At 42.0% G+C, this 72,089-nt stretch overlaps 3 protein-coding genes across 3 annotated transcripts; 1 reads left to right on the forward strand and 2 right to left on the reverse strand.

Annotated features, from left to right (window-relative positions):
• Positions 1-1,583: 1,583 nt before the first annotated feature.
• lin7a (lin-7 homolog A (C. elegans)) lies at positions 1,584-56,421 on the forward strand. The gene is made up of 6 exons (XM_076989733.1): positions 1,584-2,000; positions 19,415-19,533; positions 31,754-31,825; positions 42,668-42,877; positions 51,696-51,908; positions 54,624-56,421. Exons 1-5 carry the CDS (start codon positions 1,910-1,912, stop codon positions 51,906-51,908), a joined length of 705 nt encoding a protein of 234 aa, XP_076845848.1. The 5' UTR covers positions 1,584-1,909; the 3' UTR covers positions 54,624-56,421.
• Positions 56,422-59,196: 2,775 nt separating this feature from the next.
• On the reverse strand, positions 59,197-61,949 carry myf5 (myogenic factor 5). Its single transcript, XM_076989731.1, has 3 exons — positions 61,431-61,949; positions 59,976-60,051; positions 59,197-59,773 (listed from the first exon to the last, which is right to left on the reverse strand). Exons 1-3 carry the CDS (start codon positions 61,881-61,883, stop codon positions 59,589-59,591), a joined length of 714 nt encoding a protein of 237 aa, XP_076845846.1. The 5' UTR covers positions 61,884-61,949; the 3' UTR covers positions 59,197-59,588.
• A 4,858-nt stretch (positions 61,950-66,807) lies between these two features.
• Positions 66,808-68,117, reverse strand: myf6 (myogenic factor 6). The gene is made up of 3 exons (XM_076989730.1): positions 67,544-68,117; positions 67,322-67,415; positions 66,808-67,170 (listed from the first exon to the last, which is right to left on the reverse strand). Exons 1-3 carry the CDS (start codon positions 68,060-68,062, stop codon positions 67,055-67,057), a joined length of 729 nt encoding a protein of 242 aa, XP_076845845.1. The 5' UTR covers positions 68,063-68,117; the 3' UTR covers positions 66,808-67,054.
• Between the last annotated feature and the right edge of the window lie 3,972 nt (positions 68,118-72,089).

Raw genomic sequence — 72,089 nt, forward strand, 5'->3', positions numbered from 1 at the left:
GCCCACGCGCTCACTCACCACTCACGCGCCCACGCGCTCACTCACCACTCACGCGCCCACTCGCTCACTCACCACTTACACGCCCACGTGCTCACTCACCACTCCCAGAACCTCTGGCCAATGAAACATCTAGGTGATTGTTTTACCGTTATTATGATTAGTTTGGGATTATCTTGTGTAATTGTGGACGCTGTTCATTATTGTGTCTGTGGCAGGAGGCTAAGATGATCTAAATGCTCTAAATACTTTTTACCAACTCCAAAACCTGTTAAATTTATTTTAAAGCTCTTTTTACAAGAGCTGTTGTCACTGGAGTGTTATTACTAATCAAATGTACCAAAATTCAAAAGGATGGTCTTGAACAAACCTGTTCATGCAGAAATACAAGTCTATGGCATAAAATCCTTAGCTTTGCTCTACTTTTCAGACATCTGGTGAACAAAATGAATTGTGTTAACCCCACATACTGTCTCCAAGGTCACCCCCTCACTTTTCATGCTTGCTAAATCACTCATCCATTCACTCTCCATTTCTGACTTTTAATCCCACTCCATTTATTAGAGCAGATTTTCTTTCCACAGTACTGTGCCTAATGGCAGAGCCAAAGGGGTGGCAGGGGCAATTGCCCCCCCCCCAACATAGCCCTTGCCACCCCACTGCAAAATGGTAATTTTAAGAGAAAATATGTGTTTCCTTTCGTTTATCATTTGTATATGGAGCCCTCTGATAAAGCCTTGCTCACCCTCTGCCACTGACTGTGCCCCATATGGTCACAGAAGCGTAATCTCCCCGCGGCCTCCTTCTCCATTTTAGTCCCGCCTGTCCGTGCCACAGTTTTACTGGCACCTCACATCTCTTGGTGAGTGTGAGACAGGGACGTGTCAATGCAGGTTACCCCGGGGCTACACTGGGGAGCCCACTTTAGAATCGATCAAAACCCCACAGTTATTAGACACTAAAAAATTAAAAATACAAAGTTATGGGGCCCCGTTGATGATTCGCCTGCTAGGTTCTAATAATAGCTTAGCTGAACTTAAGTTCTACGTTTTCATGTGTGATATAGTGTGTGCTTTGATTGATTCTAATGCAACTGGCATCATGAATCAGGATTACGTTCAGACTCTTATTTCCAGCTCCTATCATAAAGCACATAATGCGTATGTTCTCACTAAAGCAGTCATCAGATGTTTAACCATGTCCTAAGATGTTTTACATTGCAGCCAGTGTCAGAAACACTAGTGCACCGTGTTGTATCACATCCCTTGAGACCTGAGGTCGATGCCCAGCGATGCTGCATCCATCAGCGGCCCATGGAGGCCCACGCGGGCACGACCGGCAGGGGAAGCAGAAAAACAAGATGCATTTAAAAATGAAAGTAAAGAAGATAAGAAAGGACGAAAAGCTCCAGCCCCGTTCCTCAAATTACAAATACATAAATGAACCGTTAAAGGTTGACCAGCTGGTTGCAATGTGTTTTTTTAAGGTGAACAGGTGTATGTGTGCTGGGTCTTAGGGGCTGGATCACTGAGGTACTTTTCTGAGAGTCTGGGAAGAGTATTTCTCTTCTTCCCTTAGAGGAGGTCAAGAATGAAGCTGCGTTGGTTTGGTATCATACTGTGTTGTCAATAAACACGGGCATTTTCGTGTAAGCCCCCAGGCAAAGGAGCTCATTGCAGCGTGCTTAAGATCCTAGTCAGCTCTTTAATCGATCAGCTATCACTGCGATGTTGTGATTGGCTTTAAAGCCGTTTTGACACCAACGTGAATGGCCCTGCTCTCTCTTTATTGCGCAAATGAATTAGCGCGCTTGGAGCGGAAGAAATAAGTTGTGGACAGTCTGAACCGTTGGATCAGTCGGGTAAAGCGGAGGTAGTGTTCGCGCACCCCCATCGGCTCCCTCCAGCCTGTGATGCTGCAGCTACACCAGCTACACCAGCCACTCTCTCCAGCAGCAGCAGCAGTCATGGCGACAGTAGCGCAGCCGCTTACCCTGGACCGAGGTGAGGACACCACCCGCTCCTCCACACGCTCCTCCACACGCTTACAGCCCTGCTGCGGGCTCTTCAATACAGAAGCTGTGCTGTGGTGGACTCCGAAAGCGAATTCGGTGGATTGGTTTGGGTTTCTGGACGGTTTGTTTCGGTCGTTCTCGCGGACGGTACGAATATTTGCCTGTGTAGGATTACACGTCTAGCGCCATTGCGCGCTGTGGTAGTGAAGATTCAGACATCTCCATCTGAGATGTTGGTGTTAACCATCATGTAGAAGTGCAGATGTATCTCCACTCGTTTCGTTTTCACGCTGTAATAATGAACAAAACGGCTGTTGTCGCACACCTTCATTTACACCACATAAGTGCTTTATTTATTTCTCGCGTTTACTTGCTGCTCCCCAGTCTTGGACTGACACGCATGCCTGTTTTGATTCTCTTTCTTTTCTTTCTTTACTATAACTCGTTTAATCATTTTTGTTCTTACTTTCTCCGAAATTAACTTTGGGATGTAAAACGGATATCCAGTTGCTTCCGTTGTACGTGCGTTTGCACACTCCTAAACAACAGGCTGTTGAAGGCATTCTCAGTTCATTTATAAGGGTCTTACACGGATTGAATAGTAGTACGTTTAAAGTAAAAAGTGTGCAGACACTAATCTGTAGCCTGAGTATGTATGGCTTGTATGTCAGTGGTGGGAACAGTTCGAAAAGAAACAGATGTGTTACAGCATGATTGAAGATATATATAACCTCTATGTACATATCTCTGTGTGTGTGTGTGTGTGTGTGTGTGTGTGTGTGTGTGTGTTTATGTGTCTGTGTGCCCATGGTTCTCTACTGAACAAGTCATTATTTCATTCAGCATTCGCTGGTCGTCAGGTCGGTTCATGATGCAATTAGCTCAAATAGCCTCAAACATGTAATTGATATTTAAGACAAATTTTGTCACGGCTATTATCGTGTGCATACACCTCAGTGGTAGGCTATTGAAGCTAGTTCATGCCACGTAAAGAAGAGGACAGATATTAATAGAGAAATTGGATAGCTCTGGCATACCATGTGTGCTAACTTAAACACGTGTCGAAAGCAAAGTATATAACTGTATAAATAAACTGAGGGTTGAGGTCCTTAATTGTACTGTGAACAGAACTGTCCAACAAACAAGCAAGCAGCTATTGGCTAATCTATAGAATATAAAATGTAATCTGGTCTAAATGGTAATTACAATGAGCTGTGGGTATATGGGCAGCTGCACTGATTTATTTATTTATTTTGCAGTTTGAAAGGGTTTGAAACATTGTCTTTGTCATGCATAACTTGGGACTTTTTTGGCATTACCATTCCTTTATAGGTAATAACACACATAAGGCAAAATATCTCACTGTCTAAAACGAGCAGACAACGATCCCTCTCAAATAACACTAGCGATCTTGCAACAGTTTCAAGGACGGCTTCAGGAATATGAATATGGCTTTGACCGGTTTGCGTCCTCCACTGTATGTTCTAACTGTCTTCAAGTGATGCCCTGTGGTTGGATGAGGCAGCGTCATTGAATAAATGTTTATTTTAAATACTGTAAAATTTTACAAAGTTTACAAGTTTACAACATGGTGCTTCATCTGTTACAGGCTTTTCATGGCCTTGACTTGTAACTCATTCACTCACAGCTACAGATTATCCATAAGTGTGTTTTTCATTAGTTTAGTGATCGAATAAACGCCCCTATTAAGCTCACGTATCCATTAAGCACACTTGCAACTTTTAACACAAATTCTGTTAATACAGAAACAAGTTATTATCCTGCTTGATAATTAAATCAATACATGTAGTTGTGTTTGAAATATTTCATCATTTTAAAGCCAATCATACTGCTGCATATTCTGAAAACATCCTGTCAATGTTCCCTCTTCCCGGTGGCCATTTTGAAAGCCGCATGAAAACTTTGATCTGAAGAGACCCCTCAGATTTAGACAATTTCTTATATAGCAACTTTTTGCAATTTTTTTTTACAAATTTAAGAGAATAATAATTTTAACACAACCTAGCACAAGTTGGAACTTGGAAGCAAGAGAAAGTTACAGTTAATTCAAAATGTCATATGAGATTGCTTGTGTTTTACTATTTAGCACATAATCTATTTCCAAATGGATGAGAACTAATATCTGTAGATTGCAGGATTTTTACATGAGTTTAAAGGGTACAACAGTATAAAAACTGGTGTACATCAGTGTGAGTACATTGGAGAAAAGCTTAAGTATAAACAAATCAGTATTTCTAGCTTCACTACAAACAGTATATGATTATATAGTACACGCTAAAGAACATTTTTTGTGACAAAATACTGATGTTAAAATAAAGTCCATTAGCCTATATTTTAAATGTGAAAGTATTACTGTCCCTATTAAGTTCTGGGTTCTCCCTTTAAGCAGTGGCGGACTTAGCAATTTGGGGGCTCAAGGCGAAATTAGGTAGGGGGCCCATCAACATTAACATGCGAGAAATAAGTCAGCTAATCAGGGGGCCCTTACAGTGGGCTGCAGTGGGAGGGGCCCAAGGCAGTTGCCTAGCCATGCCTCTATGCAAAGACCGCCTCTGCCTTTAAGATCACTTACATAGACTGCCTGTGTAAATAGTTCATTAATGGTCTAAAAACAATCATTGTCAGTTTTCTGTGTAACTTAAGGTAAATATAAAAATATCTTATTTATACAGACTTTCCATGTCTAAATTCAATTAAAAAAATAAAAAATAACAACATCTCCTGCTAAACAGAATCACTTTTGCTTTGAATATGTCAAATTTTAGATGTGGGTGAGCTTAATAGCTTCATGTTATTGAGAAATTATTTTAAGTCATTTATGTTCATATTTATGTTAACAAAAAGCTTAGCATTGTTAATCTGATAGTATCCTGGCTGTACTGACTTCAGTTATCCATTGTTAATCTGATTGTATCCTGGCTATACTGACTTAAGTCATCCATTGTTAACCTGATACTATCCTGGCTGTACTGACATCAGTTATCCACTGTTAATCTGATGGTTGGAATTTTCCTTTAGCTTCAAAGTAGATGGAGATCATTCCTGCACCTGCTGGAATTATAGTCATTCCTAATTACAGTCTTCCCTGAAGTCTGTAAGTATACTGACTAGAGGTCTGCACTCCCGCGGTAATCCCGCGGGTCCCGCGGGACCCGACAGAATATCTTGCGGCGCGGGACAGAATTTAATTGTTATTGGCGGGAGCGGGAGGTGAATTAGTCCAGGCGATGCGGGAGCGGGACCACATATACATGTAGAAAAATCCCGCAAATTAATAGTCTAGAAAATTATAATAATAACAACGCAATGATTTCCATGCATAAGGAACAGGACGAAAACAACTAATCATTCAGTAAGTAAGCAATAAACTAATTCAAAATATTGGCTAAGCAACTGATCACGTGAACATGAAGTGTGCGTCATTTTGTCATTTTGATACAGAAATGGCAGAGACTGTAGACCAGGGGTCGGCAACCTTTGAGACATGGAGTGCCAACTTTAACATGTCCAGTCAATGAGTGTGCCACTATGGCGGCGAGTTTAAATTGTTGACCGAGGAGGGGGGAGGTGTAAATCGACACAAAAAGTATTATATCGCGATCGATCGCCAAGTTTAAACGCCTCCGCCGTTCGCGCGAGGTGTGCGTGCGGAGTCGCGCGCTACGGTCACTCGCGAAAGTATAATCCATTAATATAATAATTTATATTAAAATATATATTTTTGCTGATGCTGGTCCAGTGTGTCGCGTGACAGTGACTATGCCTCGGTGTGCCAATGGTGGCACGCGTGCCATAGGTTGCCGACCCCTGCTGTAGACGGTCAACCAGTTTCAGCTGTGCAAAATTCTATTAAAACAGGCGAATACACCACAATTAAGCCAACTACAGGAAAGTCTGATGTATGGAAGTCATATTCCATTGTAATTAATGGAGATGGAAATCGGCTTGTTGTGATACATGTCAGAAAGTGTTGGTGTACATCACCTGACGGGATGTGTTTGGACTGTGATAAGAAATGGGACAGCGCGATCAATCGCTATAGCCTATTGCTGTTTTAATAAATACATAAGAAAATTTAAAGTACTAAATCTAATTAATTCAATTCATATTAGGATTGCGGGTGGGGGCGACAGAAATGTGTATGTGGTGGGCGGGTGCGGGAAACAAGCGATTTTTTGGCCGGTGCGGGCGGGAGCGAGATTAAAACAAGCAGGTGCGGGCGGGAGCGGGATTAAAACAAGCGATTTTTTGGCGGGAGCGGGCGGGAGCGGGATTAAAAAAGCAGTCCCGCGCAGACCTCTAATACTGACCAAGATAGGGTTGCTACCTAGGTCTGACAAAAAACAAGGACACTCTGTTGTTGATGGGGGGGTGGCGGCGAACATAATTGTTGACCGGGGGGAACGTAAAATGTTACCGGGGGCGGGTGTAAAATGGACACAGTGAGAAAAGAAGACGGATTTTAAGTGTGCAGAAACAGTCTAAATAGTCGTTTGAACTAACCGAGTCAAAACCGGGACCGAATATTAAAAAGAAGGAAAACCGGGACAAACCGGGACAGCGACGTGAAAACCGGGACAGTCCCGGGAAAACCGGGACAGGTGGCAACCCTAGACCAAGACGGATGCTTCAAAGGGATCTCCTGTCTGCTCTGGCGTGAGGCTGTGATCAGAACTTAATGTTTGAGTTAAATATGGAGTGTTGAGGATAAACCATTTCTGCTGTTTTGGTTGTGTGTTCATGATTTGGTAAAGTGTTTCTGGAGATATATCCAGAGTGCAGAGCGTAGCAGTAGTCTCAACACTTGGATCAATACTGTGCTGTCAGTGCCCTGGCAAACCCTTGCAGTGTGAAGTCAGAAATTAATTTGGCATCAAATCTGCTACGTCACCGATATGGCAGTGTTGAAGTGACCTTTTTAAAAAGAAACAGTGTACTGGCCAAAACACAAGCCTGTGTGTATGGTACGAACATATTGCACAAACAAAATCACCAGGAAAATTAAGATGAAATGTATTTCCCCGTTGTGGATATTGTAAAATGTTTTGCATCATATGTGATGAATACATAATCATGTTTGTGCTCGTTTGATTTTGAGTGTATTAGGAGTAATAAAAAACATCTGTTTCACAGCCTAGACCAGGTTACCCAATGTCTTCTACCCATATCTCCTACTATAGAGCTCACATGACTGTTGTAGGTGCTGCTGAAGGCCTTAATTAACTGGATTAGGTATTTTAGATTAGAGTGGTGACAAAAATTAGGTGGGCAGTACATTTCTGTAAACAGGCTTATTATCTAGTATTCACGATTGCTCTATTCCTGTCTTATCTGTGGTCACCAAGTTAGCAATTCGTAGTCTTTTTTTTTTTTCAAATGTTTTTTTTTTCAAACCTCAGGAGACTGAGGTCTTACACTGTGGAAGTTTATGGTGCTGCATATCTAGAAAGAACTGACAAGAGTTAATTTAGTTATAAATGACAAGTTAGTTTAGCTAGAGCTAACAAGAGCTAGTTTAGAGCTGAGAACAGTTTAATTAGAGGTGATGAAAATTTAATTAGAGCTTACAAAAGTTAGTTTTGTGCTCTGCATGCAGTTTTGTGTGCAAAGGCCTGAAATAACCACATACACACACCCACACACCCTACTTGTTCTGTACTGTTGCCTTTATACCTGCAAGTGAAGAAAGGCCACAGTCTCATCCTTGCATTGTGAGCAGTGCATGAGTGAATAACCCCTCCAGTGATACCCTTTCACAATGTGGTTTTTAAGGGCTATCCAAAAGTAGAAATTATCTGAACCAAACTGGGAATCACAGAGGAACTTCACAGCTCTGCAGAATAACTAGCTTTATTAAGTGCTGGTCCTAAGAGCTGGCTGCCCAGACATTGGCTGCTCAGTCACTAGCTGTCCTCGCGTCCTCAATTCATCACTACCTGTCCTCATGTCTTTGTTTCATAATTACCTGTCCTCGTCCTTATTTCGTCACTACCTGTCCTCGTGTCTTTGTTTCATAATTATCTGTCCTCGTCCTTATTTCGTCACTACCTGTCCTCGTGTCTTTGTTTCATAATTACCTGTCCTCGTCCTCAATTCATCACTACCTGTCCTCGTGTCTTTGTTTCATAATTACCTGTCCTCGTCCTTATTTCGTCACTACCTGTCCTCGTGTCTTTGTTTCATAATTACCTGTCCTCGTCCTTATTTCGTCACTACCTGTCCTCATGTCTTTGTTTGATAATTACCTGTCCTCGTCCTTATTTCGTCACTACCTGTCCTCATGTCTTTGTTTCATAATTACCTGTCCTCGTCCTTATTTCGTCACTACCTGTCCTCGTGTCCTCGTTTTTACATTATTACCTTGGTTTCACATTTGGCTGACATGCTGAAAATCATTTGAACATATAATAGTCAGCTAATTTGTGGTTGGTAAGAAAGTATAATAATGACTTTTTACAATTAAATAATACAATAATTGAATATTCAGTAATAAATTACCTTTGCATCATGTTGGGCAGTGCTGTGATAGACTGGAGCCGTGTGCAGGGTTGCTTCCTTGTGCTCTGTTCTGCTAGGACAGGCTCTGGCCCCCACAACCCTCAACTGTTTTACCAGTGTGAAAGTAACTAGGTGTCTGGTCAGTGTAAGAGGATCATTGGAGTGGAAAAGCTCATGTCTCTGATAAAAAGGAAGCCTAACCATCTTGCCCCATACAGGGGCATATTCACAACACCAACAAACACAGTACTGTGTCTGGTACAGGTTTTTTTGTAACGGTAAAGCCCATTTTTAACAATAGTTTGCTGCTGTAGGTTGGATGTTGCTGTAGGTTGGTTAAGAGAGAGGGGGTCACCTGGTCATGGTATTATATAAGCCATTCTCAGTGTTCTCCTCTTGGAAAACACCAAGCTGAGGTAATTTGTGTACAAATTCTTCGATATCTAGTGTAATATCTTCAGGTGCTGGAGTGTGTGCCTTCAGCTATTAGAACTGTCAGTGCTGGACCAATTGGCTCTTATATAGTATTTGATAAAGTGAGGTAGTATGGATTTGAAAGGAACTCCCTGAGGTGGATCTAGCTTTGTCTTCACCAACTCCTGACTACTGGCAAGCTGTGAATCTGCAGGAAGATGTTTCTCATGGTTGCCTGATTAATTAAAGAGAAAAATGAATATGTTGCAAATAACCACTGCCCTCAACCCCACAGTGATTACCATAAAAGAGATCTATGAATGGCATGGCTGATTGACCTATTCAATATTTTAAAAATAAAACAAGATCCTTTGAGAAAAGCTTAATTCCTCTAGACTAGAGCAAAGATGGGTCAAGAGTATCTGATTTGCTGAAAGATGCATGAATATTCCCATATATTAAGAACAACATTCCTCAAAGACATATTGGTAGGATTTGCAAAAAAATTCCAAGATTCAAAGGATCTTGTCAGATCTCAGTGCAAGTGACAAGGTTGAAAAACTTGTCAAAGCGTCAAATCTCAGTCATCACTGTCTGACATCACTGTGCATCTGTAATGGGTTTCCTGGTGTGGGCTCAGGGACACTTCAGTCAACCTCATCCACCACTGCAGCCACAGATGCAAGTTAATACTTTCATCACTGTGTACAGAAGCGCATCATCCTTCTCTCATCTTTGCACCCTGTGAGATAGATGGCAGCAGTTTTGTGGTGATGAGTCATCATTCCAAATAAATTTTGAGAAGAGAAGCCATCATGTTCTCCAACAGGACAGCTGAACGGGATAAGGATCATATAAGCTTGCACTTGGGTTCTAGTCACAAAAGTAACATTTTATTTAATGTAAATGAAGTACAAAGGAGTTTGAGTGCTTAGAGTTTAAAGTGGTCTTTTATGTCCATATATCCATAGTTGGTGCAATCTTCCATGCTAATGGGTTTAAATGCATCAGTCTGCACTGAAAATGACATTTGTTTTTGTTCTGTAAAATTACATCTGTAATTACTTTTGTTCTGTAAAGTTACATCTGTATTTCATTACATATGTCAGTGGCTAGATTTACACAGATTCAAAGTCAAAGTCAAATTTATTTATATAGCGCTTTTCACAACACACGTTGTCACAAAGCAGCTTTACAATCGTATGGGTCCAGATCCCTAATGAGCAAGCCAAAGGCGACAGTGGTGAGGAAAAACTCCCTATGATGGTGGGGAATAGGAAGAAACCTCGGGAGGACCAAGACTCAAAAGGGAACCCATCCTCCATTGGGCGGCCCGTTAGCACAAGTCCGTGGTTGTAGGGTGGTTCCCCAGTTCCACACACATGGGTGACTCAGTTGCTCTTTTGATACTGCAGTGGTTCCCAAACTTTTTCTGCCATGCCCCCCTTTAGTAGATGAGAATATTTTTGCGCCCCCCCCCCCACACACACCCCCCCATATTGACACATGTGCACATGTTTTACTTCCAAGCCCCGCACCCCCCCTGCAATATCTCCGCGCCCCATCTAGGGGGTGCGCCCCCCACTTTGGGAACCACTGTGATAGTGGTCATCATTAGTCAGAATGCAGATTTGACTGTAGTGCATGCACCCGAGAGATCGTGCAATGGCTTATTTTGCAGCCTTCGCTGAGAAGAAATTAACCTGTCTTTCAAGATCAGACATTTACGTGGTGTGCAGACTTCACAAGATCACATCTTTCATGCAGTGCCATTGCTCTCTGCAGTGCTCTCTGCATGTAAATATATTTTGTTCAGCATTTGATTGAGTTTGTGTTTGTGTGTGTGTGCATCCGTGTGCACACATGCATGTGTGTGGGTGTTTTGTGTGTGTTGGAATTGGTGTCTTCAATAAACGCTATTCATCTTGGTGTGGGACTAGCTGTGTTTCATTTGCTGTGCTGTAATCCAAGGACAGAGAGGTCTATCCCCTCAGTGGCAGGATGGATTAGTGTGATGGTGATGGTGAGGCCATATCTCTAATAACTCAACACAGTAAGAATTGGATTATCAGTCTTTTGGGACTGCTTTTGCACTGATAGGAAGCTCTTTTAAAAACTGGCATGTGACTGAAAGAAAGAAATTACTTCTCATAAATTTCAGGAAATATAATGAAATGTGGAGAAATTATTCTCCAGTCGTGAGCTACAGGCTTTGAGATGAAGTAAGTCTAATTATAAACTGATTTCATTTTCATTTTGATTGTGGTGATTGTGGTTGAGGTGGCTGTGGTGATGGATGTGGTGGTCGGTCTGGTGGTGGCTGTGGTGATGGATGTGGTGATGGTTGTGGTGATGGTTGTGGTGGTCGGTCTGGTGATGGAGGTGGTGATCGGAAGTCTGGATCGGCTTTTTCTCGTGCCTGCCGATCCGATACCAATACGCATTTTTTGCAAATATCGGCAGCCGATCTGATCCATATATCGGATCAGGACAAGCCTAGTGATGGTTGTGGTGGTCATTCTGATGGTGGCTGTGGTGATGGATGTGGTGATGGATGTGGTGATGGATGTGATGATGGATGTGGTGATGGTTGTGGTGATGGATGTGATGATGGATGTGGTGATGGTTGTGGTGATGGATGTGATGATGGATGTGGTGATGGATGTGATGATGGATGTGATGATGGATGTGGTGATGGATGTGATGATGGATGTGGTGATGGTTGTGGTGGTGGTTGTGGTGGTCGTTCTGGTGGTGGATGTGGGGGTGTTTGTGGTGGCAGTTGTGGTGCTGGTTGTTGTGGCTGTGGTGATTGGTTGTGGTGGAGGCTGTGGTGATTGGTTGTGGTGGAGGCTGTGGTGATTGGTTGTGGTGGAGGCTGTGTCTGTTGGCGTAACAGTGTTATGAGTGTGTTTCTTATAGTTTTTTTTTGTGTGCATGTGTATATTGTTTTTCATCTCTATAATGTGTAAATTACCTTGCAAAACCTGCAGAAAAACAGAGAAATACTGAGAGACAAGATAACTCATGGGCTGTATCTGACCCCTTTATAATGAGAGGTAAATATGAGCAGATGCTTCAGGCAGACACCTTTAGAGGCTGAATAGCTGGATTCACACTGGGTCATTAAAACTAGCTTATTACTGCAGTCCAAACTACAGCCTGTGCTCGTTAGAAGCCCCCTGCATTACGGGCTGCTCTCGTTAGAAGCTGATGCCATTAGAGATGCATAGTAGCTTGACTCTAGCTTCGGTCTCACTTCATTTCACACATTAGGTCAGTCATCTGTCAGCCTATACAATAAAGCAAACTCTGGATTCAGTACTTGAGGCATGAATCTCCTGACACTGTCTGCTTTTCCCATGCAAGTTGATGTCAGTATAACACACCAGGAACGGCCAGAGTGAACAGTCTGTGAACTGTGAATGGCACTACAGCTGTGTCTAACACATGGAAAACACCTGTTGAAAATACATGGAAATCTGTTCATATATGACACAAAACCAAACTGGATTCATCCAGCTAAAAACATTTCTATCAGTGACTTGTAAAGGAAGGAAAGAGATTAATAACTCTCAAAGATTGCCAGCTGAGTTGATTCCAGTAAAATGCACAGTGCCCAGTTCAAGCTATGCTGATGATATCAGAGCTGTGCAAATAGAGTCTCATACAATCTCGTGTCTAATTAGGTATTTTTGCCATTTCATCAAAATATAAAAATCCAAAGCTTGCAAACTTTCACATTACACCACCTTCCATCACAATTTGAAATGCATAGCAGTGGTTTTGGCTCATTTGAAAGCTGCTATCAATATAAAGCTGATTTCCTCCACATACTCAGTATGATACTGATGGATATGCTTAGAATGCCCAAGAGCTTGTAACAAGAATCAAGACTATGGTGAATCTGAGTAGTATGAAATGAGAAAGCAAAAAGGAGTATGTTCTAGAACTTTAGTATTCTAGAACATTTTGTGTTCTAGTTTTCTAGAATGTTTTGTGTTTATGGGTCCAAAACCTTTTAACATTGTAGAATTGGTTTGGTTATATCTGGCTGGAAGAATAAACTAAGTGGCTGTTATATGCTCACATCACTTGAGCTTAGCCCAAAGTCACTGTGCTCATGTTCCTCGTACTTGCTGTCTACATTTTTGGTTCTGTTCTCTGTTTCCTCAGGGTTGCTTTTATTAGCTCTACTGTAGCTCAGCTATTTGGAGGGTTGCACACAGTGTTTGCTTGCATATGTAAAGCTTTCCTGCATACATTCAGCAAACAATTACATTTTAAAGACACAAATACAATTTTGGATCAGATTTACAGATCTACTGTTCCTGTTCATTTTTCAAAATGCATATTCATTTTCAACAAATTACTTACAGTCTAAGCTAATACAGAGGTAATACACTGTGGTGTTTAAAAACCATGACAGAGGAACATTCTTCAGACTCTACATATTGGACTTTGAATGTTGATATTTGCGTTCAGGACGGGCATTCTGTGAAACTTGTGTGAGAACTTGTCCACAGCAGGTTCCTTGCAGTTCACAACCGCTAAATGAGAATTGATTTAAACTGTCAATTATAAAAAAGTATATAGCACTTTTTACAACACATGTCACAAAGCAGCTTTACAAATGAATGGGTCCAGATCCATAATGAGCAAGCCAGTGGTAATGGTGGCAAGAAAAAGCTCCCTAGGCAGAGATTAGGAAGAAATCTTGAGAGGACCAAGACTCAAAAGGGAATCCGTCCTCCAATCGGTGGCCCAGCTAGTTGTAGTCCATATTTATAGTTCTATATCTAGGACGAGCAGTCCCTCAAATGTGGATGTTGGGCCTCAGGTAGGGGACAGCTTCAACGCATCTGCTGATGGCTTTGGCACATCCATTCACAACATCACCACATCTACTAGCAAGACCATTAGGTCTCTTATGGAATTGTCTTTATAGAAGCATGTAACCAAGATACAACACACACACACACACACACACACACACACAACACACATGCCAGTGATTAGCATGTAGCTCCAGCAGGTTTATCTATAGCAGCATAACTAAAGGGAGGGGCCATGAGGTGACCACAGTCATGAGGGTCACCGAGACGTTGCTTTACACCCAAGTTGTCACAAACTAGAGTGAACACACGACATGACTGGATGACATCATCAACATCTCAGATCACCAGAAGACTCACTGACTACAAACTAACTACATATGAGACACAGCTGACGGGGAAGGACTGAACAAACAAAAACGAGACGTGATTGACAGTGGGTGGGGCTAAACATGACAAAACCTAGATTTAAAGATAAATCTCAGATTGGAGCTGGTAGACTGTTCCATAACTGAGGGTCCGTAAAGGAAATGCTCTCTCTACGGCCGTAGTCTTGCTAATTGTCGGCGCTAAGAGAAACTCTGTATTTTGAGAATGCAGCAGTAGGTAGGTTACAGTAAGCAATGAATTCACTCAGAAATTGTAGGGCAAGTGCCAATTCAGAAATAAAAAAAAATACTAGGACTGTACTTATACACATACGCTCTGTGTTGCTCTATGAGCTCTGAACAGTGTCTAATGTTAAGGGTTATTGTCATGAGGGTAGCTGTGACTACGTCAGTGCTTTAATTATGTATAATGTTATATGGTTTTGATCTGCTGACATTATAACTCATGACAGAGAAATCTTTCCATCTGTTCGCCCATCTGTTTGTCTATTAGGGTCAGAGCAATATGTCATTTGGCCAATAAAATCACTCAGTATTAAGGTTACACAGATTTATCAGTCATTGGCAGAAACCCCACTAATAAAGCACCAAGAATGTAACGATGATGTACTTTTAAATGCTAAGAAAGCCACAGTTCGGACCTAAATTAAGCACTAAATTAAGTAGTAACACACTACATGGAAGTTGGTTCTCCCTGAGTATCACACCAACAAATTATGGTCACATCGCAATTAAGGCAGCAGCTGTTTGACCTGTCTCAACTTTAGATTTTAAGGTTAAATTTCTATTTATTTATATTGTGATTTATTTTATGTGTATATTGTTTATGGTATATTTTATATATTCAGTTTTTGACAATTAGGTCAAGTCAAATCAATATCCACTGATAGTTTTGGTTTATCAGATATAAACCAAATATATATATTTATCATTTATATCAGTGACCAAATGATCTTAGTGGTCAGGCTCAGAGGTGGAAAGAGTACTGAAAAATATTAATTGAGTAAAAGTATCATTAATTTGCCTAAATTTTACTCAGAGTAAAAGTAAAATTACCCATCTCAAAATTTACTTGAGTAAAAGTACAAAATCAAGCTCAAGCTTCCTGGATTGTGTTGATTCCACTAATTTTACCCTGGATTGCTAATTAGAAAATCTAGCAAGCTTGAGCAAAATCCTGGTGAGGACTTTTAATCGCGGCACCTGGAATTGACAGCACTAGTTAAAATGTAATTTGAGTAAAAGTTACTTAGTTACTTTCAGTTATTTAATGCAAAAAAGGATGAGTTATGAATCAAATTCAGCACAAGTTGTTTTAATCGATTTCAAAGCGTATTTAAGTGCACATCCACACTTGCAAAAGATCAGCTGGGCTCAGGAACATACTTCCTCACAGCACAAGGACAATCACAACCTGTACCATAAAGTGCAAACAATTTTCAGTCCTATTGTCCAATGGACAACATTATGATGAGAATAAAGAAATTTAAATTACAAATTATTCAAAAAACAAAATGCACACAAAATTAAATGCCCACAAGATACCACAAATCAAACTAAAATGCAACAGCAAATCAAACTAAAATGCACACCATCACACCTCCTCCTCCACACCATCACACCTCCATGTACCCCACACCATCACACCTCCTCCTCCTCCACGTACCCCACACCATCACACCTCCTCCATGTACCCCACACCTCCTCCTCCATGCTTCACGGTGGGAACCAGGCATGTGGAGTCCATCTGTTCACCTTTTCTGCACAAAGACACAGTGGTTGGAACTAAAGATCTCAAATTTGGATTCATCAGACCAAAGCACAGATTTACACTGATCTAAAGTCCATTCCTTGTGTTCATTAGCCCAAACAAGTCTCTTTTGCTTGTTGCCTGTTTTTAGCAGTGGTTTCCTAGCAGCTATTTTACATGAAGGCCTGCTGCATACAGTCTCCTCTTAACAGTTGTTCTAGAGATGTGTCTGCTGCTAGAACTCTGTGTGGCATTGACCTGATCTCTAATCTGAGCTGCTGTGAATCTGAATCTGAATCTGGTGACTCAGATGAACTTTCCTCTGCAGCAGAGGTGACTCTTGGTCTTCCTTTCCTGGGGCGGTCCTCATGTGAGCCAGTTTCTTTGTAGCGCTTGATGGTTTTTGTGACTGCACTTGGGGACACTTTCAAAGTTTTCCCAATTTTTCAGACTGACTGACCTTCATTTCTTAATTACATTTACATTTTATGGCATTTGGCAGACGCCCTTATCCAGAGCGACTTACATTTTTATCTCATTTTTTATACAAGTGAGGGTTAAGGGCCTTGCTCAGGGGCACCTCAGTCATGGCCTCAGGTCTGGGAATCGAACCCACGACCCTCCAGTCACAAGACCAGTTCCCTACCACCAGGCCATGACTGCCCCCTTAATGTAGTGATGTAATGATGGCCACTCGTTTTTCTTTACTTAGCTGCTTTTTTTCTTGTCATAATACAAATTCTAACAGTATTCAGTAGGACTATCAGCTGTGTATCCACCTGACTTCTGCACAACACAACTGATGGTCCCAACCCCATTTATAAGACAAGAAATCCCACTTATTAAACCTGACAGGGTACACCTGTGAAGTGAAGACCATTTCAGGTGACTACCTCTTCAAGCTCATCAAGAGAATGCGTGTGTGAAGCAGTAATCAAAACAAAAGGTGGCTACTTTGAAGAACCAAGAATGTAAGACATATATTTAGTTGGTTCACACGTTTTTGTTTGTGTTAATTCATAGTTTTGATGCCTTCAGTATGATATATATATATATATATATATATATATATATATATATATATATATATATATAGATGCGTGTGTGTGTATATATCAGGGATGGGCAACTGGCGGCAAATAGATCATAATAATTTAATAATTAAAAGAAGAAAAAAAACAATATAGCAGGACTTTTTTGTTCTTGTCACGTAGGGCTATGCCCCCCTCTCCTAGCTGCATAGTTGCCAGGTTCGCGGTTTTCATGCCAAATTGGGCTTGTTTGAAAGTCCAGCCGCGGGTAAAAATTCTGGGGTCGCGGGGGGCGGTTTTTTGGGCTACTTTTGAGTTGGGCCACCGCGGGAGTTACAAGTCAACACAAAGAATCGATCGCGATATAATACTTAATTTGTCTCCATTTTACACTCGCCACCTTCCCTCTGTCTGCCACGCCCGTGTTGTCATTGTGTTGAGTTGTGTCTAGTTTAGTCCTGTGTATTTGTATCTCTGTGTTTCGCCCAGTGTCGGTTATTTGTGGTTTGTTCGGTTTTGTGGATTATCTGTCATCGCTGTTCTGGTATTTTCTGTCTCCGTTGTGTTTCTCCGTTGTGAATGGCTCTCCTGTTACAACTCCTGCCTGTCCTGCTGACCACTTGGATGGCTCTCCCGTTTTGACCCGTGTACAAACGACTTCGCATATGGAATTCCCTTTATTAAATCTCGCTCTTCTCAGCGTTTGTGTCCGCCTCCTCGCTCCGCAGCACGCTACGCGTTACAGTTCTTTGATATGAAGGAGTTCAAATTCCTTTTTGCACTTTTTTTATTAAGCAAATGTTTTGTCTTTGTTGCTTATTAAGGACATGTTAATGCATTTATATGCAGAAAATAGATGTATGTTGGTGCAATAAACATACAGATCTGAATTCATTTAAAATGTGTTCTTATTGAGAATAATTTGTAGTGCCTTTCATATCCAATTATTTGAATTGCTTGGTCATGTGGCCCTTCAATGATAGTGCTGAAAAAAATTTGGCCCTCTTTATCATGAAAGTTGCCCATCCCTGGTATATATATATTAGGGGTGGGACGCGATTAAAAAAATTAATCGAATTAATTACAAGCTTTGTAATTAATTAATCGAAATTAATCGCATTTTAATCGCATTTCAATATTTAACATGAGAAATATTAATTTAAGTTTGAATGATGAATGAATCAATGAACATAAGCATAAACTTCAACATCTTGTTTATTTTTCCACCAGTCTACTACATAGACCAATAGATGAGTGCAGAAAACAGAGCAGTTTTCAGAACACTGGAAATTCTGACCAAAAAATTTTAATTTTGGGAGCTTTGCTCAGGATATTGGAAGAATAAGAAGAACTGAAGTAAATCAGATGTTTTTAATACCATTTTAGATGGTAGACTTTTTCTTATTTCCCAGGCCTCTGCCACAGCCATAAAGTCCTCTACACAGGCATCTCCATTGTGCCTAGAAGTGGTCTTCTGCATGCTCAAAGAAAATCACTGGATCTTCCATTCATCATCTATATAATTCTTGTTGCTAACAGAGGTCCAGTGATCCCCAGTCAGAGACACATTTGTGGTGCTCTTCACAATAACCTGTTTTACTTCCATTTCTTCATTATACAGCTGCTGGATTTTCTTCGACATTGTCTTTCTGGACGGCAGTTCGTAACTTGCATCAGCTGACGTAATTTGCAGCACTTCTTGTAAAGCCTGGTTTATACTTTCACTAGTGATCGTAGCGCGTGACTCCGCCCACCTTGCGCGAACGGCCACGTCTTACTTAAGCCTTCGACCACAGAGAGTCTACAGTCCACAACAATCCATCTCGCCAGTGAATTGGTCAATTTGTCCGACGTGGACTTTGACATTTTGTTTCTTAATTTGAACCCCGACATGTGGTCGAGTGTTGACTGGCGACACTGTTTGCTCGTACTAGGAATACATTTAGCAGCTAAGTTATCATTACTGACCTACGCGTTAGCCCCAACATGTTTTGCGTTGAGGTGGTAATGAAGGGTGGAAGTGCTCCTGTGATAAGCGAACTCCTTCCTACATAAAGTGCTAATAACACTATTTGTGTTTGTACTTCCATCTGGAAGTTTCTTATATTTAAATTTCCCATCCACCAGCGTAGCCTCTTCAGTCATCTCCATCATAATCATCTTATTGTGCGTCCATATAATCTGTATGTCTGGAACTTGTGCACTGAGAAACATTCCACGGTGCAAAAGTGTCTCATGCGTTAAATGTGTTAAAATGCGTAATTTTTTTTAGTTCGTTAATTTCCTTGTAATTAATTAATTGAAATTAACGCGTTAAAGTCCCACCACTAATATATATGTTTTTGATAAGCGTGTTTGATCCTATAGCTCTACTAGACCTCAGCTTCACGTGTCTCCTGCTACTTTTGCTCTCTCTCTCTTCCCTCTTGCCCTAACACGCTACGTTTCTAATCTTTCCTCCACAGACGTAGCAAGAGCAATCGAGCTCCTAGAGAAATTGCAGGAGTCTGGTGATGTTCCTGGCCATAAGCTGCAGTCTCTCAAGAAGGTTCTGCAGAGCGAGTTCTGCACCGCCATTAGGGAGGTTAGTCTGTGTACCTGCATATCCACCTGGATACCTGTATACATGGATACAAACATATCTGTGTTTTGTGTAGTTGTCTAACTCTGTATCTGTTTATCTGTGTTTCTGGGTAGATGTGTACCTGTGTAAGTTTTTTTGAAACTGGTAAAGAATTGGCTATGACAAATGTTCATCATTAAGTGCATAAATGAATACTCACCTGTGTGTGTGTGTGTGTGTGTGTGTGTGTGTGTGTGTGTGTGTGTGTGTGTGTGTGTGTGTGTGAGTGTGTGTGTGTGTGTGTGTGTGTGTGTGTGTGTGTGTGTGTTGAGGGCAGTAGGGGGTGGGGTCTATGAGACATCCATCTAAGTGCATAAATGAAGATTCCCCTGTGTGTGTGTTTTTGTGTTCTATGACACATCCATCATTAAGTGCATAATAAGACTCACCTGTGTGTGTGTGTGTGTGTGTGTGTGTGTGTGTGTGTGTGTGTGTGTGTGTGTGTGTGTGTGTGTGCATGTGTGCGCATGCGTGCGTACATTTGAATCACTTCATAGCACCTCGGGGTCTGAAACCATAATTTAGGACATCTGTGCGATATGAAAGTGATGAACTGCTGAGAGCTTTAAACGTGGTGTTGGAGTAGTGATTCTGGGAGAGGTGTAATGTGCTGTGTCTTTTAAAGGTGGTGTTGGAGTAGTGATTCTGGGAGAGGTGTAATGTGCTGTGTCTTTTAAAGGTGGTGTTGGAGTAGTGATTCTGGGAGAGGTGTAATGTGCTGTGTCTTTTAAAGGTGGTGTTGGAGTAGTGATTCTGGAAGAGGTGTAATGTGCTGTGTCTTTTAAACGTGGTGTTGGAGTAGTGATTCTGGAAGAGGTGTAATGTGCTGTGTCTTTTAGGTGCAGGTCCAGATGCTTCATTTCAAATCTGCTTATTACTCAGAACTGTCCTCCGCATGACTGTGTAGCTTTCTAGTGCGTGTAACATGGTTGTAGGAAGCTGCTGTTCTACTCTGACCTGATGCCCTCCCAGAAACACAGCAGGATATTCAGTGCTCAGTCTAGTAAATATTACACCCTGTTCCAGCTTTGTCTAAACCTGAGCCAAGTCACTGTGGCTGTAGAGTGCTGGTGTTCCTGGCTCTGGTATGTAAGAAACTGGAGGTGGTGGACTGGTGAACTGACTACACATCTCAGAAGTCAAGGCTGGGATTTTCAGTTCTTCATAACGTGCATCCTCCACCTATCCCCTTGTGCAGGTGGCTGGCTGCCCCCCTGCCGTGTGGAGTTGGGGCTTTCTGCCCAGGGGCGGGGCTGTGGAACACAGGCCAAAGGGGGCTGCAGATGCTAATCAGTGCTGTGCTTATAACAGGGGCTTGTTGTTCATTCAAGCACTCTTTCACGCCACAGCTGTGTGCTATATCAGATGCCCTAATAGTGGAGTCACTGTTTAGCTGAGGAACAAAAGAACATCCTCGGTATCTGGATTCTGGAGTAGTTCCATTCTCTTATTGCAGGGTGTGTGGACGTGCCTGGACATTGTAATCTAGTCATGGTTTTCCCTCCTAGAGCTTGGCTGTTGTTATTTGATAACAAACTTTTTGTCAGTGTGTATCCTGTTTGCTGTATCATTGTAATTCCAGCCCTCAGCTTCAGTGTGTGTTTATGTTCACTAGGGTGCTTCCATGCCTGTGTGCATAGTAGACTCAGGTATTCCTTTGCACTTTGCTCCACCAATGTATTCTTAACTCCAGCAAGCACAAGCAGGATCATGCAGAATTGGTTGTTACCATGGGGCCAACACGGGTCAGCTTCATTCAGTCCACGAAGTTGGACGTAGCGGCACACTCGTGCTAGTTGGGCGTAGCGGCACACTCGTGCTAGTTGGGCGTAGCGACACACTCGTGCTAGTTGGGCGTAGTGACACACTCGTGCTAGTTGGGCGTAGCAGCACACCACTCGTGCTAGTTGGGCGTAGCGGCACACCACTCGTGCTAGTTGGGCGTAGCGGCACACCACTCGTGCTAGTTGGGCGTAGCGGCACACTCGTGCTAGTTGGGCATAGCGGCACACTCGTGCTAGTTGGGCGTAGCAGCACACCACTCGTGCTAGTTGGGCGTAGCGGCACACCACTCGTGCTAGTTGGGCGTAGCGGCACACTCGTGCTAGTTGGGCGTAGCCAGAGGCGGTCTTTGCATAGAGGCGTTGCTAGGCAATTGCCTTGGGCCCCTCCCACTGTAGGGCCCCCTTGTCTAGCTAAAGCCAGGTTCACACTACACGACTTTTCAGTCGTCAGGTTTTTGTGCCGTTCGCACTACACGACTGGTTGTGCTGTAATCGCGAGTCTCTCAGTTGTTGTGGCTTTCACACTATATGACTGATCGGCGACGCGGGCTCACGACACGACTGGGGAATCGCCGACTCATCTGGCTGCCGTCCAAAAACGCGAGAATACGAAACGAAACTCTCGCGAGAACCAGCAACACCACGAAGAAAATAAAAACAACGTACATGTACTCCACATTTTCGTTATTATTATTATTTTTTGTACCGTTTAACCACTCCATAGTCCCAAATTGCCAGAATTATTTCATCTCTCCGTTGCAGTGAACACAGATATAGTCAATCGCACTATTTCTCCAGTGCTGTCACAGTAACTTAAACACAGTGTTGTAGTAAAGTTGTATGAAGCTAGACGCTGCTGTTGACTCTCAGTCGCCGACTGGGCTACATATTAAACATGCTAGATATCTGCCGGTCGTCTGCGATGAGTTGGCGACCACTCGGCGACGGCTCGGCGAGCGTCTTTCAGCAGTTCACACTACACGACTGAGCGAGCGCCGAATGATCCCCGATTTGCCTCCGACCACAGTTTCTGTCGGCGATCTACAAAAACAGTCGGCGACTGAAAAACCAGCCTAAAATCGTGTAGTGTGAACCTGAACTTATTTCTCGCATATTAATGTTGATGGGCCCCCTAGCTAAATTCGCCTTGAGCCCCCAAATTGCTAAGTCCGCCACTGGGCGTAGCGGCACACTCGTGCTAGTTGGGTGTAGCGGCACACTCGTGCTAGTTGGGCGTAGCGGCACACTCGTGCTAGTTGGGCGTAGCAGCACACCACTCGTGCTAGTTGGGCGTAGCGGCACACTCGTGCTAGTTGGGCGTAGCAGCACACCACTCGTGCTAGTTGGGCGTAGCGGCACACTCGTGCTAGTTGGGCATAGCGGCACACCACTCGTGCTAGTTGGGCGTAGCGGCACACTCGTGGTGTTTTGAGATCTGTAATGGATAATGCACATCATGACGATCTTTCACCGTGTATCTCAAGCATATCTACATAAAGCGTATCTCAGGTATAAGGAGGTAATTCTCCTAGCTCAGTTCTGCACCCGTGTCCTTCCCTAACTGCACTGAACCCTCATCAGTGTAGTGAGGCCCCCCAGATCAGAACAGGGAGAGAATGGCAAGAAATGCTCACAGCTGTGTGCAAGACTATTAGCATTTACAGCAAAGGCACAAAACTTCTACTGTTTCCTGTGTACTGACGAAACAAAAGCACAAAGTCGGCGCTTTCTTGAGTGTGTGAAAATGCATCATTTACGCAACAATAACATGCCTCTTCTTCTCAGTACAGCAGCAGTGTTTGAGTAAATCAAATACCCCACTGTTTGGCAAGCTTTGCAGCCTTACAACAGACAGCGTGGAGGCCACCCACACATTGTGTACAATCACAAATGCAAATGTGACAAGAGTATGACAACAGGGTTATTATAGACACAGAGCAATCAGTCAGTCATGGCTGTATCTCTGCTGCAGGACGAGGTATGTGAGGTGCATTAGATAAGAGGTAAGAGATGTGTGTGTGTGTGTGTGTGTGTCTGTCTGTCTATGAGTGAGTGTGTATGAGAAAATAGCCATTGTGCCTTGCTCTATACGAAAGATTGTGATTGTGCTATGCTCTATTTGAGAGATGGTAATCCTGTCTTAGCTAGCAGGAGTACCAGAGAGAATCAGAAAAGAAAGACACAGTCAAAGAGTTAGAGACATAAAGAGAGAACACAGCAATATTGTCCATTGTCCAAGTGCATTGAAGCCCAGCTTTGATCTGTCTCTACACACACACACACACACACACACACACACACACACACACACACACACACACACACACACACACACACACACACACACACAGTCTCTCTGTCTCTGTCAGTGCCCTAGGAGACAGGCCACCATACTAAAACCAGACCTTTCACTAATTTTCCCCACTGTCAGATTGAGTCATCTAGCAATCTCAGTTTGTGTGTGTGTGTGTGTGTGTGTGTGTGTGTGTGTGTTCATATGTGCATGTGTTTGTGTGCGTGTGTGTATATGTTTGTTCTTAAATGAAAGTAGCAAGGAAGCCTTTTACAATTTTCTTGACAACTTAATGACCACGACTCCCAGTACAGACGTACTCATGGTCTTAGGGGGCACCAGACTTGGTCCTAGTGTCAGGCATGTGGTCAGCGTCATTGGCAAAGCACAGTGACACAGTGGCTCACTAACAACCACCTATGGTTCCAGACTGCTCACATTTTACTCTTTAAGATCCAGCACACCAGCAGTGACACCCTGCAAACAAAAAAAGAACTCAAAAGACTCCAAGCACTGGCATCTTCTAGACTGGAGGTTCTTGTGCCAGTTCACAGGGTCCCCCAGGCAGTCGGTGAGTTCTGTTCTAGCTTCACATACACGTGAACCAGGTAATCAAGGATAGCAACGCTGCGGATTACTCGGCCAGTAAATCTTGGGACCTGTAATAGAGCAAAACCTGTTCAGACATCAAGCCCTCATATCCTGAGCCATGTGTGTAGTGGAATGCTGGGATGAGTACAGGGTACACTCTCATGATCCAACTGCCTCACAGAAATAATAAAGAAAGAAATGCTCATAGGCCCAGGATCATACCAGCAGGCAAGTGTACTGGTAAATGACAATGAAGTAGTCCCTCTAGAACATAGTAGTCCTTACTGCCCCCTCAACATGGATGCATGAATCAGCAGTGATCCAGGAAAAAACATTGGTTGCTCTAAAAAGGCACCAGGGTTGGTTTTGACAACAGCATTTTTGGAAAAGTCAGGCAGTGCTAGAGGATAAGAGCTCAAAGCAGAGGGCCTTGGTCTGAGGCCCTTGTCACGCAGGAGCTGAGACACACCAAAAAGCTCAGCTCATATAAAACAGGTGGTAGCTCCAAAACTCAGGAAATTCAGTCCTACCATGATATATATATATATAACACATAATATATACACTACCGTTCAAAAGTTTGGGGTCACCTAGACAATTTTGTGTTTTCCCTGAAATCTCATACTTTTATTTATCAAATGAGTTGTAAAATGAATAGAAATATAGTCCAGACATTGACAAGGTAGAAATAATGTTTTTTTTTTTTTTAATAATTTTCTACTTTAAACTTTGCTTTCGTCAAAGAATGCTCCCTTAGCAGCAATTACGGCATTGTAGACCTTTGGCATTCTAGCTGTTAATTTGCTGAGGTAATCTGGAGAAATTTCACCCCATGCTTCCAGAAGCCGCTCCCACAAGTTTGATTGGGTTAATGGTAGGGATGCAAATGATTAATCGACTTTCGATTAATTGTCGATTAAGACGTTACTCGATCAAAATGTATTAATCACGATTAATCATTAGAGAGCGCTCCTGTATTAACTTGAACAGAGCGTAAGAACGAGAGGTGAACACGTGTCGCGAAAGACCAGAGTGGAAAACAAAATGAAGCGGGCGAAAAGACGTGCGGTGTGGGACCATTTTGAAGCGTGTTGGGAAACGAGGCAGAAAATGCGTAATCCAGAAAATCCCAAGGAGGGAAACTTTATTTTCCACGCAACTCAAACAACAGCACTGTTCTCTTCCCCTCCCCTGGCACGCGCAGGCGCCGCTCTCCCAGTGTCACTTAAAGGGCCAAGTGCCTGTCTGTTAGGGAATTCGCTGCGAGGAGTAGTAGTCGCTACAATTTCAACATTGTTAATTTAGGCAAAGAAGTCAAATGTTCTGTGCGTAATGCGGTATTGAAGTACAACAGTTCCACTAGCTCACTCAATTATCATTTGAACACCATGCATGCAGCTGTCCTGCATATCACCAGTGCACCTGGTCAACCTAAAATCACAGCTACACTGGGAAGGCGAGCGTTTTCGAAGCTCGCTACAAAAAAATACGAGTGAGCTAAAAACAAAGCTATCTACTGCTACTACTGTAGCCCTTACAACAGATTGTTGGACGGCTCTAACAACAGAAAGTTACATTACACTGACGAGAACTGGCAGCTAAAATCTGCAGTGCTGATTACGACGAACATGTCGGATAGACACACCGCTGACAATTTAACTGACAAGCTCAATGATGTTGTGGAAACTTGGGCACTCTCCGGTCGCGTTACAGCATGTGTTCACTACAAAGCTAGAAACATTGTCCAAACATGGGCTCAATAATATGCTGTTTGGCTCTCTATTTAATTTCTTCTTTTTTTTAAACATTTTTTTTTTTATGTCTAATGTTTCAAATTGAACTGAGCCAGTCCTTAATTTATTCCTTTTTTAAAATGAAAGAATGTATTTTGTTATACCATAAAAATTTCCTCATGCATAATTACTTGAGCAATATATAATATAATACAATATAATTATCATAATATAATATATACTTTTTGAACAAAGTGTTTTAACTACACTGCTCAAAAAAATAAAGGGAACACTTAAACAACACAATGTAACTCCAAGTCATCCACACTTCCTGTTCAGATAGGAAGCAACACTGATTGTGAATCAATTTCAACTGCTCTTGTGCAAATGGAACAGACAACAGGTAGAAATGAGAGATTTTCAACTGATTTCAAAGATTTTTATTAATTGAGATCTAGGATGTGTTATTTTAGTGTTCCCTTAATTTTTTTGAGCAGTATATTTAGCTGATATTTTTAAAAGCCCTATTGAAACACTGAAATTCAGGTGAAAAACGCCGCTTATCGATTAATCGAAAGTCGATCGATAAGATCAGTCAACTAACGATTAATGAATTAATCGATAATTTGCATCCCTAGTTAATGGGCACTTTTTTTGTACCATACGGTCAAGCTGCTCCCACAACAGCTCAATGGGGTTGAGATCTGGTGACTGCGCTGGCCACTCCATTACCGATAAAACACCAACTGCCTGCTTCTTCTCTAAATAGTTTGTGCATAATTTGGAAGTGTGCTTTGGGTCATTGTCCTGTTGCAGGATGAAATTGGCTCCAATCAAGTGCTGTCCACAGGGTATGGCATGGTGTTGCAAAATGGAGTGATAGCCTTCCTTATTCAAAATCCCTTTTACCTTGTTCAAATCTCCCACTTTACCAGCACCAAAGCAACCCCAGACCATCACATTACCTCCACCATGTTTGACAGATGGTGTCAGGCACTCATCCAGCATCTTTTCAGTTGTTCTGCGTCTCACAAATGTTCGTCTGTGTGATCCAAACACCTCAAACTTTGATTCGTCTGTCCATAACTTTTTTCCAATCTTCCTCTGTCCAATGTCTGTGTTCTTTTGCCCATATTAATCTTTTTCTTTTATTAGCCAGTCTCAGATATGGCTTTTTCTTTGCCACTCTGCCCTGAAGGCCAGGATCCCGGAGTCGCCTCTTCACTGTAGACGTTGACACTGGCGTTTTGTGGGTACTATTTAATGAAGCTGCCAGTTGAGGACCTGTGAGGCGTCGATTTCTCAAACTGGAGACTCTAATGTACTTGTCTTCTTGCTCAGTTGTGCAGCGGGGCCTTCCACTTCTCCTTCTACTCTGGTTAGAGCCTGTCTGTGCTCTCCTCTGAAGGGAGTAGTACACACCATTGTAGGAAATCTTCAGTTTCTTGGCAATGTCTCGCATGGAATAGACTTCATTTCTCAGAACAAGAATAGACTGTCGAGTTTCAATTGAAAGTTGTCTTTTTCTGGCCATTTTGTGAGTTTAATCGAACCAAAAATTGTAATGCTCCAGATTCTCAACTAGCTTAAAGGAAGGTTTTCAGCTGTGCTAACCTACTTGCACAAGGGTTTTCAAGGGTTTTCTAAATATCCAATAGCCTCCTTACACAGTTAGCAAACACAATGTACCATTAGAACACTGGATTGATGGTTGTTGGAAATGGGTCTCCATACATCTATGTAGATATTGCATTAAAAACCAGATGTTTACAGCTAGAATAGTCATTTACCACATTTACCACAATAATGTATAGAGTGTATTTTTGATGCATTTAATGTTAGCTAAATTGAAAAAAAAAAAACTGCTTTTCTTTCAAAAATAAGAACATTTCTAAGTGACCCCAAACTTTTGAACGGTAGTGTATATATAACACATAAGCTTTTTGCTCCCCAGTCAAGAGCCTATGTGCCCCTCTGAGGCTCAACATCACTCCCATCCCAAGCATAGTACTTCTCCAGATCTTCTCAGCAAGGAGACCTGAGAGTATTTAGAGCAGGCCCGTTGACAGTCTTGCTTGGGCCTGGGACAAGAAAGTTTCATGTGCCCCCCCAGCTGACTGGTTTATATTTGACGCGTCGCGAGCGGCTTGAGGGTCTGCGGAGTGAAAATGATGTAATCGCAGTGGCACCGCCCGTGCGCGTGAATTTTGTAACTTCGCTTCAGCGCAATGAACAAAGTCATGTTTGCAGGGTTCATACACCTTTATAAGGTGGAATTCAAGCATTTGTACGTCACTTTAAAGGTCCATTTCAATATTTCCCAGCACGACAAACTTAATTAAGTTAAATATTTATACATATACTCAAAATGATTCGAAAAAATTCGCTTTTTATCACATTATTTAATGGTGGTTTATTTTCAAAACACCTGATCTTAGCGTCTTTACGTTCTCATGTTTCGTCCTAGAATTACAAGAGGCTCGTATTTGTTAACGTAATACAAGAGAACTGTTCAGTCAGATAGCTATTTGTTGTGAAACTAAGTAGTTTCAATTTCAAGCATTTTCAAGTACTTTAGCCTAAATTCTTTCAAACCTGGAACACAATGCAACATTAAAATTTGTCAGGTAAATGTTTTTCCTTTCTTTTCTGCGCTCCAGATTTCTGTATTTACTTTAACTATCCACCACTGTATTTCCCGCTGTTGGGTGGGTACCAGCCGGCTGCAGTCGGTGCTGGATCAAACCATTTTTCAGTGGGAGGCGGGGGTGTATGCACTTAATGGAAAATATGCAGATAGGTAAAAACATATATTTTAGCCATTGAGCTTATTTTGAATACAGAGTTTTATATTAATGAAAGATTTCAAGATTATATTTAAAATTATAGACTTTAAATAAAAAAAAAAATTGCTGAGCTCTTTGATGGGCCCCCCTGGCCCTGGGGCCCGGGACAACAGACCCGGTTGTCCCCCCCTGTCGACGGGGCTGATTTAGAGTATTGTGGGTGACAGCACACTTGTAAATGTGTTCAACCCATGACAGCACACTCATAAATGTAATGGACCTATGACAGTACACTCCTAAATGTAATGAATCCATATAACCCAGCATTTCTGGGTTGATTCCCTCCAGAGATTCTGTCAGCTATAAGCAGCCTGAAAAATCTGAAGGGCTCGATGGAATTCTTGCTGAGCTCCTTTATCTCGTTCAGCGGGTTGACTAATGGTTAGCTCCTCACCCTTTATCTCCTTCAGTGGGTTGACTAATGGTTAACTCCTCACCCTTTATCTCCTTCAGTGGGTTGACTAATGGTTAACTCCTCACCCTTTATCTCCTTCAGTGGGTTGACTAATGGTTAACCCCTCACCCTTTATCTCCTTCAGTGGGTTGACTAATGGTTAACCCCTCACCCTTTATCTCCTTCAGTGGGTTGACTAATGGTTAACCCCTCACCCTTTATCTCCTTCAGTGGGTTGACTAATGGTTAACTCCTCACCCTTTATCTCCTTCAGTGGGTTGACTAATGGTTAACCCCTCACCCTTTATCTCCTTCAGTGGGTTGACTAATGGTTAACTCCTCACCCTTTATCTCCTTCAGTGGGTTGACTAATGGTTAACTCCTCACCCTTTATCTCCTTCAGTGGGTTGACTAATGGTTAACCCCTCACCCTTTATCTCCTTCAGTGGGTTGACTAATGGTTAACTCCTCACCCTTTATCTCCTTCAGTGGGTTGACTAATGGTTAACTCCTCACCCTTTATCTCCTTCAGCGGGTTGAGTCAGTGAAGGGCCCCCAGGATGGAAGGACTGCATCATGATTATGAAAAACACTTCATATGGAAAACACTCACACTTTTTCAGTCCTAGAAGAAGTACAGAGACCATATCTAGGACGTACACACTGCATTCTCAGACTTGGCAATGTGTCCACAGGACAATCCTATGGCCATTACTGTGAATTCTAGTAAATCAGGAATTGCATTTCTCTTGACATTTTCAAGACTTTCCATCTCTGCATGGAGGTATGTTCTTGCCCGTGGGACACAATCGATATGAAGCACTATGAAGAGGGGAAAAGGGGTTAAACAGGGCTGTGCACTAGGGCCAAATTCCTCTCAGCTTATAATGACATTCAGCTACAGCTCCGTCTTGATTGCAGCCCATTTAATCTCAGATCACTGTAATCTCGCACTACATTACCATTGATGTGTGTGCAGTATGCAGACAACAGATCCCGCTTGCCGGCGATGCTACAGTCACTGTAAGAAACGCAGTGCTCTCTGGGCCTCCTGACATGGATGTGCCTCTCAGGACCGTCAACACATTGTACTTGCCTAAGCTTTCGGATTCCTTCCAGCTGGTCGATAAGGATGTCTGTGTGTGCATCCACAGAGTCTCATGGGAGTCCACTCCAGAAACTTTAATAACCTAAAGATATCAACAAAGGTGGCAACTTACCAAGCCTGTTCACAAGTCCATATGATCCTGAGAGGTTGTGGAGATTTGGAAGGCCTCCGGTTATGCGAGGTGTCCTAACCTGCACCGCCAGATCAAGATCAGTGGATGAGGAATAAAAGTTAATAACCTGTTTTACAAAACAACTCCATCTTCAGTTTTCTCTGGACTGCCATAAGGTAATTGCCAAAGAAGGGAAACATCTTGGTTAGTGATGGCCAGATAAAGGAGGGAGCCAGTTGGGTGAAGTGCAGATAGGACAAAAAGGAATGACAGAAAGAGAGAAGACAGGCAAAGGAATAAAACGTGAAAGTCAAACAGGAGTGGCAGAAAAGAAATTCAGCAACAACCCTATTCAACAACATAGACATTCAAACAACCAAGAGATGAGTATCATGAAAAATTACTTGACCTCAATCAGTAGACCACGAGACCCAGGGATGTGGTAGAGGGCAGTGCAGCAGCCGCTTAACCACACGCTTAGCCGCTTAGCTGAGCTTAACCACACGTACAATTATATCTCTTTCATCCATATTCATGTTTGTTCTGAAGGATTCTATTACACGTATATGGGGAATGAGGCTTTTAAAGACAATATCTGGCCTAAATGCAAAAAAAGATGCAAAAATTAAAGTAAAGCAACCATTTAATGATGATGGCAAAGCTTCGGTAAACATACTAGTCATGTGATTAAGCCCTAGGGTGGGGTAGTTAGCATCTCCTCCAAATAATGAAGAATGTCCTTTTGCTTGCTCCCGTTTGCTCTTCACATTTCTGTACTGCCTCTGTTACTCCCAAACACGATGTTGTAGTTAAATCCAGCAGTAGACGTGTGGTGTGGCTGTGTGCCTTTTCAGTGAATACGGCTGTGTGTGTCTTAGATGGATGCCCCAAACTTTCCATTAGGCTCTCAGCTGGAGTGTCAGAGATGGTGTCTGAGGTGCTGGATCTCAGATCAAAGCTGTGCTGCTATCACCAGTACGCTTGCCGACTTCAGCTAATGAGGGAAGGTTCCGGAAGTCCTCCAGACAGTCGAACAGCTCCAAGCAGGCATTCTGGTTTCTTGTGGAGAATAACACAGTCAAATCTTTTTTTTAAATGGAGCAGTTAATATAAGGTTTTCATATCATATTCAGTAATCATTCTCTGAATTCAGGACACAAAGTCCAACATTAACTTGAGTAGTTCACTTTAGAGCATTGTGGGGAGAGCGGGACAAGTGTACCAAAATATCATTTGCATCTGTTGGAGTTGGTTAGGAGATGTTGGGTTCCTGTGTCCTGAAACTCATTTGTATTGTGTTTCTCTGTCTTCTACCATCAGGTCTACCAGTATATGCATGAGACAATAACAGTAAATGGATGTCCGGAGTACCAAGCCCGTGCCACTGCAAAGGTAAGAACACGTTTATTCTCAACCAGGCTGATCTGGTTATAGACATTGACTATAGAAGATACACACCGATGTTTCAATTTCCACCTTTTACAGCGTGAAAAAGAAAGAATGATGAATAAAAGAAACTACGAGAATGTGGACATGAAGGACGATACATTTTCTTTTTTTTTTTATATACTTTATTTATAAGGTATCACAGAAAAACAATGCACATAGTGACAGCACCCAGATATTTAGAACAGAACAGGGAAAAAATAAAATAAAAATAAAAATAAAAATACAGGCTGTCGAATCCAAGCATTACAGAGAATAGATGACAATAAACCAAACTGAAAAATATCCAGTATCGTCCGACTGGGACTGGTATCAGTCTAGGACCCATCCAAATTGTTCAAAACCGCTCCCCAGACACTCTGGAAGCGTTTGTATGATTTAGTGTCATGGTAGCGTAACTGATCCATTTTTATAATGAGCAACATCTCATTTAACCACCTCTTAAAACACGGTGCCACTGGGGATTTCCAGGATAAAAGTATGACTTTTTTAGCTGCCACCATACCCGCCAGTAGAGCTTGCTGTTGTGCAAATGAGAAGGAGACAGACCCATCGAAGTAGCCAAAAATAGCTAGTTTGTAGTCTGGAACGATGACCACACCAAATGCTTCAGTGAACCAATGGAAGACACCAGCCCAGTAGTCATGTAACACAGGGCAGGACCAAATTAAGTGAGACAAGGAACCTTCGGAGGTGTGGCATCGGTCACACATAGGAGAGACAGAGGGGTAGATCTTGTTCAACCTGGTTTTAGAAAAGTAGAACCTATGTAATACTTTGAACTGTATGAGTCTATACCTGGAGTTCACTGAGCAGCGATGAACACTGGACAAACTTTCCTTCCACATATCATCGGAGACCGCATCGCCCAACTCATTGGACCACCCTACCCTTAGGGAGGTAGTGTTGTCTGCTGATGACAATGCAGCAATAAATCTGGACACCAAGTGTTTAGTGTCAGGGGGAGAAAGTAGCAAGTCGTAAAAAATAGGTTCTTTTGGTTTAATTGAAAAAGTGGGTATATTTTTTTGAACGTAGTGTCTGACTTGCAAATATCGAAAGAAGTGAGAAGAAGGAAGACTATATTTAATTTTAAGCTGAGTAAAAGAAGCAAAGGTATTGTCAAAATAAAGATCTTTGATGCACTGTAAGCCCTTCTCCTTCCATGTAAGAAACACCTTATCTAGCTGGCCTGGAACAAAAAAATGGTTATGAACTAGAGGAGTATAGCTGGAAACTGGGGGCAGAGAAAGAAACCTCTTGATTTGATTCAGAATCTTTAAAGAACTTTTAATTATGAAATTATTGCCAATTGAACTATTGGAAGGTTTAGTCATAGAGAACAGTAACACTGGCAAAGAGGTATTTGTTAAGGACTGTGCTTCAATACTTAACCATAATGGAGCCCCTTCAGGTGGTGAATGATCTGTGATTCCCTTCTGCCAATAGGTAAACACCCTAGCATTGGCTGCCCAATAATACTGCTTAAACACAGGTAGACCTAAGCCCCCAAGTGCTGTTGGCCTTTGCAGATGTCTTTTCGAAATACGAGGGGGTTTATAGGCCCAAACAAATGAGCAAATAATTGAGTCCAATTGCCTAAAAAAGGATGAAGGGAGGAAAATTGGTATGTTTTGAAAGAGATATAGGAATTGTGGTAGGGACACCATTTTGATAGCATTAATACGTCCAATCATTGATAAAGGAAGTAGCTTCCAGCGTTCAATATTCGCTTTTAACTTATTGACCATAGGTAGAAAATTTTGTTTAAACAGATGTTTGGGGTTTTTTGTTATCATGAGGCCTAGATATGTAAAATGATCGTTAATTATTTTAAATGGCAGTGATTGCAAGAAACTAGAGCTAATGTTATTAGTAATGCACATAAGTTCACTCTTGCTCCAATTAATTGAGTAACCCGAAAGTTTACTAAAGGAGTCTATATAGTTTAATAAATTGGGCACAGACAGCTCAGGGTCAGAAATAAAAATCAGCAAGTCATCTGCATATAAATTCACAAGGCTTTCAGCATCTCCACATTTAATGCCGTGAATCTGTGGATGGTTCCTGATCCCTATTGCCAATGGTTCAAGAGCTAAGTTAAAAAGAAGAGGGGACAAAGGGTCCCCTTGCCGAACTCCACGGTGTAGTTCAAATGGACTAGAGCGTTGCCCATTAGTAGATATAGTTGACATAGGACAAAGATAGAGCATCTTGACCAATGAAATAAAGAAGTCGCCAAATCCAAATCTTTTAAGCACCTCGATCATATAGGGCCATTCTAACTGATCGAAAGACTTCTGAGCATCCAATGAAATGATTGCAGCCTTTTCATTTTTAATTTTATCAGAGTATAAAATGTTGAAAAGGAGACGTGTATTCGCAAATGAAAACCTACCTGGTATGAACCCAGTCTGATCTGCGTGAATTATCTTGGAGATGTGATTTCCAAGTCTAATCGACATAGCCTTAGTTAGAACTTTTTGATCTGAATTTAAGAGTGCTATTGGCCTATAAGAAGCAGGGTCTGAGTCTTCTTTTCCTTTTTTCAACAATAGGATGACATTCGCTTCGTACAGGGAACTAGGCAACCTCTTATTCCTAACCGAATCATTTATCATCCTCAACATGTAAGGGACAAGTTGTTTACTGAAAGCCTTGTAAAATTCAGCCCCAAATCCATCCGGACCTGGACTTGTGCCTGATGGGAAAGCCTGAATAGATTCCATGAGTTCAGTTTCTAGTATTGGAGCATCCAATTCCGTTTTGCAGAGCTCGGGTAGCTGGGGTATAACCAGCTTATCAAAAAAGAGGTTAAAATCTTCCTCATTCACCACCAAAGAAGAAGAGTAGAGATTAGTGTAAAACTCCCTGAAACAACCGTTTATTTGCTTCGGATCTGTGAGTAGTTCACCAGACTTTGCTTTGATTCTATGAATAGCTTGTTTGGATTTTATTCCTTTTAATTGCCTGGCTAATAATCTCTCCGGCTTATCTCCCAATTCAAAATATTTATGTTTCATTTTAAGTAAAGAAATTTCTACACGCTTACTAAGAATTGAATTATATTCATATTTTAGTTTTAAAATTTTATTATAGTCTGATTGTGCAAGAGAAGAACTATATGCATGTTCGATTAACGTGAGTTCCCTTTGAATTTCCAAAAGTCTGATGTTGTTAATTTTCTTTTTTTGTGCTTCGTATGAGATGATGTAACCTCTCATGACTACCTTCAGGGACTCCCAGAGAGTACAATCTGAAACCTCGCCATTGTCATTTATTTCTAAGAATTCGTTTAATTTTGACTTAATGTATTTATTAAATAATGGATCTTTAAGTAAAAGAGGATTGAAACGCCAACTATATTTTTCTTTAACTATATTGCATTTAAGTTGAAGAGTAATTGGGCAGTGATCTGAAATCAAAATATTATGATACTTGGTGTCTCCCACATTAGAAATAAGTTCAGAATTCACCAAAAAATAGTCAATTCTGCTAAATGACTTGTGCACATGAGAATAAAAAGAAAATTCTTTCTGAGTTGGGCGCTGCAATCTCCATATGTCTACCAGGTTCCTAGAATTCAGAAGATTTTTTAGCATATTAACTGACAGTAGCACAGGTGGTGGCCTTTGAGAAAGTCGGTCCATATAAGGATCCAGAAAGCAATTAAAATCACCACCCATTACAATGTTTGTATATTTATCCTCCGGAACAGCATCAAACAGTTTGCAAAAAAAATCAGGTGCATCAAAATTTGGGCCATAAACATTAACCAAAGTCAAAGGAAAAGAGTTGATGTGACCCGAGACTATAACGAATCTACCCTGAGGATCAGAGACCATAGTTTCCAGCTGGAAGGGGATATTTTTACGGAAGAGAATAGCAACACCTCTAGCCTTGGAAGTAAATGTTGCTTGATAGACCTGGGACACCCAACCAGCTCTGAGTCTACTTTGTTGTGTCTTAGCAATATGGGTTTCCTGGAGGAAAATTATATCAGCCTTGAGGGACTTCAAATGTGAGAAGACCCTACCTCTTTTAATCGGGTGCCCCAGCCCTTTTACATTCCAGGATGCAATAGTGACCCCAGTCCCAGCATCATTGACTACAGACATCTAAGTCTGAAGGAAAAAAAAGAAAACGATAGGACGGCAGCCTGAGAAAGAAAAAACAAACAAACAAACGATCGAACAACAAAAGGAAAAAAAAGCACCAAAAATGAAAGGGGAAAAGTAACATAACCTAACCTTAACACCCTGTTAAACATCCCACCCCAACTCAGTTAGCTCCTGCTAAGGAGCACTGTACCAACCCTAGGAGACAGGAACACTAAGTGCACCGAGACCTAAATAAGTCTCTGGTGTAGCTACAACCAAGTTACACTACCTCCGTAGCTTCTCCGCACCATATTTAAGTGTGTATATCAAAGAAAATAGCACCATCTGTTATAAACCCAGAGAAACGTTATTACACGGCTTTGCCGCTGAAACCAGTCAATGACTATAGTATTACAGTCCTTGTTCAGACTTGTTTGAGGTGCGTTTCCACAAATTTAGCCGCTTCAGCGGGGGACGTGAAGCTCTTGAATTGACCGTTCTGCTGAACACAGAGTTTCGCGGGAAAACGGAGTGTGTGGGTCACCTGTAGCGCTCGAAGAGTTTGCATGACATCCCTAAAGCTCCTCCGCTGGCTCAATACCTCGGCCGTGTAGTCCGGAAAGATGTATACTTTATGCCCGTTGTAGTCAAGGTTGCGCCCGGCTCTGAGTCGCAAAATCCGCTCCTTTTCGGTGTAGAAATGAACACGCGCGATGATCGTGCGGGGTTTTGCTCCTTCTGGGGGTTTTGGCTGGAGCACACGGTGGGCCCGGTCAACGATCAGTGGCTCCGCGAAGTGCGCAGCTCCCAGCAGCTTGGGGAGCAGACCGACGACAAACTCCGTTGACTTCCCCTTTTCCTCTCCTTCTGGCACTCCGACTATTTTGATGTTGTTACGGCGTGACCGCCCCTCCAAGTCGTCGAGTTTTAACCTGAGGAGTTCGTTCTTCCTCTGGGTCTCCGAGAGTGTCGTTTCAAGTGAGCTAATGCGAGCCTCGTGCTCTTGAATTTGCTCCTCAGCGACGCCCATCTTCTCCGTAACTGTCTGTAGCGTAGTTTGCAAAGTCTGGAAAGACAGTTCAAACTTATCAAACCTCTCATTTATCGTCTGCAAGATCTTGTTTGACACTTTTTCCCAGGCCAGAGGCAGGTCTTCACCGCTAGTTGCTTGGCTAGCTTCGCGGCTAATGGAGTCATCCATGCCTGTAGCCGACTGCAGAGATTCTTTCGGTTGTTTCGAGCCTTTTGGTGGCATTTTAACTCTAAAAGACAGAGAATTACAGCAATGGATGTTCTCTTTCAGCGTGAGCTAAACGAATGCTGGAACTTTATTGATAGATGGCGCAAAAAAAAGAGTTTTAAAGGTTTGGTGCGGAGGAGCTCCCTCGAACACGTCTACTCCATGCGTTGCTCACTAGCGCCCCCCCGATACATTTTCTATCTGAAATTGTAAAGCATTGATTTACCAAGATTTACCAGCAGTAATTATACAAATATCTGAAACTCTTTTGATATATAGGTATATTTCACATTTTGTAGTGGGACATGTGTAAACCTGTGATATAACAACAAAAAGAGAGAAAGATAATGTGTAGGAAGGACAAACAGGCTGAGGCTGAGCCTGGATGGACTTCTGAGTGGTGCTACAGAAAAGTGTTTGATCATCTGGAGATTGTGAGTGCAAACCCTGATGATGCCATGGCCATCTGTGGGCAGGATCCTGAGAGAACACAGTTGGTCCCGCTCTCAGTGAGAGGGATGGCATAGCAACCCTGTCTCCCTGTCAATCACAATCACAGTGACGCATCAGAAGGGATGTCTAGTGTGAATTTCCAAGTGTGTTACTCTGCCCCCTGGCGTTGCAAGCTGCAGCTTGATTAGATGGTGTTTGGCTGTACGTACATGTGACAGGCCTGGGCTCTCCTTGGTTGGCTGCTGTGATGGGATGGGGGAGAATTACCTGATGGGTGGGGATTGGCTCAAATTAAAATAGGAAGGGAAAAAAATGTTAACAAAGGCATGTTGATGCCAAAAGGTGCAGTGTGCCACATACAGACTAGTGCTCGCAAACAGACACTCGCTCTCTCACACACATACACTTGGTGATAGCTTTACTATGAGATGAAATTAATATTATTTGGGGTTTTGTACAGAATGTGTCTCTGAACTCAGTTAACAGCTAGTCCAGCAATCAATCTGTAATAGCCCATTAACAATCTAGACACAAGGGAAAACTGCTGATGCTAACAGTCTCTGGACATTTTCAATGGACATTCAAATGAACCACATGTTATTCACATCAAGTAGGTAATATATAATATGTACACAAAGACCTGCTCTACACATGCACTAATCACCAAGGCTTAGATGGGTGAGTATTTTTGGGATTTGGAGGTATGTGAGGATTCATTGTCTTGTCTGTTTCATGATTACAGGATAATTCATTTATGCTAGGTATGCACTGTGAATTTCAATGAGGCAATGTCCTTGCCACTGCTATGGAGACAAATAATTATGGGTTTTCTTTATTCCCGGTTCTTGTTGACTCAACGTCGCTCTTCTAAATATATTTAGAAATGAATGTGAATTGCATAAATTAAATGTACGTCTTAGTGAGACAATGTGCACTGATATTAAACCGATTAAAGGTTCTGCTTTTTGGAAATGATGTGACTGATTTTATATTCAGCTGGGGCACATTCAGCCCTTCTGTAATATAAACCCAGTGTTTAAAACAGCAGAACAGGATGTTAATTACAGCAGCCCTGGAGGATCCTAGCACTTCCCACCTGGACTCTTGGAAAAGCTGCAGTAATTCTGTATGTATAAACCCAAGCCTAGAGGCACCAGCATGGAAGCAGTGAACAAGGCAAAGGCCCAGTGGGTGGTGGATAGATGGGTGGAAGCAATGAACAGGGCACAGACACAGACACAGACACAGCCCAGTGGATGGTGGACAGATGGACTATTGCTGTAAAAAGATGGCTCTGGGAATACACCAAGTTCCACTGAGCTAAACTACTTTGGTCTCATAACCAAGATATTCAAGTGCATTTCAAGCGTATTATATCCAAGTCAGGCAGGGGCGCAGATGGCACAGATTTATATTGACCCCATCCGAAATCTAGCATCTCAACAAGTTACGCTCGCCGCCACCCCCAACCCCCCCCCCAACACATTAAATTACGTCCGCCAAGTCGGAGCTATCTGCCAAATTTGGCGCACGGAAAAATATAGTTGATTACATATATATTGTACATAAACGTATATATTGTACAGCTTGGTCCCCCTCACTTCAGAATTTCCATCTACGCCCCTTAAGTCAGGGGTGGAAAGTAATGAATTACATTTATTCACATTACTGTAATTGAGTACTTTTTATGAGTAATTTGTAATTTTCTGAGTAGTCTTTGAAATATGTCATTTTTACTTTTACTTAAATTTTGTAAGTAATTTTGTGAGTAAATTTTGACCCAAGTAATTTTACTTCACTACATTTGAACCCCCTCACATTACTGAGTAAAAAATATTGATAGTGAAAAATTTAATGCGGGCAGGAATTTAAACTTCTGAGGTCGGGAACTGAAAATCAATTGCGTTGTCAGGGCTGGCTCGGCCTCCGCTCCTCCTCAGCCCTTTCTCTGTGATCTCTGGTTGTGTTTCTTGTGTTTAGGTGTCTCGCCACCTTAAGCCTGCTTTATACCTCCGGACACGGACGAATTTCGTCCGTCCGTACCAAACGTAGCCTCCGTAGGGGGCCACTATACCTCTTTCCGTTTCCAACGTTGTTATGATTTTTTTAAATACATCCTCTAGAGGGCAGTATAGTCAAATTTCCGGCACCAGCGCACCAGCAATCTCCTTCCAGCTGTTTTTGCATCGCTGTTTATCGCGATGACCTGGCACCGTAGCAGAATGTAGCCTCTAACCAACTCGCAAAGTTTCTCTTCTAACTCGAGCGTCATTTTTTAAAGTCCAGTACTCTTCTTCATTGATTTTCCCGAATTGGTGTACGTTCGATGCTTCTGACTCTCTACTGCCCCCTGATTTGCGGTTTATATTGCTCCGTTACTACGGATTCGTAAGCGCTCTGGCAACGGACCCACTGACGGATGAAACGACCTCCGGAACCGGACGAAAGGGTCCGTATCCGTAATTACCGTAGGGTGTGAATGGGCCTTTATGCTCTCTCTTATCTCTCTTGCTTTTCAACTACTTATTCGAGTAACTCTCCTGTGCTGCTTACTAGCCTACCTCAAGTTTCCCCCTGCTTTATCTCTTCCTATCCATTCTTCGTTTTATTTTGGGAAGGGTTTTTGTTTCGTCGCGGTGTCTGCCTGCTGCCAGTTACTTCCCCTGGCGTCCTAAGTTTAGTTTTCTCGCTTTGAGTTTTCTCCACGTCTTTTCCGTTGCATTTTTCTCCCGTGTGTTTGCAGTCGAGTTTATTTTCTACGCGTTGAGTTTATTCTGCGTCTCGTGTGATTGGTTTTGCTGCTTATGTGTGTGTGTGTGTGTGTGTGTGGACGCACGCACACATTTTGCTCTTTGCATTTTGTCGGCACTTGGGTCTACTACTCTCTTGGTTTTGACGCGGTGTGTACTTGTTGGTACACCCGACGTTACATACGTGGCCTTGCCTTGCACACGCCCTTTCCATTGTCTCATAATCAGGTCAATCAGGTGGACACTGTTTTTTGAACAGTTGGATCCTGTGAGCATTTTAAATAGTGGAATCCTGTGCGCATTTTGTTTTATTTTGAGTTGTGGCATCCTGTGGGCATTTTATTGTGAATAGTGGGATCCTGTGGGCACTGTATTTTGAATAGTTGGATCCTGTGAGCACTTACTTTTAAATTGTGGAATCCTGTTGCATTTTAGTTTGATTTGTGGTATCTTGTGGGCATTTAATTTTGTGGGCATTTTGTTTTTTGAATAATTTATTCTTTTTTTATTTCTTTATTCTTATCATAATGTTGTCCATTGGACAATAGGACTGAAAATTGTTTGCACTTTATGGTACAGGTTGTGATTGTTCTTGTGCTGTGAGGAAGTATGTTCCTGAGCCCAGCTGATCTTTTTCAAGTGTGGATGTGCACTTAAATACGCTTTGAAATCGATTAAAACAACTTGTGCTGAATTTGATTCATGACTCATCCTTTTTTGCATTAAATAACTGAAAGTAACTAAGTAACGTTTTACTCAAATTACATTTTAACTGAAGTAATTTTGTACTTTTACTCAAGTAGATTTTGAGATGGGTAATTTTACTTTTACTCTGAGTAAAATTTAGGCAAAGTAATGATACTTTTACTCAATTACAATTTTTCAGTACTCTTTCCACCTCTGATCCAAGTACAGTTTTCACCCTTAGCATCAAACTGCAAGAATCACATTTTGTTTTTGAGTTGAAAGTTATTATTCTGTGTAACGTAGGGCTCCGCCCCCTCTACTAGCTGTCACTCTTTGTCATCCTGTTCCCTTGTCAGTGTTTTTCCAAGCCTGTTAGTCCCGCCTTGTTTTCTGTTGCCATGGTTCCCCTCTGTCTGTCATTTAGCTATCCCACCTGTTTCTAGTTAGTTTCTGTGTATTTAAACCCTGTTGTATTTCACCTCCGTGTTGGTTATTGTGCTTGGTACGTGTTTTCCTGTTTGGTCTTGTTTCTTGTTCTGCAGTACTCTTGATTCATGCCCCTTGTTCCCTGTTGTTTGGTATGTTATGCATTTAAACCGTGTTTTGTTTGTTTAAAGTATATTGTTCCTGTGTCTTAGTTCTAGTTGTTCTGTGTATTCAGTATGTCTCAGCATCTTGGATGTCTCCATGTATCTGATTCACTAACAGATCTGACCCATGCCTTCTTATTCGACTCTTGAGTTTGGAATTCCCTTTATTAAATCTCGCTCTCCTCAGTGTTCGTGTCCGCCCTCTCACTCAGCAGCATGTAAAATGTTACATTCTTCTGCACATACACAATTAAACATTCATTTTAGGAAAAGATTTCTAGAAGCCTGTTTTATGTGGGCTGTACACTTATGTACTTCTGTGCTCCTGTAGATTTTTAGCAGTGCCAATTTATTTCCTCCAGCACAACTCGTGCTATGGCTGCATGGAACTGGAAGGACTGCCTACATTTTCAGCATCTGTGTAATTCAGCTTTTAGAGGGTATCTGGCAGAAATTGTGTCGACTGTATCTTGCCCCATGTCACTGTGTCTTTAAGCAGGATTGAGGTGAAGGTTTGAACCCTGCCCCCCCCCCCCCCCCCCCCCCATATGTAGAGGCTGTGTAACACAGTATGGTAGCACTGGGTGCTGTAATCCCCTGTCTGATTGAGTGGAGAGATTCATGGGAAAGATGTTTTGAGTCTTGGAGATCAGAATACTCCTTCTTTTGCCTTGTGGGCATCTACTGGCTAGTGCTCTGAAAAGCTTTTTGTCTTCTGTTACTGAAGTATGAAAGTCTTTATTGCCAGCATAGCTGTTGGTTTGCATGCTGGTTTAACAGGCCATTTTGAGAATATTCATATTTCATCATATTTCCAAGCCAGTACACATTAAAAAAATTCTTTATTTCTGCAATAACTTAACTGACCACGTAACTAATAAATAATAGTTTCTATAATCTAGTTAACATAGGTTTCTCACCTACATATTTGTTATTAATCGTACCTGTCTGTTTTTATTTCCAAACAGGCCACAGTGGCTGCTTTTGCAGCCAGTGAAGGTCACTCCCACCCACGAGTGGTGGAGCTACCGAAGACTGATGAGGGGCTGGGCTTCAACGTGATGGGCGGGAAAGAACAGAACTCTCCAATCTACATCTCCCGCATCATCCCTGGGGGCGTGGCTGAGAGACAAGGAGGCCTCAAGAGGGGAGACCAGCTCCTATCTGTGAATGGTGTGGTAAGTCCCTGATGGTCGGAGTCTGCTTCATACAAATAAAACCAGTGATTTGCTTGACAGAGTTGAAGTGAAGGAGATCTGAAGTGTAATCTGAATCGTACCTTGAAGTGTGACAGTATATGGCACTTCTCCATTCTGTGGTCTAAGCCTATCTGACAGCTTCATTAATACAGATCTTTCTGGGAGGGCCACTGGCATCATCGATGCTGAAGTGATTTCATTTTGATCTCATTGTGTAAACACTTTTGACAGAATTTACCAGGCTTGCCAGGACACATCGTTACACAAAGACAGAAAACTGCTGCAAATAAATTTCTCAAGGATCAGTATGCTGCTACAGGACTAATTTCTGAATCCAGAATTGATACTGAGATTATCTCAGCATTGTATGTATGTTTTAAAGGTTGCACTCTGATAGAATTGATGCTGTTTTAAAGCCTCCCTGACTGCAGTAGGCTGCCTAAAAGTTAGCTTGTGAGATGCATCAAATCCTAGGGCTTCTATTTTAGACCACAGCTGTGAAGCTAGACCCTTGTCATTCAGATCATGCTCTTCTAACACATCAGCAGCTTTTGTTTACATTTACATTTAAACCATTCAGCAGATGCTCTTACACAGAGCTCAGCTGTTACCTTAGAAAGCTAGAGTCCATCCAGCTGAAATAGGATTCGTTAAACTACAAATACACAAAACAATGCGAGAGAATTATATATATTTATCTGTGTTACATTAAGGCTCATTTTAGTGCATTATGAAGTTGGCCATTCTGGAAAGAAGTAACCAAACCTTCCAGGTATTGTATACGTGAAACCTGTGTGTGTGGGTCCTGCTGACAGCATGAGCAGTGATCGCTGGTTGTCCAACACCACAACCAGATTACATTTCCAGGTGAGATCAGGTGAGATCATGGCACTTGCCCATTTTAGCAGGAATACTTCAGTGCTCCATCTTGCTGGTGTTTGAAATACGAGTGGAGACATAATGGTGGTGATGCAGGATGCATTTTCAGGAGTGACATATATTGTCAGGCCATTCACATAAGTGGTAACATGGTGCAAAGTCAAAAAGCCAGAATGTAATGAAGAACTGACTGAGCCAAACGCAGAAGACACGGAGTAGAACACAGCAGTAAGTACCGTAACGAGAAAACACATGGAGAAAACGACAGCATGCAAAGATGTTCATAATACATGACCATAGTTAAACAGCACAGCGAGAGTTACAAAACAGGGAAGCGGAAGACAATACAGGGAAATGCAGGGTGTTAATGTAGGGTGTTAATGCAGGGTGTTAATGTAGGGTGTTAATGTAGGGTGTTAATGTAGGGTGTTAATGCAGGGTGTTAATGTAGGGTGTTAATGTAGGGTGTTAATGTAGGGTGTTAATGCAGGGTGTTAATGTAGGGTGTTAATGTAGGGTGTTAATGTAGGGTGTTAATGTAGGGTGTTAATGCAGGGTGTTAATGTAGGATGTTAATGTAGGGTGTTAATGTAGGGTGTTAATGTAGGGTGTTAATGCAGGGTGTTAATGCAGGGTGTTAATGTAGGGTGTTAATGTAGGGTGTTAATGTAGGGTGTTAATGTAGGGTGTTAATGCAGGGTGTTAATGCAGGGTGTTAATGTAGGGTGTTAATGCAGGGTGTTAATGCAGGGTGTTAATGCAGGGTGTTAATGCAGGGTGTTAATGCAGGGTGTTAATGTAGGGTGTTAATGTAGGGTGTTAATGCAGGGTGTTAATGCAGGGTGTTAATGCAGGGTGTTAATGTAGGGTGTTAATGTAGGGTGTTAATGTAGGGTGTTAATGCAGGGTGTTAATGCAGGGTGTTAATGCAGGGTGTTAATGTAGGGTGTTAATGTAGGGTGTTAATGCAGGGTGTTAATGTAGGGTGTTAATGCAGGGTGTTAATGCAGGGGATAAATGAACAGAAACAAGAAACACTTGGGATCAATATAATGCAGAGAAACAAAAGACAGAAGGGGAGAGACAGAATGAAAAAACAAAAACACATGGTACACGTTGTGATGGGGACTGTGATAGATGTTATTAACTGCGGGAGTATAACTGTATAAACTATGTGAGAATTATCCATGTGAGTGCAGAGAGGCAAAAGAAAAGAGGCCCAAGAGTGAAGCCATGCTAGACAACAGTAGAATGTCTGCGAGAATCCTCTTCATCTGACAATAGCATCCCTGCAGGTGCAAACCATGGTCAAACTGAATCAGTGATACCACGAATACAGTTTTACAGTTTAACTGGGCAGCATGAAGTGTTTGAATAACTGCAATGATGACATTTCCTGTAGAACGCACCGCTCGGACGCCAAACACTTTGGCATATTGACGTCAGTTTGGATGAGAATTAGAGGACCGCGGATTGTACACAGAAAGAGTTTTACATAAGAAACAAAGGACAGAGGTTTGACATGATCTAATGTTGTGGTCCTGTTTATGATGGATAGAGAGACCCGGTAAGAGACCCGGTAAGAGACCCGGTAAGAGACCCGGTAAGAGACCCGGTAAGAGACCCGGTAAGACTGGATGGGGTCAAGCAGAACTGTACAGTGTCTTCTTTTGGACGAGGGGGACAAATGTCATGGAATTTGGACAAAGAGAGTAAATGGAGGACATGAATGATGGAGGAGGATCACATCTCATCACATCTCATCACATCTTACCTTTATCTAAAAGAAAGGCGCAAAATGCTCAGTGTTTAGCGATAAGGGCTTGACATGGAGATCCAGGAGTTTATAGTTTTCCTTTGTAGGAGAATAAGGATTAATCAGCTATATCAGAGGTGAGCTTTGAGAAGAGATTGTAGTGGGAGAGAAGAGGAATCTTCACATTACAAGTTTCTTCACTTTCTCTTTGCTCCTCTTAGTTATCTTGCTGCTTGTGTGACAGCCAAGGAGTAAATGGAGGTGAGATCTTGGTGGTGTGATGGAGTAGGTGGAGGTGAGATCTTGGTGGTGTGATGGAGTAGGTGGAGGTGAGATCTTGGTGGTGTGATGGAGTAGATGGAGGTGAGATCTTGGTGGTGTGATGGAGTAGGTGGAGGTGAGATCTTGGTGGTGTGATGGAGTAGGTGGAGGTGAGATCTTGGTGGTGTGATGGAGTAGATGGAGGTGAGATCTTGGTGGTGTGATGGAGTAGGTGGAGGTGAGATCTTGGTGGTGTGAGGGAGTAGATGGAGGTGAGATCTTGGTGGTGTGATTGAGTAGGTGGAGGTGAGATCTTGGTGGTGTGATGGAGTAGATGGAGGTGAGATCTTGGTGGTCTGATGGAGTAGATGGAGGTGAGATCTTGGTGGTGTGATGGAGTAGATGGAGGTGAGATCTTGGTGGTGTGATGGAGTATGTGGAGGTGAGATCTTGGTGGTGTGATTGAGTAGGTGGAGGTGAGATCTTGGTGGTGTGATGGAGTAGGTGGAGGTAGGATCTTGGTGGTGTGATAGAGTAGATGGAGGTGAGATCTTGGTGGTGTGATGGAATAGGTGGAGGTGAGATCTTGGTGGTATGATGGAGTAGATGGAGTAGGTGGAGGTGAGATCTTGGTGGTGTGATGGAGTAGATGGAGGTGAGATCTTGGTGGTGTGATGGAGTAGAAGGAGGTGAGATCTTGGTGGTGTGATGGTAGGTATATCAGAAAATAGAGGTTCAGCAGCAGATTCCAGCACCAATGAAGAATGATGATGCGAAGGAGATAAAGTGTTTGGAGGGTATTGATAAGAGCCTAAGAGGGGTGATGTGGCTTTACTGTCATGTGTGTCTGCTGAAGATCAGGTTCAGTACATTTCCTGCCTTGTGTGTAAAGGTTACTGATTGAAGTTCAGGCCAAAAGATGACCACACGAAAGTGAATATTACCAACATTTAAATATAAAATACTGTATACAAACGTGATAACAATAGAACAAAATAGACAAAATATTTAAGATATGTATCATCTGGTAGCCTCTTAACATCTGCTCAGCTGCTCTATGTACCTGACTCTCTTGATTCATCTGTTTCAGGTCTAGGTTGTGTTATACGGTATCACTAGTATAACTAGTATCTAGTGTCTAAAATCACTAGTCCTGGACATAAAAAGAAACAGGTTGGATAATCAGAGGAATGGTTCACAGAAGAGATACACCACACATAGATGTTCAGATTCAGCAACTGATTTTTTTTTTCACGCCATCAGCCAGACAGATTTAACTAAGAGCTACTGGGAAGCTAAGTAGCATAAGGCAACGTGAACAAGTCACTAATGGCGCATTTCCACTAGGGCCTGCTTGGCGCGGTACGGTTCGATACGGGTCGATTCGCAACGGAACGGTACGGTCGCGTTGTGTTTCCATTACAATGGTGAACCACCCCAATGTGGGTGGAGTCGCTGTTGGCGCGCGGGTTGTAGTGTCGTGACATCATTTGTATGCGACCACAACACCGGTCGATGCCCCTTAACACATACCATTATTGTATCTTATTTATCTTTATCTTCATTATTGTATCAATCAATCAATCAAAGTTTATTTGTATAGCGCTTTTAACAACTCGAGTTGTCGCAAAGCAGCTTTACAGGGTTTACAAGGTTAACAATACTATGGGTCCAGAACCCTAATGAGCAAGCCAAAGGCGACAGTGGCGAGGAAAAACTCCCTATGATGGTGGGGAATAGAAAGAAACCTCGGGAGAACCAAGACTCAAAAGGGAACCCATCCTCCATTGGGCGGCCCGTTAACACACAAATACACAAGTCACACATTGTATGTGGTTGCTCTAATTATTGATAATAATTTGGTATTACTCAAACAGGCTGAACACACCCTGCATAAAAAGCATCAGTCATACAATCAAATGAAATCAAACTTTATTATGAAATATAGATATTTAAAGTACAATATACGTAAATAATATAATTATAGTTAAAAAAAGTGCAAAAAGCAAATATATACGTATAGCTTTATATGAAATAAATATTTATAGTACTACAAGCAACATTTTGTGTGCTTTTACTGGCGTCTGTCTCGCATGGTGTTCACAAGTTCGCCAAGCACCCAGAGGAAAGCCCGGTTGAAGGAAACATTTTTCGCCAACTCCGCTCGCCTCGTCAGTGGAAGGGGAATCTTGAACGTAAAAAATAACAAATATTAAACACAAGCATTCCCGTGAAAGCAACAACAATATAGCGTAACTGCACAAAATGTGTAGCACGTCATCGCTGCTCATGCTGTGTTTATGGCTACAGCTAACTAGCAACTAGCAAGGCTAAGAGCTAGCTATTGTACAGTAGTGACTGTGGTGGTAACATTAACTACAAACACAGCTCTAAATTCCTGCGTTTACAATAGATGCGTTCATATTACGTTCATATTACATCTTTTACGAGCCTAGTAGTAAAACTGAAATCACAATACACTCACCATTCTCCGTGGCCTCCAGCACCGACATTGTCCAGCATGTTTTCTCTTCCGTTACTGGCTGGCCGGTGACCGTATATGACATCCATTTGCTGGAACCATTTCCAGTCTTTGCGGTTTGCTCCGCTGCGTCCGTTATGGTCCTTCACCGCCTGGTAATCGCGTTAAACTTTTTTAGCTTGGACCGACCGGCACTGCTGAATGGACCGCTGGTAGCCATGAGTGGCCATTAGCGCGGAAACCTCGCTAAAAACCTTTACATTTCTAGTGGCCCCGTCCAGTTCGCCCTGGATTTTTTGATCGCTGATTATTAACAGAAAGGTTTGTACCTCGGCGTTTGACCAGGGAACAGACTTCGCTCCTTGGGTTTTAAAAATGGCTGAGGAGTCCATAGCGGAGGAGTCGCTCTCCTGACGCAACCTGTGACGACACTCCCTGGCCAATCAGTGTCATGCTGTTCCTCCACGTCACAGAACTGTACCGCTTCGGAACGGTTAGAACCTCGAGCGAGTCGGTACGAATATAGTACCCGAAAGTACCGGCTAACCGGGACCTGGTACTAATGGAAACACTCACAAACCGTCGCGAATCGAACCATACCGCGCCAAGCAGGCCCTAGTGGAAATGCGCCATAAGTTGCAAGTAACAAGTAAGTCTCAAGTCTTCACAATCAAGTCTCGAGTCAAGTCCCAAGTCAATACAAACGAGTCTCGAGTCAAGTCCCAAGTCTTAAACTTCAAGTCCTAGTCAAGTCACCAGATGTAATTTCAATATTTAACACAATTGATGCAGTTGATTAGCAGTATATAAAGTTAGTCAGACTAACGTCAGGCGTTTGAGTGTTTCAGTTCGCTTGAGTGACGCTTGAGTCGTCTTCATCTAAACCCCCCCCCCCCCGCGCTTTCGAATTATCGTTGGTGCGGACCGCTGACACAAGTCAAGTTGCTCATGTGGACCCTTGTAAAAGTTAATTTTCGACCCCCCTGAGTTATCACATCCAAGCTAGCTAGCTAAACGTTATAGCATTATGTTAAATATACATAGCAGAGTCTTACTTTTGTTTGTGCAGCCTCAAATGTCGAACAAAGTTTGAAGTGGCTGCATCTCCATCTCTTATCCTGACTCCACATGTGTTGCATGTCACAGTTCTTTTATTCACAACAGCATAATCTTTATCATTGAACAGGATCATTTTTGGGAGCATGTTGCTTGTCCTCTTCGCACAAATTCAATGTTGCTGCCCCCCTCCCCCTCTCCCCTGGTTAGTTACGGATAAACTGAGCTGAGCAGTTCACATTTTACAGCACCATTTAATACAAAATTATCCAGTTATGTGATTCTATATTACTTATTTATTATGTTTAAAAAAAGATTTCAAGTCTTTTCAAGTCTTAAAGCTCAAGTCCGATTCAAGTCCAAGTCAGTAAAGGTAAAGTCTAAGTCAAGTCGCAAGTCTTCAGTGATGTTGTCGAGTCAAGTCACAAGTCATCAGTTTAGTGACTCGAGTCGGACTCGAGTCCAAGTCATGTGACTCGAGTCCACACGTCTGGAACACACACACTAAAAACACCAAACAACCAGCTCCTACCTAACATCTCCTTTGAAGACAAGGGAAAAACATAACTAGATACTTTAAGAAAATGGAGAATTACAAAGTCTGGCACAAAGGCTCTCACCTAGATAAAAATTAACATCTAATCCTGCGTGCAGTACAATGTATGGTCACACCATCTTATCAGCACTTCCTGAGCACAGTGCCAAACTCAACACATTTCACATATGTCAGTATTGCTCAAACCTGTTCAACTGCATTGTTACTTGAGTAATCTTACAGTATGCTACAACTGCAGAAATACAGGTGCCTTTATCAACCTTGGCCTTTATCCACCATGCTCCGCCTACAGTCTCATGCCCCAGGTTGTCATTGGTCCGCTGAAGTAAGATACTCGCACCAATCAATCTACTTTAGCAACTCAGTTCAGTGATGGGAGAAGAGAGGAGAGAGAAAAGAAGGAAAACGCACCCAAGACATTTATTTATGTTTGTTTGTCAATATATTTTATGCAGTTTAGTGTTTTCTTTCATGGTCCCCCTTTAATCCCTTTAATCTATGGGGGAAATTAGAGGGAAATGCACTCCAGGAGACTAGTTTGCCTCTGGGCAAATATATGCACAAATGTAAATGGTAATTAAATGTAACAACAAATATATGGATAAACTATTGGATAAATCATGATGGAACATAAAACAAGACTAAAATGATGTATCCTATGGTAAAAGCCAATCAATACTGCAAGACAGAATGGCTAGTACAGAATTCATCCATTATCTTAACCGCTTAATCCCACTAGTCGGGGTCACAGGGGGACTGAGGCCAATCCCAGCACCTTCAGGTGAAGGGTGATTCACCACAAGCAGTTCGCCAGTCCACCACATGGCCAACACACTCACACCTACAGGCACTCAACCAAACACACACGTCTTTGGACTGTGGAGGGACACCAGAGTACCCAGAGAAAACCCACACAGGCACAGGGAGAACATGCAAACTCCACACAGAGCGGACTGAGAATCAAACCCAGACCGCCTTGCTGTGAGGTGGCAGTGCTAAACGCCACACCAACCTCCCGGTACAGGATATGTGAGCAGAAATTTCTACCTGGACGTGGAACAAAAGTGTGGGTGTATAGGCTCAGTTGGGTGTTTGAGATGTGGTACAAGTTCGAATCTTTATAAACCTGTCACATTTTCTACAGTCCTACCTCTAAACCCCATGGCAAAGCTGAGAAGAACAAAAAGGTTTTTCAGTCTGCTTTGGCCATACAAAATGCTCTTTATGTAATTGACTAGGAGGTGGTTGATTATAACAATCATGTATGCAGGTTGAAAAACAGCTCCTGGAAAACAGTAGGTTCTTAAGTTGACATCCATGCCCATCCATACATCCATGGATCAGGTATCCAGTTTATGAAGACATTTCTCAAACTTCAAAAATTATTATTTTTTTCACACACAAAGGATGAATAGATCTTTTTCAACTTTCTTTTTTCACCCACTCTTAAGACTGGAGTGACAAAGCATCTCCTGCTTTAAAGTGGTTTTCTAAGGTAATTCTCACTGAATTAAATATGCAGTGGTTGCTGAAGTTCAAATCACATGGTTCACATATGGCAAGTTGAGTAGTGATAAAATTCAGCTGTAATAGAATGGAGGGAGTAAAGTTAGTGTTGTGAAACTTTGAAATGTGCACATCTTGATTTAGGCAAATTATTATTATTAGACATTAATAACTCAATGTGTCTCAATGTGAGTTTTATTTTAAACATTCCCACCCAAAAAAAAAAGACAAGACAAGAACAATTCCAACAAAACAACAGCAGATTACTACATGAAGTTTGTTCTTGATCTCTTGATCTCAGAGCGTGGAAGGAGAACACCATGAGAAGGCTGTGGAGCTGCTGAAAGCTGCTAAGGACAGCGTGAAGCTGGTGGTGCGCTACACCCCAAAGGTCCTGGAGGAGATGGAGGCTCGCTTCGAGAAGCTCCGCACCGCCCGCCGTCGCCAGCAGCAACAGCTCCTACTGCAGCAGAACCTCAACACCCAGCAGAACCAGCAGAACCACACATCGTAGGTGAGGTTACTCACTGCTGCCGCACATCGTAGGTGAGGTTACTCACTGCTGCCACACATCGTAGGTGAGGTTACTCACTGCTGCCGCACATCGTAGGTGAGGTTACTCACTGCTGCCACACATCGTAGGTGAGGTTACTCACTGCTGCCACACATCGTAGGTGAGGTTACTCACTGCTGCCACACATCGTAGGTGAGGTTACTCACTGCTGCCGCACCTCGTAGGTGAGGTTACTCACTGCTGCCACACATCGTAGGTGAGGTTACTCACTGCTGCCACACATCGTAGGTGAGGTTACTCACTGCTGCCACACATCGTAGGTGAGGTTACTCACTGCTGCCGCACCTCGTAGGTGAGGTTACTCACTGCTGCCACACATCGTAGGTGAGGTTACTCACTGCTGCCACACCTCGTAGGTGAAGTTACTCACTGCTGCCATACCTCGTAGGTGAGGTTACTCACTGCTGCCGCACCTCGTAGGTGAGGTTACTCACTGCTGCCGCACATCGTAGGTGAGGTTACTCACTGCTGCCGCACCTCGTAGGTGAGGTTACTCACTTCTGCCGCACCTCGTAGGTGAAGTTACTCACTGCTGCCGCACCTCGTAGGTGAAGTTACTCACTGCTGCTACACATCGTAGGTTACTCACTGCTGCCACACATCGTAGGTGAGGTTACTCACTGCTGCCACATGATAGGTGAAGCTTTTCATTTAGCCCTGCACGGGGAACCTGGCAAGAACTTCACCCCAGTGCTTGACCACCTTGGCTGGCCCTGCTGTCCAGCAGGGGGCACCAGAGGGCCTGCATGGCCTGGCACCAGACCAACCTTGTCACCAGAAATTCAAGCAGTGTGCTGACTTGGGATTACATTGCTTGCATGATAATGGACAAGCAACAGAGTTCATTTATTACAAAGGCCACACAGATAACATAAATACAGGGTATTTAAATGTATTAAACCATTATAAGAATGGTCATAAAGTCATAAAGGCATGTCCAAAATACATTTACTTTGCATAAAAAGCATGGAGGAAAAACATTACATTCACACTTACATTCACAGCAATTTTGTAATGTATTAAAATTAGTGGCCACATATGTGCTGTTGCAATCAGTGGATCTACTTTTGACAGCGACTCTAACTAGGGGGCCGTGGTGATTAATTAGCATGTTCTCAGCCAATGATGTTACTTATGTCATTTCTGTAAACCATCTGTGCTAGGTGCAGTGGCAGAGAACGTTAGGGCAGTGCCAACAGCGAATTATGAAAGATGGTTGTGTGCTCGGCACAAACCAGACAAGAGCAACTGTTTGGAACCACGGTAGTGTGTTCCATTACTAAACCAGAGCATATTAAGTGGGAAAAGACTGTTCACAACAAATAAGCAAAATCAAGTGCATGTAATACAAGAGAAGAGAAATAAAATACAGCCTGTGTGTCTAATGATTTTTGCTCAATTCTGGAAATACTATGTATCATCATTTTAGATAGATCATGTGATTGATTAAGCCTACCCTTTTACAAACAGGCCTATAATTAAACCATTTCGTTATATAATAAAGGATGCCAGTTCTGTAACAGTTACTGATCGTATTAGTTTACAGCCACTATGTCTGATGACTGTATTTATTGTGTGCATTTCCAACATCCTTTAATGTTGCCCTGAAAATGGATGTCATGAAACTGGCAGCACCTGAAATTAGTAGCAAATTATCGAGGCATATTTATTTGAATTATTATTCATTTATATGGGTTTCCTGTTTCTTTGTATGACTCCTCCCACTGTTGCTACGCCTTAAGGGTGGCGCTGTGATCTTTTTACAGGAGCCCGTGCATGAAAATAGCAAAGTCATAGCACTACTTTTTGCACACATATGAAAATAGGGCCCGTTATGATAGACAGTTAATGATAATGATATCTTTAAAAAATGACTTCAAAATATTCTTTTTTGACATTATAGAAACACTGCTCTGGTAGCACGGAAATGATCCGCTATTTAAAAGTCTTACCCCATTACCCTGCTCATGGTTCAGCTAGATATGTGATATAGCAGCAGAGATCTGAATTTCCAAATCCGAAAAAACTGTGTCTCAAGCCATGTCTCACTGGCTGCTCATTCACAGTCTCACAGTCATGACCCCAGAACATAACTGAGTCCCTTGGAACATGGATTATTAAATTAACCCTGAGGTGATTAGGCCTCTCGCGGTTTTATTCTTCTGCTGTTTCCATAGTCTGCTTATAAATCTGTGTGTTTTTGGGGAGTTGTTTGAAAAAGATGAAACAGCTCCAGTTAGCACACAGGCTTTCTGACCAAAGGGCACTGCTGGAGTAGCTAGTGGGAAATCTACACACACACACACACACACACACACACACTTACCTGTGCTCACACATTTCACTATCAATGTGGTACCGACAGAAATGAAAGCAGACTAAAGTTGACACACCCTAATGTTTTACCACATGCTAAGATTTCACCACTCTATGTTCTCACACAGCTCCACATGTAATGAAAGAGGTGACAGACAGCATATATAATTACACTCACCTTATCAAGGTTGTATTTTAAACTTAAGTTATTAAGTTATTGCAAAGATCATTTAGCGAAATAGATTCAATTGAGAATGCAGAAAATAAGCAGATCCTCCAGGTGGCGCTGTGAGCTCCTTTGCTAAGTCTCTCCACTCTACTCCTTCTGCTACTTCACAGGATGTCCGAGAAGAAGAAAAAGTGAAGGATGTGAAGTGAGCTATTCTGGAGCTCAGAACTCGCCATCTGCAGCGATCCAGTCAGCGGGTCAGAGGGAAGAGTTGCTGTGTTTTCTAATGAACACCCTGCGTTCAGTGTACTACCTACAGCTTTACACGCTCCACAGCCTTTATGATCTGTGTCCTGGAAACATATACATTATGCTTGAAAATGTATGTGGTTGCAGAAAAGACAGAGCGAGACAGAGCTTCATTCTTTATTTATGTATTTATTTAATCGTCCTCCTCAACCAGTTGCAAATTGTGACCGTCGCTACAAAAAAGCTCCGTCTTGTAGTTTGTGATAACACATTTACTTGTGTTTCAGATGCATTTGGCTGGGTGTGCTGACATGTTTTATGTTTTAATGGTTTTATTGTTGCCACAGCTGTGTACAATAACCTCTTAACGGATTCTTCTGGTGCTTGTGTCTGTGAGGAAGAAAATAGCTTTTTGTGTCAAACACGTCCTTGATTGGATAAAACTGAGGTATTTTATACCATATTGTAGCAAGAGTATTTTGTATAAAAAGGTAGATTTAGCAATAACACATTAAAGTGGGTTTTTCATTCATTATAAGATTTATGGTAAAAACTACATTCAAAAGAAATATGTGAAGGTGTACGCTGGTGCTGTGGGCCTTTATTGGACAGGCTAACATGTCCAAAAGTGCTAACATGGTGAATACTGAATCTAGCAGAGCTTAATCGGCAGCAGTTCTAATAACTACTGGCTTTAACACTCTCCTGTCTGACCTCCTGATGCAGACATGTTAGCACATCTGCCCAGTGTGTCTCTCTTGGTTATATGTGATATAAGACCAGTTCTGTTGTCAACAGAATTATTTTATTCAGTGCTAATCAGTGCTGATTTATGCGACCCTCAGACAATAGTTTGAAACTGGTGTGACTACTGCATTTATAAAGTTGTTGCCACAGTTCCAATGGAATTTCACAGTTGCAAGGTGACTGAAATTCTGAGATACTCTATTTATGTTAGAATAAAATTTAATATATTAAATTTAATATATAGCCAATTATGAAAAGTTCCTATATTATATATTACAAGACAAGAAGAATGTCATACAGATTATATAATATGTAGTGGTGGTGGTACGGGGGTTCATAACATAATATTTAATTATTTTTAAATTGTTATATTTTGTAGTTTGTAATCACAGTTTTAAAACAGACTATTAATTATAATATTACTTTACTGAATTTTTCCATATATTCTGCAATTCATAACAAACCATCTCATTTGCTCAGAACACCTTTAAGATCTTTTCTGTGCTCCATCCACTGTAGGCAATCATTGTGCAGTTAGCATAGACATAGACTATAGCAGTTTAACTCATTTACCCCCAGACCATAAGAATGACATGTAGTCAGTAGTGGTGTTGCATCTATATAACTTCATTTGTTTGGTTTCCTGGCCAGATTCTGGACGAGTGTTTAATATAGCTTCTTTGCTTGTGGAAAGAATATGAAAGAGTTATTAGAGTAAGTAGTAGGTGCAAACGTAGTATTTAGTTAACCAGGTGACGCTGTGAAAGTGTTTTTGTCGCTCTGCTGTACAAACTGTTCATCCACTGACTTTTCTCCCTTTTTCTATTTTTACTTAAAGGGTTTTCTTATTGACGACTTGCATTGTCAAGGCTGGTTATATTGTACTTGTCTGTACAGAGACAGAAATAATACCAGGTGATATGCAATTGTTATAAATATATTTGTATAAATAAAATATATCAGTGTCTAGTGCCCGATGAGGTAACTCCTGATTCTCCAGTGTCAAGGGTAATGGGCAGAAAAAAGACACACTGCACACAGTGAAACAAATTATCAGTCTGTGAAAGACACACTGCACACAGTGGAACAAATTATCAGAGAAAAGACACACTGCACACAGTGGAACACATGATCAGAGACAAGACACACTGCACACAGTGGAACATGATCAGAGAAAAGGCACACTGCACACAGTGGAACAAAAGATCAGAGAAAAGACACAGTGGAACACATGATCAGAGACAAGACACACTGCACACAGTGGAACAAATGATCGGTCTGAGAAAGATACACTGCACACAGTGGAACACATAATCAGTCTGAGAAATACACTGCACACAGTGGAACAAATGATCAGTCTGAGAAAGACACTGCACACAGTGGAACAAATGATCAGTCTGAGAAATACACTGCACACAGTGGAACAAATGATCAGTCTGAGAAAGACACTGCACACAGTGGAACAAATGATCAGTCTGAGAAAGACACAGTGGAACAAATGATCAGTCTGAGAAAGACACACTGCACACAGTGGAACAAATGATCAGTCTGAGAAAGACACTGCACACAGTGGAACAAATGATCAGTCTGAGAAATACACTGCACACAGTGGAACAAATGATCAGTCTGAGAAAGACACTGCACACAGTGGAACAAATGATCAGTCTGAGAAAGACACTGCACACAGTGGAACAAATGATCAGTCTGAGAAATACACTGCACACAGTGGAACAAATGATCAGTCTGAGAAAGACACTGCACACAGTGGAACAAATGATCAGTCTGAGAAAGACACAGTGGAACAAATGATCAGTCTGAGAAAGACACACTGCACACAGTGGAACAAATGATCAGTCTGAGAAAGACACACTGCACACAGTGGAACAAATGATCAGTCTGAGCCAACTGGACACCCTCACCTTCCTGAGCTCTCTCACAGCTGTTTTGTTGCAATTGGAGCAGCTGTTTCCTAGGTTACCAATTGAACCAGTCTCTGAACTATTTGAACTAATACCGAATCACATATCAATGTAGTTTTGCTATGTAATTCCTGTGGCCCAATCAGGAGGGTAATGTTTCAGTGACTTGTTGTGTTTGTTAGATTGGTCCAGGGGAGAACAGGAGTAGAACAGGCTGTATGACTGCAGTCTCTGGTGCTTTAGAATGAGGGAGTTCAATTTAAAGGAGGCTCTGCAGTGATCCATTAAGACAGAGCAGTTTCTGAGCGAAAGGTACCAGTGTAGGGGTCCCGTTTGCCTTGAGATAATGGATAATATGGGACTCATAAAGGAAAGATGCTAGTGCATGGAGCTTTTCTGTGGGACTAGCGTTCTATTAACATCCTATTTGCTAGTGGAAATACAATCATGTTCATTGATTTCAGAGTCAATTCAGTGTGACCCTGTATATTGTGCTTGATAACGAGGTTCACAATATTACAGTGCCAAAAGACAAAATGGAGGCCGTCACTGAGGAGAGGTAAATGTGTTCTGGCTGCGGTGCCAGAAGGTTTACCTCCTTTCACATCTGCTTTTGAGTCCTGCTTAGTGTAGCTGCCTTCACCAAATCCAAATTAGAGGAATATTCATATTTCAATCAGAATATACACAGTATACACAATATACAGCATGCACAGTGCATAATATTTCAGTACAAATATGCTTCATATTTGAACACAACAGTATGAATGATGTAATGCATAATAAGGCTTTAGAAATGTGGTCCACATCTCATTTCGTTTGGACGACATGTGACTCTAGATCTTTTAGTCAGGAACTAAGTTTACATTTTATGGGTTTAGAAATTCTAGGTTTTTTCAATGTGTTTTTCACAACGATGCCAAATCCACTAGACTGGTTCCATCGTCATGGAGAAGCACAGCGTGAAGACACCCAGTTGACCTTTAAACTCCAATTCACAGAACTGAAAAGATGTCTGTGTATAATGCCAATATTCAAACTGATATCCTCCACTTGAATGGTGTGATTCATTGAGAAAGATGTAAAGATGTAATAATCAAACATCATCAGACTGGAGTTGTAGCTGATATGGGAAGCAAGCTACTTCCCCCTGTTGTCCAAAGACTAGTACTGCAAGTTTCTAATAATAAGTCATGTAGCCTCAAGAAAATTACTAAATTTTCGTTTATGCAGCCAGTGGGTTTTAGTCATTGAAATAAATTTTTTTTTTCACATATGTATAGCTACATGAAAGACAGTTGTATGGTAAACAATAAATTAACAAGAAACAAAGCTTAACTGTATTAAAACAATTCCTGTTGCACTGGGAGGTCTTTATGTAATATACCACTTAGTATTTCTGCAGAGTCTTCAGAGGAATATTGAATATGCGATTGGATCCATACTCATACTCACTGATATCAAATGCACACAAAGATACACACACACACACACACACACACACACACACACACACACACACACACATACATAAACAAAACACCTTGAAGTATCAGCCATTTGTTCATGGCAGTGGTATTAAAGGGGTGTGAATGATGTATAACATTTGTTAGATTACACAGTTACACAAACCTCGTTTCCTCCTTTTCTTTTTTAACACTCTATCTCATCACTCCATCATCTGTCATCCCCCTACCAACACAACACAACACAACACACACACACACACACACCTCCCAGATAACAAATGGCATGTCATAGAATTCATAGAGATACAGTAAGAATATTTTAAAAACAACAGAATGCCATTTCATTCTTTGTTGAAATTTATTATTAAATACAACCAAGTCACAGTGTATTATAGGAAGATAAGTAAGGAAAAAGAAAAGAATTTAAATATGGTCTAATGACATTAAATGAATACCGTATAGTTAATTTTAAAATACATACAGTATGTACAAACTTATTTACAGTACAAATATTTTAGGGACATAGACATAGACTTGTAGTAATGTCCTATGTAGAGCAACTGTCCCTGTGGCCCTCTAGTTTTACTCAGAGTTATCATTCTGTAAGTACAAAAAATAATGTCAAAAAAGCCATTTATGCAGATTTTCTACATAAATGGTTTAATGCAGGATACTGAATAGTGTTTGTAAATGTCAACATTCTGTATTCACAGGGTGAATCACATCCCATCCAAAGGACCTCTCCCCTCAATCACAGAACATGGTAGACCAGTCTGTTCCTAGGACTGTCTGGAGAACTAGACTGGGAGTCACTGTGGGTTGGAGAGGGGGCCTCTATGTTTACAGCAACCCCAGCGTCCACGGAGGACAGCCTGTCCACGATGCTGGACAAACACTGCAGGCTGGACGCTCCAGGACCTCTGTCCACACAGCCCACTGAAGAGATGGGGGAGAATTAAAGGATCAGTGCTCATTAAGATGTGACTCAAAAGGCACAGATTTCAAATGCTGGACTCAAAAAAGGGTTCATGCTGGCTACTATTTCTTTGAGGGGAATCAAACTTTAAGACAAATTCAACTTAACATCAGTTATAATTTATAATTAGTTATAATTAGGATAGGGTTGAATAAGGCTTACCACTCTGAACTTCATAGCTGTATGTGCTGCTTGGGTTTAAACTCATATGAGACCAGACAGGACTGCTGCAATCTGTCTGTACAGGGAACAGAAATCCAGGTTATTTACTAACGTTTAAAACGCACGCTGTAAGAGTGCTACAATACGCAACATACACATCACCATGTACATGACCTCCATGGGGAACTTGTAGACAACGAGTCTCTCATGCTGCTAGTGCATTGAACTCCGGGTTCTTTGCTTCTGTATGGTTTATAAGGGCGAGAAACAGGGTCGCCAGAAACTCCCACGCTGCACTCTGAGCTCTGAGCTCCAGGCGTGCCGAATTGATCGCACCAGTGAAAACCATACCGAGCTCTGCAAGACGACACTCAGGGAGTAAATCTACAGAAAATCCAGACTGAAAGAGGCCAAATGAAGCCAGCAAGGAGTTCAACCGCTTGGCGCTTTCCTGCCAGTCTCGCCAAGCTGGATTAACTGGACCATAAAAGACTTGAGTGGGAAAAGACAGATATCTGCCATCTTAAACCCCATTTATCACACACGTCCCGAAAAATAACGTCTTGGAGAACAATGAGGTGCCACGGTGAACAGACACGGTCACAAAATGTGTCCAAAAGCTTCAATGTAATAACGCATAATGGCGTATCATTGTCATACATTAATATATATATTTATATAGAATTTTTAAACTCTCTTCCTGCCTTTGCAATGTTTTGCAATCTCTCAAAAAGAAGCAATGATGGAATAAAGACAATTTGGACGTCATGCTAATAAAATCTTCTTACAAAACAAAAAGGCCAGACTTTGAGCAGTAAGGTAATATGCCAGCGTATGAAAGGACACAGATGTGGGCAGCAATTCATTATAGGCGTGCTGTGGGTAACAGACAGCTCAGAATGGAGGACAGGAGAGTGGGTGAAAACTTGAGAAAGCAGAGGACAGTGTTTTAGCAGACACTGGTGTCCCTGCTCTGACACACCTGATTAAGTTTCTCAGGCTAATATCTGAGGTGTTCATGAGCTGGGCCAGCTCAGTTAATAAAAAACAATGCAGGGTTTGGGGTCCTGAGACTGGAACTGTGTTCAGTTCAAATGGTGTTATATTACAGCGGTGTCACCCGGGCTTTTAGGCAGAGGGCACAGGTCTGAGTGCTTCCGACATCACAGGCATACCTCGGGTTTAAGAGCACAGTAAAGACTACAAGGTGGAGACACCTTGTATAACACCAAAAGGGCCAGCAGTTTAAAAACAAGGGTTTGGCTAAACTAATATTTCCCAAATGCAGAGACACTGCCCTGGGCAATTTAGTACTTTCCCTTGCTGATACACCCATGGTTGACTGACCAGTTAGGAAGCATTTCTTTACCTAAGTCGCATCACACCGGGGAGAATGCTAAAGCACACCACAACTGGACTTTGAGACAGGACCTGAAACTTGAAGGTGATATTTACCATGCTGTCGGAGCAGGTGGACGAGGGGCTGGCCGGTTCAGAGCTGCTCTCTGCAGGCAGGCCGTAGTAGTTCTCCACATGCTCACGCAGGAGCTCCTGCAGACTCTCTATGTATTGGATGGCGTTCCTCAGGATCTCGACCTTTGGCAGCCGCTGGCTGGGGTTGGTGGAGGAGCAGCGGCGGAGGGCCTCGAAGGCGTGGTTCACCTTCTTCAACCGCCGCCTCTCCCGCATGGTGGCCGCCCGCCGCCGGTCCACGGTGCTGGCCTTACGCTTGCACGCCTTGCAGGCCCACTGCAGGCAGTGACCCGGCTGGTGAAGGCCGTCAGGCGCTCGGACGTGCTCGTCTTCCTCCGATCCAGCCAGCTCTCCTGAGGGGCCGAACTCCAGCGCCTCAGGAGAGGGGGTGCAGGCCCCGTCATAGAACGCTTGGGATGGAGAGAAGACGTCCATAATGGTCTGGGAGAGTGTGGAGAGGGAAGGACCTCGTTGTAGAAGGTGGTGACCTTGTAGTAATGTGAAAAGCCTGCTGCCATACGACCCCTTCTTATAGGAGCCTGTCCACATGCCTGGACCCACATTGGCCAGCTCTGATGACCATGCCCCATTGGCCCAAAGAGCAGGGTGAGCTCAACTGCCCCCCACCCCTCACTCTCACTCCCTCACCCCCTACACCCTGCTGGGATTCTCACATCTGCATGGAGGAGTGGTTTCTCACTCAGCTGAACACTTTTCCAATGTGATGGACCTTTCAATAGGGAATTGTCATCACTAATAGCAATAAGATCAAGTCACTTTTGTTTACATATTGATTATTAACTTCTTACTTGTGACACATTAAATGTATAGCCTAGTAGGCCTAAATACCTTGGGATCATATTTAATCATCATTACCAAATTAAAGACTCTTTTAAATATTTTAAGTTCTTTTTTTCTTCCTTATATTATTTAATGGGTATGCTGAATTTGTTTTTAAAACGTCATAATTTTACATTAAACAAATTACTGAATTAAAATACAGAATTAATACGTTTTGTTTATTTATAGTTTCTTTGTTGTAAAGCAAAAAAAAACCCTCATTGAGCGCTAATTTTACGGCTAAAGCAAAAAGCAGTGTTGCAGATGCGGCCCAGCTGCACAGGGAGGTGTAGCGTTTCAGACCCTCCGACTTCGCACGGGTGGGGTAACTACACCTACACACCAGCACTGCTCACGAAGGCGCAGCAGTGTTGGCTCAAGCGCATGAACTTAATAGGCTATTAACAATCCTGCGTCGAGCAAAACGGAACTACGAGTATTGCTCCCTGTGCAAGATGTGGCAAGCAAAAAAGTAAAACTTTTTACAACATTGCAGATAAATAATTTTTACAGACATTTATGACTATAGGCAATAACTGGTTTTGTGCTTATGTTTGCGTATCAGCACGGATTTCGAGCTGACCCAATTAACATTTGTGCACTGCATGTTCCTGGAATAAAGGTCATTACTTGCTTTGCGTGAGACTTTAGCGTTGACAGCCAATACAGATACAATGCGGATATTTCTCACAACGTGTTAAAACGTTTGGGCGCCGCATGTGTGGGACCAGCTAAGAAAACAGGCAGTAGTGTGAAGTGCGCCTGTAGTTGGTGTAGCGCAGCTGAAGAAGACATCCACGGGGATAATCCTCCTTAACTCACGTCCAGATCAAAGACGACTGACTGGGAACAACACCGACAACGAGAAAACCTGCCAGAGGTCCATCACTGAGACTAAGAGCACATGTTGAGGGCGCTGAGAGCCACCAAACATGTGTGGGATCTGCAGTCACGGAACCGTTATAAGTGTAGGACATAAGAGCCTCTTTAATCTTCATACTATGGAAAAGTTTGAAATCGATTGATGATAAAAGCGTCTTATTTATTAGTAAGGTCCCATACTTTCTAGCCATGCAAACACAATATTTGATTCTTTTTACAGATGCTGGATGCTCTGTTTAGCCTGTATTTTGTTTGAAAGCGCAGGATATTATGAAGGCTTACTCCACAAGTTGTAAAATTAGTTGTTTAAGTACTAGCCTATAATAAGATAATTTTTAATGACCTCTTTTTGACCCCCTTTCTTTTCCTACTAAATCCTCTTTTGCAGCCATTGGCTACATTTTTCTCTCACCAATAACAGTATCATATTCAATTACACGATCCAGTTTTATGATTGGCAACAACATTTGTCTGGCACAGAAATGAAGTGTATGGCCAAGTCCACTGAAGACTGCCTTTGACACGATAGGCTAGGCCACTCTCCTCTCCCTACACAAAACCAACAAGCCATTTGAAATTACACATATTTGCAACAACTGCACAAACTATTTGTTCATATCTACTTTTGCATTTAAATATTAGATTTTTTTTCATAGCACCATGGAAGAAAGTTGCAGACTCCAGCTTTGTTGTACAACAACAATAAAGATTTGTTAAAGTTTTATCATAATTTTCTATGGAATTGTCAAATACAGATAAGGTTAATTTTTTTTAAACACGCACAAATGAGAACGAGTATCCAGTCAGGGTGAGCAGCGTCTCTGATAACAACAGATTGACTTTCTGAGGTAAAATTCTGAGGTAGGTGAGGTATTTTTAAGCCAGGTTTCTTGAGGATTAAAAAAAACTCTCATGCAGAATATCAATATATAGAACATATCTAACCAATCAAATCTTCTCTTATGTGGTAAAAGATAACTCATAAAGTTTTGTAAATCAAAAGAATTACCAACACAATTCAAGTAAAAGGGTAAAATCCATTGTATGTCTCAGTGGGAGCCTGGCATTGTGGGCCCCATAAAGTCACACCCACACTCAGCCCAGACCCCATTAAACCCACAGTGAAGAAACAGCTATCTGATTTCAGTCTGGCCCTCTAAACTCCAGGGCATCAGAGGAGAAAAATGAGAGACTCTTTTGAAGTGCTCCAGTCTCAATATGATACAGCTTATCAAGCATCACCCCAATGAGCATTCAATCCCACTCGTTCAGCCCAGAGAGGAAAGAAGAGAGAGAGAGAGAGAGAGAGAGAGAGAGAGAGGGAGAGAGAGAGAGAGAGAGAGAGAGAGAGAGAGAGAGAGAGCCATTTTGATTACTGGGCTGTTCTCAGCACACACAGCTCAGGAACTTCGTTCACTCTTCAGGCTGGATTCTGTGTGCAAGGCCTGTCTGATCTCCAGCTGGTGGGTGTAGAGACACTGTTTAAGTCAAAATAACATTGTTTGTCTGATTTTGATAGATAAACTTTGACCAACAGAATATTTTTTTAAATAGCCAGTTATGTTTATGTTTATTAAGGAATTCAAGCTAACCCTGAAGTAATTGATATAGCATATTGTGGGAAACTATGCTGCCTCTCTTAACACTACACTCACCTATGTGGCATGACTGAAATTGTAAGTCACTTGGATAAGGGAATCTGTCAAATGCATAAATATAAATGCAGATAACCACTGCCTAATATACACATCACTGATAGTATGCTAGTATATGCTAGTAATAAAATCTTATTTAGATCTGGTGTTCTCCGTTTGGACATGCATCCCTGACCATGCTGTGTTCGTAATGAGTGAGTCACTGGTTGTTTTGAGTTGTGTTCAAGTGTGTGTGTGTGTGTGAGTGGGGGGTGGGGAGGGGGGCAGAGAGAGAGAGAGAGAGAGAGAGAGAGAGAGAGAGAGAGAGGAGAGAGAGAGAGAGAGAGAGAGAGAGAGAGAGAGAGAGAGAGAGAGAGAGAGAGAGAGAGAAAGAAAACAAGCTATAGGTAGGGTAAACTGTTATGACCAAAGCTTGTTACAGGTTACATAAGTATATCAAACAGGCAAATCTACTGGACACAAACATTGTCATGTCGTGTCATGCTTCTTGGAAAAACAAAGAAAATAACACCACAATAACAAACCCTGAACATACACAAGAACAGACACACAAATCACATACATGCAGGGAGGAAACATGTGCATAGCATGTCGACACAAATGACAAAATAAAAACGGCAAAGTATGACATGCTTGGGTTTTCTCCATAACGCACTATGTTGCTTGCATGGAAAATAATTACACCCTCTAATAGTACATGAGCTTTTGCTTATGGCTTTGCAACATTTTCCCCTGTCCAACCTTTCAGGCCTGATCATGTGCTAAATTCGAAGCGGTGGCTAAATTTACCATGTCCAGAGTTCAGCCTTGGCAGCTGGTGGTTGCCGGCATTAACAGGACTATTTTAGGTCCTGTCCTGCTTGACACTGTTCTCACACTGATACATTTCAGAGTGAGGTGGATTTAAACATTTTCTTATTTAAAAGGTTAATAAGGACTTGCCAGTTGAATATTGTGTCCCCATGTTCTAGTTTAACCAAATTTACATTCACATTTTGCATTTAGCATAGAAACAGTTGTGCTCCATTGAAGAAATCTTTACACTACACTTGGCCAGAGCTTAAGGAGACCACAAATATATAAATCTTATTAGAGAGAAAATACACACACAATAAATACATACATTTTATGTGTCAGTGTGTGTTTATGTATGTTTCTGTGGAATCCTTGTGTGCTTCTCTACTGTTCTGAATATCCACATCTGAAGTAATTGAGGTATTAGTGATAGTGATTAATCACTGATCACATTAACACCGTCTTCAGGCTATGTGTGAAGACAGATGTGGGTTTTTTTAACACTTGAGTTTGTTAACAGCCTATCACAAGTGACTAGCACAAAAGAAGCATGTTAGACTGACTGATGCAGAGGTTTGATATATTCGACCCTTATATGAGGAAAATGATATGACACAAACACTGACTAAACCTTACAGTTCCCAATAGCCTTTGACAGTTTAACCTGTTCTCCCAATGACACAAATTAAAGTGATTATTGACCTACATGTTACAGGGTTAACATGAGCTAGTTGTATAGTTGTGTACTATTTAGAGTACAAACGACATTTAAAACCAGTTTTAGCAGTATGACAAATAGATGGTCCATGATGACCACTACAGATGCACTGATATTAAGACCATTTTAAGATAAAGCTAAGGATTTTGCAGAAACATGGACAGTGGATCACCAGTTTTGCTCTGCAAAATAGCTGTTGATAAATAAAACTAGAAAGAAAGAAACCCACAAGCATGTCCAATTATTATTAATAAATCGACATAATGGCTGTCAAATCTGAACAGTATGTATTTTGCTAACACCACGATGCCATGGTGACCCTATAGTAATTAACCAATTAACGAACTGTAAATTAAACTTAAAAAAGAGAAAAAAGCGGAACTATCTCAAACATACTTCAAACTGTATTTGCTGATTAATTTTGGATATGACATTTCTGTATAATTAAGTGCTCTCCAAATAATTTCCTTTTAATATCCTTTTATTCATAAATACAAAATAATTTAATATTAATATATTACAGTATATTTACATGTACATGAAATATAAAACGAATCACCCAATACCTGAATCATGTGCAGCACTACATAAAATGGTCAAAAATGTCATAAATAAAATATGAATGTTTTATGTAAATAGGCTTACACGCTCATGGAAATAAAGAAATGTGGAAATGTGAGCTGGCTGCTTCACGCATTCCGAACGACCATCACACTTCATTTTTCTGAGGTCTCCTCGGGCCAATGTGCCTTCGTCTCTTCTGTGGAAATACTGTCAACGATTGAGGACAGACGACGGAGGCTGCTGGATGCCAAGGACTCGCCTGCGGATCCTACAAAAACCCAAGAAGAGAATAAATAGCTGAACTCCTGTAGATTAAAGCAGCCCTGATTTAACCCTGATTTATATGGATGTCTGATGTTTTTCACGTGAGTGTTTCATGAACACAAAAGAAGAAACATGTGATGTCAGTTTTAACAAACCTTCTCTTTGTGGCAACTGTGTCATCTTGGAATGATCTGCGTTTCCCTGCCAGTTTTGACAGGTCTTTTTCCAGTGATACTCACTGTTACCCACCTAAATAGACAAATTCGACAAAAATATTTCAACAACCCCAAGTATGTTATTAATTGACCGGTATTATCGAAAAATATCTGATGAAATCTGCCAGGTCCAGTTGACAGACCCAATAGAGCAGCGCTTACGCCGTGGTCCTTGAGGCTACACTTGTGTGTGTTGCTATCGGGGAGCTGAGCTTGCTCGTCTAGGCTGTGCAACAACTCCTGTAGTTTCTCGATATAGTTTATGGCGCTGCGTAAAATCTCCACCTTCGGTAGCCTCTGGTTAGGGTTTGGGACCGTCTTTTTCTTTAGCGCGTCAAACGCCTCGTTGATCTTTTTGAGTCGTCTTCTCTCCCGCAGAGTGGCAGCCTTTCGCCTGTCGGTCGGTGCCGACTTTCTCTTGCAGATTTTACACGCCCAGATGAGACACTGGCCTTCGCAGTGTGACTGCAGGCCCGGCGGGACGAGGACGTGCTCCTCCCCGCTGCTGTCACACCCCGCCTCGGTGGGGGCCCGCTCCTGTCCTGGGGATGGAGGACTGTCATTTCCTTGGTACAGAGGAGAAACTTCTGGTATATCCAAGTGTTGTAAGGTACCATGGTCCCCCTCTAGATAACGCAAATCGTTAAAAAAATAAGTGTTGGTCTCAAAAAGGTCCATCATGTTGCGCTAGGCCTACCCCTGAATGTCCGGCTTATTGACAGTAAGACTTTGTCGTTGCCATTTATATAGCTCAGTGACACAAGTTCCAGGACGTAAATATAGAATGTGAAACTCTATCCATCGCCTAGCTGTCGCAGTGCATCAAACATTTTTCAATGGGCCTACTACCAGCGGAGTTTGTTAAAAAAAAAAAAAAACCTTCACGCTTCAATGAAAGTTGAAACGTCAGCCCAAATGTATGACAGGTGCATTAAAGATCTGTTTCATGGGCAAATTGTACATATAGGCTAGTAACATTCTAAACTAAACTTCAAATTAGTATCGACATTAAGGATATATGTCTGAATATGTCGAGTTAGTCAGCTTCGTATTGTTATTGTTGTGGTTATTCAAGGTACATTTAGTAATTTATTAGGATTTAGTCATATCATAAAATAAAACCAGACTTCACCGTTTATATCATATTACATTTACCTCACACATATTTAAAAATGCTCTCTGATTCACACAACCAATCTGAAGCAAACAGCGCTGTGGACAGGGTGACATTTTCTTATGAAATGCCTCGTCATAAATAGAAGCAAAGTAAAAATAGTTTAGGCAACAAGTCATTCTTCAAAGATCAATAAAAGACTTTAAAGTCTGTACCGAGGGGTTTGGAATGTTTCACTGTGCTAATAACGTCGGTTGTTTCTTCAGAAGTCCTATAAAAAGCCAGTACCACAAGTTGTTTTAGAACCCGAATGAGTTGCAGCTACATATACAGTGGTGTAAAGTTTTTAAGAGCTGATGTTTTGAAATACACTTAAAGGGACTTATTGTTTACCACCACTTGGTAAATATGTTGACATGGTTTGGAGCTGTGAAGGCTTAGAGTTCTTGGAATCTAGCTGGGAGGTGTCCTTCTTTACTGTGCTCTGCAACGGATTATGTTGCCTATATAGACGCTTTTCGTGATGTAAGCATGGAGCCATTAGTCTTTGAGAGGTGATGATATTTTGCAATGACCCTTCAGGCCAGTATGTTCTGATGACCCTTTATGAATTGCTTTGTAGCATGCAGACCAATCTGAGACATTGTGCACAAATGTTTTCTAGATGTTTTGATGGATTACAACATTCACATGCAATAGATATAATAAATTAGCTAAATACAGGAAAACCTTCAATTATATCTGGATGTCTCCACTGCATGTTAATATTCTAATCACAATATGCAGCACTATGTATTTTCCATATACATTACTTCAGTTTAGGTGTGACTTCTACAGTGTTAAGCTGATTCAAATATAATTAAAAAAACTGTAAATAGAGCCACAGTTGGACATGGTGGATTTATCAGGTCCCTTTAATGTTAGAAAGTTTCTGTGCCATCAGTGTTGGGTGTTCAGTGTTGTGCCTTCAGTGACATCCTGCACCCATGCCATGAGGGCCAGTGCTGTAAGCAGATGTGAGCTTCCTTGTGCTGCACCCTGAAGCATATCTCCATTTCCTTGGTGGATGGGAAGTAAATGTCATGGCGGGGTACAACATTTGTTCCTTCCTAGCTTCCTCCAAACAGATCGTATCTCCAGGTTTTCACAATTTCACCAAATCATGTTGGCTGAATATACACTGATTATCCAAAAGTCATGGGACAGGAACTAATATCACGTAGGAGCCTTTCCAGCCTGACAACTCAATGAGGCATCAATTCCACAAGTAGACAGGAGAGTGGAAATATATTGAGTCTGCAAAGCCACCCACAGCTCTGTGTTATGTGTAGGTGTATGATCTCGGCTGTGAATGGTCCTCTCCACCACATCCCAAAAATGTTCCACTGGGCTCATGCTGGGTGAACGTGTGGGGAACACCATTCACTAGAGCTCTCCACACCATTCACTAGAGCTCTCCACACCATTCACTAGAGCTCTCCACACCATTCACTAGAGCTCTCCAGAACGCTCCTCAACCCGATCCTGGACACCCTGGCCCCAATGACATGATGCATCATCCTCCTGGAAAATGTAATCACTGTGGGGGGGAACATGAAGGTCGAGAACGGCTGCAAATGGCCACAAAGCAGAGAAGCACAGCAGCACCAGTCAGTGACATGTTTACGCGGACCATTGAACACAACTCAGGCCACAACAGCACACCCAACACCAGCAGCATGCATAGGACCCTGTTGATAACTGGAGTCCAAGACTTGCAGTCTGACACAAATCCTGCTATCAGCCCGAAACAGTTCATCTCCTGTATCCCATGGAAACTAAAGACCGCTGTACTGATGTGTGGGATATGAATGTAGGTATTCCTGCATTGAATGAGAATGTGAGTTGCTTGTCTGATCAGGCAGACAATTCTAGCAAGTAGATCATGAAGCTTCAGTGGGCAGCCCATGTGCTGTGGGTGGTAATACCTTCTATGACGTCTCCCCGGTGTCCACATTTCACTGTGGATTGAGGAATGTTAAATGCCTGCACAACCTCGCAAATGGAATGTCCCATCCATCTGGCACCAACTATCATACCTCGTTCAAACTCTGATAATTTATGTCTCCTTACCATGAGCAAACTGGCCAGTGTTCAACCTCACTCGTAAGACAACACCTCACAACTTATACAGGTGTGAGCATTCCCAAGTTGTCCCCTGAGTTAACACCACTTTACACACTGCTATCCCGTGACATTTGGCACATCATATATTTACATGCATATATACTGTATGTATATGTATGTATGTATATATATACATATACACACACACACACTCATTGGCCACTTTATTAGGTCCAACTGCTCGTTAACGCAAATGTCAAATCAGCCAATCACATGGCAGCAACTCAATGCATTTAGGCATGTAGACATGGCCAAGACGATCTGCTGCAGTTCAAACGTGGCATTTGAATTCGCACAGGCTCACCAAAATTGGACAATAGAAGATTGGAAAAATGTTGCCTGGTCCGATGAGTCTCTATTTCTGCTGCGACATTCAGATGGTCAGAATTTGGCGTCAACATCATGAAAGCATGGATCCATCCTGCCTTGTATCAACGGTTCAGGCTGGTGGTGGTGCAATGGTGTGGGGGATATTTTCCTGGACACTTTGGGCTCATTAGTACCAATTGAACATCGTGTCAACGCCACAGCCTACCTGAGTATTGTTGCTGACCATGTCCATCCCTTTATGACCACAGTGTACCCATCTTCTGATGGCTACTTCCAGCAGGATAACGCGCCATGTCATAAATTGTGAATCATCTCAGACTGGTTTCTTGAACATGACAATGAGTTCACTGTACTCGAATGGCCTCCACAGTCACCAGATCTCAGTACAATAGATCACCTTTGGGATGTGGTGGAACGGGAGATTCACATCATGGATGTGCAGCTGACAAATCTGCAGCAACTGTGTGATGCTATCATGTCAATATGGACCAGACTCTCTGAGGAATGTTTCCAGTACCTTGTTGAATCTATGACACAAAAGATTAAGGCAGTTGTGAAGGCAAAAGGGGGCTCAACCCTGTACTAGCAAGGTGTACCTAATATATATATATATATATATATGTGTGTGTGTGTGTGTGTGTGTGTGTGTACGTGTGTTCAGTGCAAAACATTGATATTGAATCTGCTATGAAAAGAAAGCTTTTGGCTGCACTGATAGTTTTCCTTTCAAGATCAAATGAATGTAGAATGACATGTCTGTGTCCTGCTCCTTCCTCCCTACGTCCCCTCCGTCTCTGGGGACTCCAGAATGGCGTGCGGATAAACCTCTCCACGTGCCAAGATGTAGAAGCTTCGTTTGTTAGTGAGGAGCCTACAAATACCTGTGAAGGGCATACATGCTTCACGGAGGCCAAGGTGGAAGGGAAACCCGCCCTGCGTCCCCACCACAGGGAGATCTTCAGAGCAGAGCTTCTGTGTGTGTTTACCACCTGTTTACACTTTCAGATGCTTAGTTGCATCAAAAATATTTTAAGGTTTTTAGGGTTTTTTTTACATCATGCTAGGTGGTATATCATTAGACTAGTCACAGTCTTGTGT

Source organism: Brachyhypopomus gauderio, unplaced genomic scaffold (genome assembly GCF_052324685.1).
Source record: "Brachyhypopomus gauderio isolate BG-103 unplaced genomic scaffold, BGAUD_0.2 sc70, whole genome shotgun sequence".
Classification (NCBI taxonomy): domain Eukaryota; kingdom Metazoa; phylum Chordata; class Actinopteri; order Gymnotiformes; family Hypopomidae; genus Brachyhypopomus; species Brachyhypopomus gauderio.

Excerpts from the sequence above, each read along its gene's own strand:
- myf6 (XM_076989730.1), bottom strand. The coding sequence starts at position 68,062 with ATGATGGACCTTTTTGAGACCAACACTTATTTTTTTAACGATTTGCGT. Across the intron at positions 67,416-67,543 it reads GTAGCCTCAAGGACCACGGC|GTGGGTAACAGTGAGTATCA; the intron begins GTAAGCGCTGCT and ends TTGTCTATTTAG. Across the intron at positions 67,171-67,321 it reads ACAGTTGCCACAAAGAGAAG|GATCCGCAGGCGAGTCCTTG; the intron begins GTTTGTTAAAAC and ends GGGTTTTTGTAG.
- myf5 (XM_076989731.1), bottom strand. The coding sequence starts at position 61,883 with ATGGACGTCTTCTCTCCATCCCAAGCGTTCTATGACGGGGCCTGCACC. Across the intron at positions 60,052-61,430 it reads CCACCTGCTCCGACAGCATG|ACAGATTGCAGCAGTCCTGT; the intron begins GTAAATATCACC and ends TTCCCTGTACAG. Across the intron at positions 59,774-59,975 it reads CAGCTATGAAGTTCAGAGTG|TGGGCTGTGTGGACAGAGGT; the intron begins GTAAGCCTTATT and ends CCATCTCTTCAG.
- lin7a (XM_076989733.1), top strand. The coding sequence starts at position 1,910 with ATGCTGCAGCTACACCAGCTACACCAGCCACTCTCTCCAGCAGCAGCA. Across the intron at positions 2,001-19,414 it reads GCCGCTTACCCTGGACCGAG|ACGTAGCAAGAGCAATCGAG; the intron begins GTGAGGACACCA and ends TTTCCTCCACAG. Across the intron at positions 19,534-31,753 it reads TCTGCACCGCCATTAGGGAG|GTCTACCAGTATATGCATGA; the intron begins GTTAGTCTGTGT and ends TTCTACCATCAG.